Source organism: Sciurus carolinensis, chromosome 4 (genome assembly GCF_902686445.1).
Source record: "Sciurus carolinensis chromosome 4, mSciCar1.2, whole genome shotgun sequence".
NCBI lineage: Eukaryota > Metazoa > Chordata > Mammalia > Rodentia > Sciuridae > Sciurus > Sciurus carolinensis.
In genome coordinates, this window is record NC_062216.1 from 146,172,481 (window position 1) to 146,234,351 (window position 61,871).

Below are 61,871 nucleotides of genomic sequence, written 5' to 3' on the forward strand. Positions count from 1 at the left end.
GCAGGGGATGTGGATCAGTGGTTGAGCACCCCTGAGTTCATTTCCTAGTACCAATCAATCAATCAATCAATAAAAAGTAAATGCTCTGAACAACAAAAATCTCACATTAAGTTACGTACTCAAGTAGAAGGCATTGCCCTTCATATCCTTTGTTAAAAACACCGAATGGTTTAAACTGACTTCTAGAAAATCATGCCAGTTGGATAAAAAAACTTCTTAGCAGCAGGAATTCTCAATAATTTCTTTGAAGGTTCATGGCTCACGTTATCTGTAAGTCTTGAGAGAAAAGCACATCTCCAAAGAACAGGAATATATAGTTGTTGCCACATTTCTTTTTTATTATTATTATTATTGTATACAAATGGGATACATGTTGTTTCTCTATTTGTACATGGAGTCAAGGCATACCATTTGTGTAATCATAAATTTACATAGGGCAATGATGTTTGATTCATTATTTTTTTCCCTTTCCCCCACCCCTCCCACCCCTCTTTTCCCTCTACACAGTCCTTCCTTCCTCCATTCTTACCACCCTCCTTATCCCTAACCCTAAACCTAACCCTAACCCTAACGCTAACCCCTCCCACTCCCCATTATATGTCCTCATCCGCTTATCAGCGAGATCATTCATCCTTTAGTTTTTTGAGATTGGCTTATCTCACTTAGCATGATATTCTCCAATTTCATCCATTTGCCTGCAAATGCCATAATTTTATCATTCTTTATGGCGGAGTAATATTCCATTGTATATATATGCCACAGTTTCTTTATCCATTCATCAACTGAAGGGCATCTAGGTTGGTTCCACAATCTGGCTATGGTGAATTGAGCAGCAATGAACATTGATGTGGCTGTATCTCTGTAGTATGCTGATTTTAAGTCCTTTGGGTATAGGCCAAGGAGTGGGATAGCTGGGTCAAATGGTAGTTCCATTCCAAGCTTTCTGAGGAATCTCCATACTGCTTTCCAGAGTGGCTGCACTAATTTGCAACCCCACTAGCAATGTATGAGTGTACCTTTTTCCCCACATCCTCGCCAACACCTATTGTTGCTTGTATTCTTGATAATCACCATTCTAATTGGGGTGAGATGAAATCTTAGGGTAGTTTTGATTTGCATTTCTCTTATTACTAGAGATGTTGAACATTTTTTCATATATCTGTTGATTGCTTGTACATCTTCTGTGAAGTGTCTGTTCATTTCCTTAGCCCATTTGTTGATTGGGTTATTTGTATTCTTTGTGTAGAGTTTTTTGAGTTCTTTATAGATTCTGGAAATTAGCGCTCTATCTGAAGTATGAGTGGCAAAGATATTCTCCCACTCTGTAGGCTCTCTCTTCACATTACTGAGAGTTTTCTTTGCTGAGAGAAAGCTTTTTAGTTTGAATCTATCCCAGTTGTTGATTCTTGCTTTTATTTCTTGTGCTATGGGAGTCCTATTAAGGAAGTCTGATCCTAAGCCAACAAGTTGAAGGTTTGGACCTACTTTTTCTTCTATAAGATGCAGGGTCTCTGGTCTGATTCCGAGGTCCTTGATCCATTTTGAGTTGAGTTTTGTGTAGGGTGAGAGATAGGGGTTTAATTTCATTCTGTTGCATATGGTTTTCCAGTTTTCCCAGCACCATTTGTTGAAGAGGCTATCTTTTCTCCATTGCATATTTTTGGAACCTTTGTCTAGTATGAGAAAATTGTATTTATTTGGGTTTGTGTCCATGTCCTCTATTCTGTACCATTGATCTACCTGTCTATTTTGGTACCAGTACCATGCCGTTTTTGTTACTACTGCTTTGTAGTAGAGTTGAAGATCTGGTATTGCGATACCCACTGCTTCGCTCTTTCTACTGAGGATTGCTTTAGCTATTCTGGGTTTTTTTATTCTTCCAGATGAATTTCATAATTGCTTGCTCTATTTCTGCAAGGTACATCATTGGGATTTTAATTGGAATTGCATTGAATCTGTATAGCACTTTAGGTAGTATGGCCATTTTGACAATATTAATTCTGTCTATCCAAGAACATGGGAGATCTTTCCATCTTCTAAGGTTTTCTTTAATTTCTTTCTTTAGTGTTCTGTAGTTCTCATTGTAGAGGTCTTTCACCTCTTTTGTGAGATCGATTCCCAAGTATTTTATTTTTTTTTTTCGATGCTATTGTGAATGGGGTAGTTTTCCTAATTTCTCTTTCTGAAGATTCATCACTTATGTATAAAAATGCATTGGATTTATGAGCATTGATCTTGTAACCTGCTACTTTACTGAATTCACTTATGAGTTCTAAAAGTTTTCTGGTGGAATTTCCAGGTTCCTCTAAATATATAACCATGTCATCAGCGAACAGGGATAGTTTGAGTTCTTCTTTTCCAATTCGTATCCCTTTAATTTCTTTGGTTTGTCTAATTGCTCTGTTGCCACATTTCTGATTGAAATAAAATCATTTTTAAAACCCCACTGTTTTAATGCCACAAGTTCCAATAGTTGGCTTGAAAGAGTTTGTGAGTATTAAGGTGTGAAACAACTTCCAGACCCCAGATCTCTAGAAGGAGGGGAGCCATCTAAGCAAGATCAGCTCCCAAGATGCATGTTATACAATACATTTCTGTGATAAGGCTAAGATGGATAACAGAAATGACTGTTCTTTCAGAGAGAAGATATCAGCACCTGGGAAAATAGTAGACCTAGCAAAATAAGGTCTAATCAAGTAACATTTCTTATTTTTTTTCCAAGGGTTGAATTTACTGTTCACTATCCCTTGATCATGTATTTGAGAGAAATGCCTTTTTGATAGATCTCTAGATCCTCATCTGGGAGAAAGACCATCATGAAACCCCAAATTTTAAGCTAGATGACAAGATTGAAACAAAATAATCAAGGTTACTATCTTATAGCTAGGAATAAATACATTTTGACTGCAGAAGGAAAATGAATTTTAAAAATCAAGGTAGCAGACAGCAATTTATTTCCTTTAATTCATGTCAAAACTTTGACTTTGGACTTGGGCCTAGACTTGCTTTGACAATGGAACAGTTTTGAGTAAAAACTTAAGGTATAAATGAGTTTCCACCATCTCTCTTGTTCTTCACCTTGTCTTTAAGTACAAGAACAGACTAATCTCTTTCGAAACTTCTTTAGCCTGGATTCTGGAATGAGAAGATACATGAACCAGAGTTACACAGCAGACCAACAATGGGGCAGACCAAGGCCTGGCTTCCATCTAACATGTGCAGCTGATAAACCCATCATAAGTTGAAAATGTCTTCAGTCAAAAAATGCGTTTAATACACCTAACCTACAGAGCATAACAGCACAGCAACACAGAGCTCTATCAGTTATTTACCCTCAGGATGCATGGCTGAGGGAGAGACTCCATTGCCCAATACAAGAAAGAGTATCATACCACAAATTGCAGCCTTGGAAAAGATCAAATTCAAAGTACCATTTCTAGTGCATGTGTATGACTTTCACATCATCTTAAATTAAAGAAATAAAGCATCAGTCAAATCATGGTAAATCGGGGACCATCTTTACATATTATGTCAGAAGGAAATGAACAATTGTCATTGTAAGGCACTAAGATACTGCATGTTACCACAGCAAAACTGACTTTAAAAGATACTTAATTCAGTATTTTTCATGCCTTCATTTTCCTAAGAGAAAAATAAAGTAATGACATTTTCTCTGGAGAGATCTGTTAATTGTATTCCACAAGTTAGTATGTAATACATTCTAATGGTTTAAACCTTTCAGTTCTAAATATTTTCTAATTTCCATTTCCATTTTGTCCCATGTCTAATTTAAAGTGAATTTCTTAATGTTCAAATATTTGGGACAGTTCTAGTTATTTTTTTAACTTCTAATTTAATAGCAATTTAATAAGAAAGTTGGTCCATACTATACCAATTCTTTGAGGGAGTTAATTTTAATAGATTTCAAAAGTGCAGTAAGAAAAGAATGCATGTTCTCAGTTTTTGCATGTAGTATTTAACACATTTCTATTAGACTAAAAACAATAAATTTGATGTTTGTATCTTTTTTCTGCTTACCACATTTTCTCCTTGATCCATCATTACTGAGCTCCAACCATGACTCTATAGTGGGTGATTATCTGCCTCACATTGTAGTTGTACAATATCTTAAAGTTATTTTGAGATTCTGCTACTAATAATACCTTTGCTTTGAATTTTAATATCTCCATGGAAAACTGAAATAGTTTTCAATTTAATGACATTCTTTTTCTCTAATAATGTCTTTTCTTTAAAATCTATTTTGCTTATATTAAAATTACTATATCTTTCTTCTGTTTTTATTTCTTTTTCAATTCTTTTACAACTCTATAATTCTTTACTACCAGATTTTCTGCATCTTTTTTAGAGCGCTCTTCTTTATGGCACGTGCTGGATTTTTAAAACGTATGTAGACCATTTTTACACTCTGCTTGAGGTTTTCCCTATTTATTATAATAACTAATACACTTTAATAATTTCTGTCATCGACTTTGTATTGTGTATTTGTTTTGCATTTGCTATTCTTGTTTTTTCTTGTTTCTCTTCTTTTGGAAAAACTAAATAGTCCTTTGACATTTAATGTTATTATTTTCTACTTCTTCCAATGTTACACATTCTATTTCTGTGCTAGAAATTTTGACAAATTCACTTACCAAAATCTAAAGAATCAATAGTTTATTCTCCATCTGACTAACACCTTAGAACACCTAAATTACCTTATCCCAATTTCAAGGCTATTGTTTTGCACTTTAATTCTATCTTGGCTTTTATTTGTTAATATTGATTGCCTGACAATGATAGTAGCCACAAAGATAATGCTTTAGGGGTTAATGAAACAAAAATTAATTTCCTAATTTTCACATTCTGACTTGGGTTAGGTATAACTCTGACAAACCCCCTCCCACATGGGGTATTCAGGGATCTGAATAAACTAACTTCCTTCTTTCCTTCTTTCCTTCCTTCCTTCCTTCCTTCCTTCCTTCCTTCCTTTTATTGTGGTTGCTTTTTGTTGTTGTTGTTGCTTTGGTTTTGGTTTTGGTTTTATTGGGGGGGGGCGTCTGTTTTTGTTGTTGTTGTTTTTGGTACTGGGGATCAAACTCAGGGCCACTCTACTCTATTTTGAGACAGGGTCTTGCTAAGTTGTCCAGACTAGCTTCACATTTACAATTCTCCTTGCCTCAACCTCCCAAGTCTCTGGTTACAGTTGTGTAACACCACATCTGGCACCACCACACCTGGTGGGAAACTACATTTGTAAACTGAACTGTTTCTGAATTGATTTCCAACCACATCGATGGGAGAGAGACACAGAGAACCACATACCTGTCAGCAGCATCAGAGTGGGTGAGATGCATCACCTGTTCACAGGTTGGTAAAGCTGAAGTCCCAAACTCCCCATGCTTCTTAATCCTGGTTCAGAGGAAGAACAGGAACTGCAGTCTAAGTGCCCAAGAGGAAAGAAAAAGCCCTGTCGGTCTATACACTTTAATATTCTTGTTTGTAGAGTTAATACTGTTTAGATTTACTTATTCAATTTTTTCTGTTGGTTTGTGGTTCTCCTTGCCTTTCCTACTTGTTTGTTTGAAATTCCCTTCCCTGTGCCTAAAGAACATCCTGTAGAATATTGCACCTTGTTAGAAAAACTTTGGTTTTTTAATTAGAATATCCTTTTTCTATAGCTATGCTGAATGCAGAATTCTGGATTTAAGAGTTTTAGATGTATACTTTTTATAGCTTAAGGAAGGCACTTTGACTGCCTCTTGCTTTCACTATTGTTCTTGAGAACAACTGTCATTCCAACTTTACTTTGGAGGAATTCTGTCTTCTCTTGAGAGGCTTTTAAAATCTTCTTTTTGTATTTGATGTTATGCAGTTAAATTGTGATGTACTGGCGTATTAATTTTTGAATTTTTAAAAAAAATTTCCATTATTATCTCTTTTATTTCTAGTTATTCTGGTTGGTTCCTTCCCAAATCAACCTCTTAAAATACTCTCTTCTTCTTCTGCTTTATAATTCCTGTTTCTTTAAACAGTCTGAAGATAACCGAAACTTACCTGAAGTGTCAGAAAGCTGAGTTATCTGGTAGAATAGCCAATTAAAGCAGTCAGCCAAAAATGGAGGAGTTATACCGTTATTTTCTGAGATAGTATAAGCAAAAGTCTAAAACTGAAAGGAGCTCCCACTCTTCCTATTCCATTTTCCCTGTGAAATGGTCTATGATGGAAAGTCAAGTAGATCAGATCGTGGTGGGGATGGTCTCACTGTTGAGTGCACCTAGAACTACAGGCTCCAACAGCTTTATGGACTTTGGAGTCAGAGGAAGGGCTGAGAGTGGGAAAGTACTGGGTACTGAGTGAAGCAAGCATCTTCAACATCCCTTCTCTCTCCACAGAGAAGGTCTCCATAAGGCATCTGAAGACTTCCACCGAGACCTCAAATAAAGACATCTGAAGCCAGGCACAGTGGCGCACGCCTGTAATCCCAGCGGCTCAGGAGACTGAAGCAGGAGGATCATGAGTTCAAAGACAGCCTCAGAAAAAGCAAGGCACTAAACAATTCAGTGAGACCCTCTGTCTAAATAAAATACAAAATAGGGCTGGGGATGTGGCTCAGTGGTCGAGTGCCCCTGAGTTCAATCCCTCTACCCCAAAAAATAAAAAATAAAAAGATAAAGACATCTGGGAATAAAGGGACTGGGAATATAAACATGTGAAAGAAAGTGACTGTCCAGGGGGTCTGAGGTCCCAACTGTAATTCCCATGAGAGACTGCAGGGCACTGAACTTGCACTGAATCTGGCCAGGGAGGGCAGCTTTCCCTGTGTGGCCTCTCAGGTAGGAGACTTCATAGTTGTCTCTGGTCAGAACAGAGACATCACACTTAGGTTTTAAACCAAGAACCAGATGCCACAAAAATGTAAGCATTTTATAATTATTTTTTTCTGATAATTGCAGTTACCAGCAGAGAATTTTCCCCCCCACTCCACTCAACATTTGCGAAAGACAATTTACTCACATTCTCTTTGTGGAGAAGAGAGAAGGCCAAATGGATTTATTTCTAGTTCACGTGGAAGGCATTTGCAGCTTCAAGCTGGATGTGATAAGGGTAAGGAAGGAAACTTTCTATTTGTCTGTCCACCATGGACTGGCTTGGGACTTGCTTATTTTTCTGGTTTCTATTCTCTATCTAATCTTCAAGTTCAAATTCTCTCAGTTTTTCAAATGTTCTCAGTGAAAATCACAGCTTTGTCTCTTTTCTTTGTATTCCTGATTTTGCTGTTAGCTCATCAATATATTTTTATGCCTTTAAAATGTATTTGATGTTTCTGACTATGTCCAATAGGTGATCTATTGGGTGATCTGTTGGGCCATTATAGTCTCACGTGGAAACATGAACAATAGTCCTGTTGGATATCTTTGTATTTCATGCTGCTATCTGCTGCTGGGACTGAGGACCTTGTAGTGCTGACGTGTACTCTGAAACCTCCTTATTCCCACTCTAAGCCTTTCTTGGTCTTATGGGCCTCTTCACATGCAGGGGAGCATATGAGGACTTATTCAACCCATACACTAAATGTGGGAACACATCAATATTCTCTCATATTTTCTGTTAACTATGTAATACTTGTCTTTTTACTTATCTGCTCTTACCCCAAATGGTTCAGGGTCCACTAAAGAAAAATTCTCCAAGTTAAAAATCAGGACACAAGCTTTCCATGCTTTTGGCATTGCTCAAACCTAATATCAATTTTCTATTGTCATGTTACACCCTTTCCATGTGATCCATTTCCACCAAGTGATCCATTAGGCAGAGGCCCAAAGTGGTGGGAGTCTAGAAGACATGATGGAGTTCTTCCAGTCCCTCCTCCTCCATCTGCATTTCTCTCATAAAAAGGAGATAGAGGAGGAGGAAGAGGAGAAGGAAGAAAGTCGAATCTGAAATCCAAATTCAAACAAGGATTTACTGCTTCTAGTTCAGGTTCCGTCCTTCCATGAAAGAAGAGAACCAAGGAGTACTGTAGAACCAAAATTCTTTGCTTTGGTATCTGAGAAACGATAACCTGCTTCACTCATTTGCTTACATGCATTATTTAAATGCTATATTACAATTTGTCTCTGGATCACATTAGATTCTAAGCTTCTCTAGACTGTGTCTATTTTTTAATAACTGAAAAGTTCCATTCAAGTTTGCCTGCTGAGAAAAAAGTGAAAAAAGAAAGAACATCTAGAATACCATCATATTCAATATTAAGAAGATGTTTTAAAAGAGTCCCAACTATACAAGCATATAAAAAAACAGAAACAAAAACCCAAAATCCCACTCTATCTATATTCTCAAATGAACAATAAACATGCTTTGCTTATCAACATTTTCCCAAGTGCACCTAGGAAAATTTCATCTGGAATCAGGATATAGAAAACTCAGCCATGAGAGGAATTTAATCATAGTAAAATTTCTTTGAAACATTTGCTTATTCAAATGACAGGTGTGTTTGGCTGGGGGAAAATTGGGAGAATGACCAGTGATCTGTGTAAAGTACATGTGCATGTCAGAACAAAATAGGGATCTGGAGACTTCCCTTGCCTCTCCACCACTCATCATAGCCCCCCATCTTTTTCTTCTTTCCCATTAAAATGCTTCTTAAAATGTTTCTGCTCAGAGGCAAGAAGCACTCAGGTGCTTTTCGTTCCTCCTCTCCTTCTCTTTCTTCCTTAGCCATTTATTGAACATTTACTACATACCAGGCACCATGATAGAAATGAAGATGAATGAGTCTCAGCATCTATCACCAATAACAACACTGAATGGCACCATGTGTTAGAGAACAAGTAAGAAACCACTGGAGTACCCTAGGTGGAGGAAGAGTGGTAAGTACCTTCATGTTTGAGATAACCATTTTTCTGGGCCCTTAAGAAGATGATCCATCTGGTTTCCCTGATTGAAATATGTGTACCTTCAGGAATGCAACTAAGATTACCAATGAGGGCATCAGGTTCCTAGGGGAAATGAGGGCATCAGGTTCCGAGGGGAAATGAGGGCATCAGGTTCCTAGGGAAAGGACAATTGGATTCCTAGTGTTTTTACACCTGCCAATTCTGTAAAATTTCCTCCTGATGATTACGTAAGTTTTCTTTCACGTCAGTCAAGATAACATTATGCAAGTCCTCCTAGTCACACAATAACCAGTCACAGACAATCTCTTTCAAAGCTGTTAGCATTTCCTTTATAATTCTTCCAGTTTTGATGTCATAAAGTCGGAAATGAGAGATGCAACTTTTACAATCTCATAGAGTTCTGGGGGTCAACTTTCTGGTGATATTTCAAATTTCCACTTTCATTAAGGAAAAGACAGGATTATATCAGTAAAAAACAAAATCCAGGTATAATTCATGTGTTTTTAGGTACATACCGTCTCACTCTCTTAAAACCACTGTCAAAATGAAGCATCAAGAGCTTTCCTTGTTGTGTCGCTCTAGAAAATGTCAATTGGAATTTCAATCACTCATTCTCTAATCTGGAGCAAGTGTCAAAAATCCTTTCCAAAAAGTAAATAGTTTACTCACTTCTTTATGAGCAAATGAGCTTACTTATTTTACTGAACAATAGCTCTTGAAATAAAAATGACAGTTGTGTAAATTCTGTAAGGTTTCTGATACTTTTTTCTCATTTTTGAAGAATTGCTACATTCTGTTTATCTATTGATTTGCTTAAGAAATATCTATTGAGCACACATTAAAAACCACTGTAATTGGAAAAAAATCACTGCATGTCTTCAAGGAATGTGCAAAAAATAGACAGTGTTTTGTGCCCTTAAAACTATTGACAGAATAAAATCATTGAACTAAAGAGTCTGATTTGTTAACTTTCTACTTTGAACATGACATATTGATAATGATCTGTATTGTTTATAAAAATTTTTTCTAATAGAAATATGTGAATCAAATATTTAATTTAAAATATTATAGTAATAACATCTAAAAAATAATGAATTAATTTAATGGTATTTTATTTAACTTGACATATCTCAACTATTATCACCTAAATATACATTCAATGTAAAAATTAATATTTTACACTTTTATTATACTGTCTGAAATGTTACAGATTTTCCACTTATAACACATCTCAATTCATACAAGCAACATTTTGAGTATTCAGTCATGGATCCATATAGCTAATGGTTAACACATTAGACAGTTCAGTTTTAAAACAGATGAGTTGGTATAATTTTTATATTTTATAACACAAAGAGGAATGAAGAAAATATAGTGAACAGGATGATCCTTTATGAGAATCACAGATGTCTACGTATTAAATGTTTAAATGATTTGAGAATGACAACAACAAAAGTAAAGGATTTGTATAAAAATTAAGTTCAAGTTCATAAATAAACAAAGATCTCTTTAAGAACCTGTCTGAAACTTATTTATGTGGGATGGCTTTTGTTTTTCATTTAGGTCCATGTGTTTGAAATGATCTTGCTCATGGGGTGGAGGAGTTTTAACATAATAAGCCACCATAATAGAAAATGCAATGACTTCTGACCTTGCGGAGAGGAAATCCTATGATATATGACCTGCTGGACTTCAGGGTGGGGTCTGTTCCATAGAACAATCAAAGTAGACAAGGCTCAATTCAAAGCCAAGGGAACAGCGACTACCTGGGTTGAACTTTATGTGTTTGGATAAGGCATTCTGAAAAGAGTGCATGCATTTAATCAAGTCACAAACTACATTTACTGGGCCCCTAAGGTATTCAGATTGCCTTGTTATTCCATGAGGTTACTGTGTTCATAAACCAGGTACACAAACTAGTATCTAAATGACAACCAAAGTATTCCAGAGGCTGTCAATTTTACTTCTTCTCTGTTTTAGTCAGCTTTGAATTGCAAAAAATCCTGACAAGAACAATTTTAGAAGAGAAAAAGTTTAATTGGGGGCTCACAGGGTCAGAAGTCTCAGTCCATAGATGATCAACTCCATTCCTTAGGGCTCCAGATAAGGCAGAACATCATGGTGGAAAATGATGGACAAGTGTGGTGGACCAAAGAGGCTCACAGGACAATCAGGAAGCAGAGAGACTACACTTGCTGGATACAAAATATATACCCCAAAGGCATGCCCTCGGGGTCCCAACTCCTCCAGCCACACCCTACCCTCCTCCAGTTACCACTCAGTGAATCCCATTAGAGGATTAATTCACTGATTGGGTTAAGGCCCTCATAACCCAATCATTTCACGTCTACACTTTCTTGCATGACTCATACATGAGCTTTTGTGGGGACACCACATACCCAAACCAGAATATTCTCATTTTTTTGGGAAGGAGGAGAACTTAAGGCCAAGAGTAAATCAAGTCCCTTATGGTAAGTATCACATCACATCATCTTTTGTTTCCCATATTTTTATTGGTGAATTGTATTATACATTATGGAATTTGACATATTTGTACATGCACACAATATAACAATATAATTTGGTCATTATCATTCCCCAGTATTTCCCCTTTCTTTCCCAGGATCCCTTGAATTGGAGAAGAAGATAGAGGTGAGAAAACACAACCTTTTGATCTCTGGGCTGTGAATTTTTAAGCAGTCAGACGTATAACAAAAGATATCAGTAACTATTAGAATGTATGACACAGGTATAGGATCCAGGGATATTGATCCTATGGTTCATATGACAAGAGATTTCATTAGCATTGTTTGAATTTTGAATTAGTTGTCCCAATTCACCCTTGTTATTCTCATTCATATCTTAAATTTACTTAAGCCAGTATTTTCTGTGCTCAAAATATTGTCATTATTAGTTTGCTATCAGTTATGTATAATTCATGCACTCAATATAAGAGTTAATATTCACTCATTAAAACAAGAGCAAAAAAAAAAAAGTTGTCCAAAGAACATATAGGTACCATATCAAAGCATGGTATGTTTTAATAGGTATGTTTTAATACACAACTTAAGAATCCATTTGCTGGGCTGAGATGTAGCTCAGTGGCAAAGTGTTTGCCCCACATTTTCAAAACCCTGGGTTTGATCCCCAGTTCTAAAAAAAAAAAAAAAAAAATAGAATCCATTTGCCAACCATACTCCTAGGACTAACTGGCTCACAGATTCAAGAAAAGCTGTTGGAGATCAATGATTCCAATTTATTCTCATTTTGTAAGGCACCCTCCATGACATCAGGATTTGGTACAACAATGACAAATTCTGATGTGTGCTGAAGAGAGCAGAGTCTGAGATAATTGCTAGTATCACCCAAATGATCCCCAGTGAGCCATAGTTAAATGCCAAAACCCAGAGGTCATGTGTTAAACAGGCCTAAGATAAATGTCTTTATCTCATCTGTGCAGTGGCCTCCCACGCTTCTAAAACATATTACCAGTGTTTAAATCATTAGTACGATATGAAAAAAAAAAAACTTTGTACAGCTTGCAGTTCCATGTAGTGTGCAGTTTGCAAAGTAAGCCCAACCTTACATCTGCCCCCTCCTCTCACTAATTATTCATCAAGCTTATTTCCCAATCTGACTTCTCATTTCCATAACCTATTTTCCTTTTCACCTTTCTACCTCTCTGCTCTAGTTTTTAATTTTTTTCCCTTTCTTATTCTCTAATGCAAAAGTACATTTTGTCCCTAGATAGCACATTTTATATATTCAGGTTAATATTATTAGACTAAAACATTCCTCACTACCACCAGGATCCCTGAAGCAATCCTGAAATGGCAAGTCATTTAAAGCAGAACTCCAGTCTACATGAAAGTCAAGGATCCCTCAGCTGAAAGGGGTGCCTATTTCATTGTATTTCCTACTCATGTTATTCACATTAGAGGTTAGGGAGTTTCTTACTTGACTATATTTATGGTGTCGGAGAGCATGTAACCAAAAAGGCAATCTTTTCCTTTACGTTTATTGTTAATTAAGTACATGGGAAGGTAATATCCTTGGTCAGCAGGGAATCATATTCTCAGTTGCAAGTCTCTAGCTTGATATTGACTGTGGGATCATGAGCAATTATCCAACTTCTCAAAGCTTCTGTTTCCTCATCAGCAATATGGGAATAATGAAGAACCTACATTAGCATCTCCTGGATAGTTGATGAGATAATACACATTCCTTGCCCACGAGAGGTACTCAAGAAACTTGTCATGGTATTATTACTATCATTATTATCAGTAATAGTGGATTAGCATTATGAAGTCTTCATCAATAGGGAAAAAATTAAAAAAAGAAAACTCCATGGAGTTCATTCAGTGTTCAAAAATATATGCCAATGACCAAAATATATGCTGGAAAAGATAACAGAAGGCAGGTGCAGTGGCCAGGAACAGGGAGGAGAAAGTCTACTCTTATGGTAATTTAAAAGGAAGCCCAAGATAATTGTTCAATTTTTTCCTCTTATTTGCCAGTTTAGCACACTGAATGTGACTAATGGTCTCATAAGTCTGTTTTAATCAATAGTGTCTCCATTGTATTCTCTTGATATTTATAAGTCAGACTGAATCATCATTAGATAAGAGATAGGAATGGTGGAGGGGAATGGGAGGGCAAGAGAGGGTAATGGTGGGTAGATAAAATTAAAATAAGTTATATGCAGATACGAATATGCTCCAATGAAACCCATTATTCTGTATAATTAATATGTACAAATAAAAAAAGACTGAGTCATTTGATCTTTAGAGATCTTTAGATTTCTCTGCATCTAGATTTTGCTAACTGCATGTCTATGTTGCCACTAGAAGGTTCCCACATTTTCTATTGTTCCTGTTGTTAGATCTAAGGAATGATCAGATTCAGATTTGACTGTTTTTTACAGAACTACTTTATAGATGGCATATTTTCCTACCAAGAGACACATTTTCTCTCTCTTTTAATTTTATAAGAAGTTATTGGTGCTCAGGGTCTTGATCCTTTGTGTGAATCAGTGAGAAAGGGGGGAGGGAGGAAGAGATAATATTGCAACCTTATTATTCCTTCATTATTTCCTAGAACATTTCTATTTAAAAAAAAAAAAAAACTAGCCCTCCTCTATCAATTCACTGTTCAATGATACAATATTGGAAAGGCAGGGTAAATGCTTAACCTGACGCTTCTCCCTATTTTTTGCCAGTTTTAAAAATAAGAAGAAGACTCTCACATTGGAGGAACCAGTGCATTTTGTGAGTGTTTTTGGGTAGTGCTACAGATCTGTGATGGCCTCATTGAATTATCCCTGTGCCCTCAAAGTGAAGATTGTTATCCTTAAAATAGAAAGAAGGGGATTTAGGTATTAGAAGAGGTTAAATAAAACTCTATCCTTGATTTTAAATTGGAAGATACAGTAGGAATTTTCATTAACTTTATCTTAAAAAATAATTCCTAATTTAGTCTAATGAAAAGACCTCAAAACCATGACTAACCAAAGAACAACAACCCTTTTCCAGCCCAGAGTTTCATTAAAAAAATACTATCTCACCAAAACAAAACAAAATTTCTGGGACAAAGTGTGTGCAAGATGATTTTAGAACATTTTACCATATTACTTAACAAGGAAGTTGTCCAACACTGTTAAGGTCATGGTGAAAAGATTTAGACATTAATCTAAAGATCCACTGACAAAAGATGAAACAGTTCCAATTGTACTGGGAAAACAAACCAAACCAAAACAAAACAAAACAACATGTTCTATATCTGTTTGAGCAATGTTCTACACACACACACACACACACAAAAAAAAAAAAAACTATGTCAACTTTATTAGTCATCATTTCCAAATTCTTTATATTTGATGATTTCTATCTGATTATTTTTTCAGTTACTGGGTATTACACATATATTACAATAAAATAAACTTTAGCAAAGAAAGAAAGAGAAGAAAAATGGGATAATTTGATCATCAATAAGAATGCAAGCTGCAATGAGTAACTTTTTGGCTGCTAAATCTCCAGTGTTCAGAATAGTGCTCTGCACAGAGTAAACATTCAAACACTAAATAAATCAACAAATGGACTCAATTACCATCTATATACTTATTACTTCCAAATGTAACCCCAAACTTAGAGTACTCACTGAGCTTCTTATCTATATATTTGACTTCCCACAATATACCTTCATGTGGATAGTAAGTAGGACTTTGTAGTCAAACCAAAATTAATTATGTCCTCCTTTTCAGTGGCTTGTTCCACTCTCCACCACCCAAATAAGAAACTTGTCTATCCTTGATGCTTCCTTCTATCTCAACTCCCACATTAAATTCATCAGCAAATCTTGTTGACTTGACTTAAAAAAAAATATTTTCCAAACTGTCTTTTTTCTTCTTTATCCACATCCCAATTTAGTTTGGTTATCTTTCTCTGCAGGCTTATGATGTTCTACTAAGACTTATCCACCCTGCAAACCTCCAATCTGTTCTCACCACAGCTAAAATATGGCAAAAGTGCAAATCTGCCTGTGTCACTTGCCTACTTAAAAGTCATCAATAACTTTATGTAAGTTAAGATAGCATAGGTTAATGCTTCTGTAACAAAGGCAAAATCTCAATAATTTAAGATGAAGTTATCTTTCACTCAGGTCTAGATCAGGGACTTTCACACACAACTGTCCTTATCATTAATCCAGACTGGATCAATTTCATAGTTCTGCAGTTCTGATAGATCAATGGTAGTGTACTTGCCTGGGTTCTATATCCCCAGTATAACCAAAAAAAAAAAAAAAAAAAAAAAAAAAAAAAAAAGAACAAGCAAAAACTGTTACATCAGTTTTATAGTTCTGACATTACAGGGCTTCTATGTTCAATGCTGGGAGGAAGAGAGGGATGCAAAATTTTTTCAGATATCCATTACTTCAGTATATGCATTAGTATATGTATTCCTACTGCTGCTGTAACAAATTACCATGGTTGTACATGGTATACTTATATAAGATAACACAAAGCAGTTATCTTGGAGCTTTGGAAATCAGATGTCTCAAATGGATCTCACTGGGCTAAAAGTTCAGATGTCAGCTGGTTCCTTCTGGTGTCTTTAGGAAATGATCTACTTGGTTTTTTTTCTAGCATCTACAGACTGTCTATATTTCTTGGGTCAAGGCCCATTCTTTTGTCATCAAAGGCAGGATTATAGTGTCTTCAAATATCTCTCTTTCTCCCTCTTCCTCTTTCTTTCTTTCCTTTTCCCTGTCATTAGGTCATCATAGCTCCTTCTTATAAAGACCCTTACAATTACATCAGGCCCATTGGATAATCCAGGATAGCATCCTATCTCAAGGTCCTTAATCACATCTGTAAAGATATTTTATCCATGTGAGGTATCATATTCAGAGATTCTTGGGTACTTGTATCTTTGGGGTGAGGGACCTGAACCTTAATCAGAGTCCATATTGGTCCTTACAGTCTATTATCCAGCACTAGTGACAAACCCTCTCCCAGGTGCAAGATTTCTGGGGCACATAGTCTTACATGTGCCAGGAAGGAAAAAAGAAAGACAGATACTGGTGAGCACCAGTAATACCTACCCTAGGGTCCTACTGCTCTTAGAATTAAATCTGAACTGTGTTGACCAGGTAAGCCCTATAGGATCTGCCCTACTACCATGTTCCATTTGACCTAAACTACATACAATTCCCCAAGTACTTTGCCTGTTCTCTATCACCCCATGAATTTCAGACTCTTCTTTATGTAGAAATTCTATATCCTTCTTTTCATTTCTTCCCTTCTTAGATACTATGCTCTAACTGACTTGAAGTACTTAGGCTGCAATGAGTTGAAGGCTTTTCTTCACACCTAGGCTCATTGCTCATGTGGATTCCTTATGCAGTGATGTGATTAGTTGCCTGGGCATGCTACTTACACTACTGGCATCAAAGGCCTATTTACCATTCACTTGCTTTCGTAGCCTAAGACAAGTTAATTAACATCTTTGTATATCCATTTTCTCATTTGTAAAAGGGAGAATCATAATCAACCAAATTTATAGAGTTTTGTGAGGATTAAGTGAGAAAAATGAATATGAAGTATTAGCACATTGTCACTAAGAAATGCCTAAGTTCACTGGTTATTATTACAAGGAATTCCCTTTTTCCTTCTTGCCCTGAAATGATACCTTTTGAAAATCTTTCTTATTTTTGAATGTTTGGTTCATAAATCTATGCAATGGGTTGATTGTGTCTCCCTAAATTCATGTGTTGGAAACAGTCTCCAAATTCAAATGTTAATAGATTTAGAGGTGTAACTTTGAGAACTCTACCACAGATTTGTTAAGAGGCAGATTCTGATTCAATGGACCTTGGAATAGATCTGAAATGCTGCATTCCCAACAAGTTCCCTGGAAAGGTTGTGCTGCTGATCCTCCAATCCCACTTGAGTATCTGGAATCTAGAAGGGAGGGTGGGATTGCAATCTAATACACTCAGGAAAAAACAAAATTAAAACCTATGAGTCAACAAGACAGAGTGTACAAACTAAAGAATAACACCTGCAAGAAAGGAGCATGGGCCAGGAGACCAGGGTCAAAATCAAGGGAGGCACATTACATGGTCATTTACAGCCATGACACAGCTGACCCAGACCTATCCTGGCATCAGAGCCCAGGAAAGATAAGGCCTGGAGAACTGAGTAGAGAAAGATGCTCACCACAGCAAAATCCTTCCTTCTTGTAAAGAGGCAATATAGTATGGTAGATAAAGCTCTGGACTTAGAAATAAATTCCAGTGAGATGGAGTCCAGAGTCTTGCACTTACTAGTCGTATGATGTCTTTGAGGACCCATTTCCTAACCCAAGAGAGGAAGAGTAATACTTTCTTCAAAAGATTGTTGTCAAGATTAAATAAGACAATTCTTTCATTTGGTAGTTGGGTACCTAGAAGATCTCTAAGTTCCTAGACTCAGATTATTCATCTATGATAAACATAAAGATGACCATAGTGCCCTATTTGAAAAAAAAAAAATCTTGTCTATAATAAAACTCACAAGTCTCGCCTAAATTGCTGAGAAGAAAACTTTTTCAGCTAAACCATTATTATGCAGGAGATGATAGAAGCCTAAAATGAGGGGCTGCAAAACCCAAGGAGGTAAATAACCTCAATGAAAGTCATGAATTAGGCAGGAATTGGAGGTCCTTAGAGGATGCCTGTCCTTTCACGAGACAGTCACCAAGAGAGAAAGTAGGCCTGGCTTCAACATAAAGAGGGAGATATTTACTTGAAAACCTCTTAATTTTTAAATGTTGGCAATAATTCAAATATTTAAATACTTGTTTGGGCCACATAAAACTTAACTTGCAGGCTCAATTCCTGCCCTGAGCTAACAATCCTCACCCTCTGCCTTCCACCTTTGCCTTAATCCTTCGAGAAATTCATGCCTTGTAAAAGAAGACAAAGCTGTCCTTCAGCACTCTCTGCATGGTAGAGAGTCATGCAATCCTAAAGGAAAGAATATGAGACTTTCAGAATAAAGTGCATTTCCAGCATCCTTAAAGCAGGCCATGCAGACTTGGAAAAAAAAACCTCTGCCCTTTTATATAATGCCTAAGAAGGAAGGCAGGAACCAATATAAGGTGGCCCTTCATCAGTTAGGAGTCTCGGCTAACTCAGGGTTGGGGAGACTTTTCATGATATGATCTTATAAACTAACTGCCCCCAAGATTCCAACAGTTACAGACCTGGCTTCTGAGAAACCGAGGAAGTGCGAAGACCTGTCCTTTAAAACTGATTCTTTCAATCAAGTCAGAAAGATTCAGACATGTTGCTCACAGTAACAGAAATGAGTTTATTGAAAGGATTGGAAAAGGGAAAGGATACATTCTCAAGGGAGAGAACGGGTCCTCTTGGATATGAGAGGGACAATGTGCCTCTCATGCACTCCAGTTTTATTGGGGATCCCAGAGAAGTTTCCAGAGAAACTTTCCACCCAGTCCAACTCTTGACTTTTACTGAGAGCAAGATGACATCAGACTTTCAAGTACCCACTGCCATGGCAACTCCAGGTCACCTTGGGCCATGCTGACTGGTTCTAGTTGGATTCTTAACCATACATTCTCACAACTTTTATTGTTAGGAGGAACTGTTTTAGTCAGAGTTCTCTAGAGGAATAGAATCAACAAGAAATATGATTATAGAAAGGGAAATTTATTAGAATGGCATATACAACCAGAAGCTGGATAGTTCACAGTGGCCATCTGCAGACTGGAGAGCTGGAAGAACCAGTAACTGTGCAGTCCAAGAGGCAGAAGCCCCAAACAAGAGGGATCAACAGTGCTACCCTAGTCCAAGATGGAAGACTTCTGGAAACTCCCTGGAGAATTACTGGCAGAGTCCACTTTGGAAGAACAAAGAAGTAAGAGTCGGATACCTCAGACAATTGAAGCAGTAATCAAGAACCCAATCAAGAAGAGTCAAACTTGCATCTACTACTGCTCCCTTGTTCTTCCAACTGTTATTCCATCCAATCCACCATCTTTTTGGATGATGATGCCCTTTCAGGGAGGGTCTTCACTTCAATTGGCTATCCCACATGCCAATCATTCTAGACACACCCTCATCGACACACCAGAAGTCTCTTAATCATCAGCATCTCTTAATCCAATCAAGTTACAGTTCAAATTAACCATTACAGGAAATATCCTTATCTCCCAGTTTCAGGATCTGATCACAAAATCTACCCATTCAGAATAACTTGAATTCCTCTTATCAACATTATTTTGGGCCTGCATTTCTCCTGCAGTTAACAAGTAATTTGCTGAGGAATGTGACATATCCTGTCCACTTTGGCCAGGCAGGGATGCAGGTAAATTTCTTCTTGGAAAAGAAAGCATGTAGGGGACAGCACAGTGGGCCCATTTTATAGAATTGTCTTCTTAACCTCTTGTTCTCCCCATTCTCATCTGTCTGTTCCCTAACACAACTCTGTATTTTTCCCTCCTAAGGGCAAGACCACTTTCAACTTTCATTTTCCATGTATTTTTCTCAGTTCTAATCTTTGCATGGTTTACCACGGAATTTATCCATTAATCCTTAAGATTTTTGTTTTCTTCTATCACTGAATGTCAAGCACTCTTGTAGGTGCTAGAGATAGAGCAGAAAAAGATAGTGGAGTGGAAACATTAATAAAGAATAATAAAGAATGTAATAAGAATAATAAATCAGCGGCTGGGGAGATAGCTCAGTTGGTAGAGTACTTGCAAGCACAAGGTCCTGGGCTCGATCCCCAATACTGCAAAAGAAAAAAACAAACAAACAAACAAACAAAAAAGAATAATAAATCAGGAAACAATTTCAGAGAGTGGTAAGTACTAATGACAAAATAAAATAGAATGGTGTGGGAAAATTTCATGCTTTGAAGGGTTGTGAATCTATTTTTACTTAAATGATTGAAAAGACCTCTTTGAAAAGGTGACATTTAAGCAGAGATGGAGGATAAAGAGACAGTAGCATATTAACATCTGAGGGAAGACTATGATGGAAGCTGATCCCTTTTGTGGAAGCAGTGTGACTTGTTTTTGGAAGATGGGAAGGCTGGTGGGGCTACTGTCTAGATGAGAAGGAAGGAGTGGGCAGCAACTGAGAGGAGGAGAGAGGGGCCACAGCAGGCACCTCATGTGGGCCTAACAGGAAAGAAGGCTGGGGTGAGTTTGAGGGTCGTGCAAAACCAGTGAAAAGTATTTAAAAGGAATATTATGATATAATTTATATTTTCTACGTTTTCAGGAATCACTCAGGCCGCTGTGTGAAGAATGGATCCAGAGCAGCAGGAATAGCAGCAGGGGACTCATTTCCACACCATTGCTGGAGGCAGAACAGCATAAAGCCTCAAACAGTGGAGAGAATAAATTCAGCAATTTTTGGAGAAAACACCAATGGGATATTAATATATGTGTATTAAGATAAGGTAAAGGAGAGGGGGAAGGAAGGGAAGAAAGAAAAAAAGAAGGAAGGAAGGAAGAAAGGGAAGGAGGGAGAAAGACAGAACTACAAGGTTCAAGTATGTTAGGAAATACAGAGTGTTATGGTTTGGATGTGAGGTGTCCCCCAAAAGCTCACATGTGAGAGAATGCAGGAAGGTTCTGAGGAGAAATGATTTGGTTGTAAGAGTCTTAACCTGATCAGTGAATTAATCCCTGATGGGATTAATCAAAATGGAAGGGTGTGGCTGGAGAAGATTGGAATTGGGGCATGACTGTGGGGTATATATTTTGTATCTGGAGCGTGGAGACTCAGTCTCTCTGCTTCCTGATCACCGTGATGCAAGCTGCTTCCCTCTGCCACACTCTTCCACCATGATGTTCTGCCTCACCTCGAGCCCTGAGGAATGGAGCCGGCCTTCTACAGGCTAACATTTCTGAAACCGTGAGCCTTCAAATTAACCTTTCCTGGTCTATCATTGTCCTGATCAGATCAGTTAGTCACAGCAGTGAAAAAGCTGACTAAAACACAGAGTTAATATAACTCTGAGTGTGTGTGTGTGTGTGTGTGTGTGTGTGAAAGAGAGAGACAGAGAGAAATGTCTACCAAGGGCAGTGGCAAGGTGGGAGTTATTTTAGTAAAAAGTACTCTTATTCTTCCAAACTTCTTTGAACATGAACTAATTTTATCCATGAAGTAGCTCCAGGGACTTGCATGCTACAAAAACAAACTTGAAAAATGTTGTCAAAGTATGATTTTCCAAAAGTTACAAGCACAATTGTCATAGACAGTAGTCTCCTCTTATCTCAAGAGATAATGCTGGAAGCCCCCAGTAGAGGTCTGAAACCATGGATAGTACTGAATCCAATATATACAATGCTTTTTCCTCTACTTACATGCATAATTTAGTTCCTTTTCCATCTTATCTAAGTACTTATCATGTACTGCGGCCACAACTTTTTCAGTTTGAGATATGACAGCCAAAACAGCAATAATTTCTTTTTCCTCCTTCACAATTCATGAATAGAAGATTCATTCTACCATAAGTCTTAGCAACCTTAGCGTATGATTTTTCTTCTTTGTTGCTAAGAACTTTCACCTTTTCACTTAAAGAGAGCACTTTACAGTTTTTTCTTGATATATTTAAATTTCCGGCATCACTACTCTTGAACTATAGGGTCATTATTCAGTAAAATAAAGGTTGTTGAAACACAAGTCCTGTGACAATATGGTAGTCTTTCTGATATCTAAGACAGCTACAAAAGACTAAGGGCAGGTAGTGTGTACAGTATGAATACTGTGGACCAAGGGATGATCACGTCCAACCAGGATAAAATGGGACCAAGACAGATTTTATCCTTCTACCAAGACATATGTGCAATTTAAAACTTGTGAGTTCTTTGTTTCTGGAATTTTTCTTCCTTTCTTTTTTTTTTTTTTTTTTCTTTTTTTGATACTGCAAATTGAACCCAGGGGCACTTTACCCTCTTCCACTGACCTACATCCCCAGTCCTTTCTATTTTTATTTTCAATTTTTTTTTTTTTTTTTTTTTGAGGCAGGAATTCACTAAATTACAGAGGCTGGTCTTGAACTTGCAATCCTCCTGCCTCAGTCTCCCAAACTGCTGGGATTACAGGTATGCACCACTACACTGGGCTTGGAATTTTTCATTTAATTTGTTCAAACTGAGGTTGATCTCAGGTAACCAAAACCACAGAAAGCGAAACCGTGGATAAAGAGAATTACTCTATTCAACTCATTTACTATGGGACCAGAAGATGGTAAAACTTGTTCAAAGCACATCTGAAGGACTACGTAGTCATAGGAATTTGAATACAATTGCTAGGTTAGATACAATCCTGATTAATGTCCTCCAGAGAAGTGATCATTAAGTTCTTCTATAGTTATTTTATAGAAGTTTCTATTCTATAGAAATTATTTACATCTCTACTGACTCCATAGTCTCAGTGTAATGTTCAATAGAATCCTGGTTTGGAAGACAAATTATGTGATTTTTCTGTTTATTAATCAAACACATAAGTTCCAAAATCTAGACTTTCAAGCTAGAATAAAGAGAAAATCCAACAAAAGTACTTTCCTTTAGGTAGGCAAATAATTCTTGGTTAGGTCAATAACATTCCAATATAAAATTTAAAAATATGTTGGCCTTTATTAGTCTATTTCCACATTTGGGATACTTTTCCTTAACAGACATCATATAACTTAAATAATCTCAAGGATTATTTAAGATTCCTCATGAATACACACATACACATACACATAATGATTGCTTATTATATTCCGGTCATTCCATTTACATAGATATAACACTCTATGCTAACTCATTTGAATACATAGAATAATATAGTTTTCAGAAACTACTGCCAGAGAAGTAACTTCGGTGTGGAAATTTGTATGTAGAAATTTGTATGATTATACTTTCAAAAACCTCTAAGTTGTTTGCTCTTTGGTTAAGAGCCTGCAAAACCAAGCCCAAGAAATTCATCTTTGTGATTTCACCTATAGGACCTATCATAAAGTCAAATTCCCTTGTTTCCAAGACCCCCATAATCTATTTATGTTCTTGGTCTGCCAGAAAGGGACTTAGGGATAGCTGAGCTCCTCCTTTATTTTGACAATCCTTCTTTGTAAAACAGTTATGGTAATTGTCTCAGTAAAATACTTCTTACTATATAGATGAGCTAGTTAAGAAATACTGAACATATTAAATAAAACCTAATCTTCTTTAGCATCTTGAATGAGTTTTGTGATTATACTTAGAATCTCTGGGAAATCTCACAAATTTTAAGTGTAAACAATATATTGATTTTTACCTCCTGAAGTTAAGATCTGATCTTCAAAAGCAAAAAAAAAAAAAAGTAGTTCTTGATTAAACCAATAAGTTCCAAGTTTTCAATTCTACAGATAGTTCAAAAAACAGACACAGTTATATTAAAATAAGTTGGAAATCATAATCTAGAGCTTATATGTATTATACCAAATTTATATTAGGTAATTAATCTGAGTATAATAATCTTATTCTTCAGTGCTATAGAATTATATATTATATATTATATACTATGCCTAAGTTTTTATAGGTATCCTGTATGTAGGACAATGGGACAAAAGAAAAGATCATTCCTAAAAAGACTAACTCATAGAACATGGACTACTTATCAACCTAACCAAACAGATTTTAAATATGCCAATGTAAGGAACTTTAGCTCTGTAAAGTAAAAATCTTTTGTGCTTTTTTTTAATAATAGTAAGATATAGAATATCTACTGAGTAATATCATAAAAGATAAAGGATATATTTTATTACATCTGGAAAAAGCAAAAGATGCCAAGATACACATTATTTTGAAAGAGTGAAAACCAAATTCTGGTGTTGTACAAATATAATTATTTGATAGTAAAAATGTCAAAGACTTCTTCTTTATCTTTTGAGCAAGTCCTCAAAAATGAATAACATTTTAATAACATACTCATTAGTTTCAGGTTCATTACTCTCAAATATAATAAGCTAAGGAAATAAATTTTATTTGCTTTCTACAAGATTCCTACAACATTCTATATCTATGCAGATTTTGTTTCTTACTATTTGACCTGACACTGGTCAAAACTACAGTCTCTAACACTTGATAAACAAAAACATATCCATTATGTTAATCATTGTCAACCCTCTGTCACTACTGTTCCTAACATAGCCTCAATTGCTCATATTAATTCTAATTCTTAACCAGATTGAGTATTTTTATAGAAAAAATAAAGAGATATGTAATGGTAACTGTGTATCTTAAGCATTTTAGCATACTAACAAAGCTCATGAATGGAGATCAGTAAAAATCTCTGTTGGGATAGTTTAATACACTCTCCACAGTCACACCAATTTCTTTCACATCTTTTTAAAATGGAAAAAATGAATACATACATTAATATGATCCAAAATATGACAACTGTATAATGTATATATATACATATATATATAAGGAGCCAGTAAAAAATTTGGCTCTGAATTTATGTGCTCATACCTACATGTATACATACATCTTTGGTGACCAATGTTTTAGTATCCTATCTTAGAATTATCTGAGATTAATTATCTTGATTTATTATTAGTGCAAGAATTTAGAGCTAATTACAGGATTTGACAGTTATGTTTAAGCTGAACTCACTATGTATATAAAAACATGTATTGAAAGTTGAACTCCATTTAGTTGAACACATGATTTTGCCTTTATTCTTAATTTTAAACATCATGCATTGATATCTAATTTGATTGGTAAAACATTATTAAAATGTTAACCAAATGAAAAATCCAAATGTTATATAAATAAAATACATGTTCATCTTATGCTCTATATTGACCATATCAGGAAAAATATACCAAGTGTTTTTAAAAAAAGCATTAAACCAGTTTATTGGATCCAAAGTTTGATTTTAATTATGTGAACTCATATTATTAATTGAATATAAAAATGAGAATATAAATGGAAATTGGAGAGTGGAGACTGAAGAATGTTTTATATATATACATAAAATATAATATATATATATATATATATATTCATGAATATCAATCAATCAGAACAGAGTTCCTATATTGAGAAACTTTTTAATGTATTACTATTCTCCAGCAATAGGAAAATATTTTATATTTCTAAGATGAAATGAGTTCCAGTTATCTATTATTGCTTAACAACCCTTTTCAAAATTTAGTAGCTAGAAACAGCTATCATTTATTTTGATCACAAATCCACAATTTGGGCACAATATTTGGCAGGGAAAGGTCCATGAAATGTCAGTTGGGGTGGCTTAACTGGGGAATAGAGAATTCATTTCCAAAAAGTTTCAATCATGTGGCTAGCAAGTGGGAGTTGGTTGTTGGCTATGAACTCAATGTGGGCAGAGGGCCAGGACCTTGGTTTCTCTCCAGGTGGGTTTGTCTACATGAGTGGCTTGGGCTTCCTCACAGCATGGGCTCCCAACCATAGAAACACTTTTATGCTTCAGCTTCAGAAGCCAGAGTGTATTACTTATACTTTATTGCAAAACTGGCCCAAATTCCAGAGGACAAAAAACAGATTCTGCCTCTCAGTGTGAGGAGCATCAAAGTCACATTGTGATAAGAACAAGTTGGATAGGAAAAATTGTGGTGCCCATTTTTTTAAATACAATCTGTGAAAATTTGTGTTTCACAACTACAGTCACACATTCACACAGAGAGCTCACAGTTTCCATTCTATGACAACCATCATGCATCAAAAGCAAAAACCAAACACATTATCCTTTAAATACTTTGAGTTTACAAATAGACCAACAGTCAACCAAACAAAAAAGACTACCAAACCGTATTCCCTATCCTCTTACTACCACCCCCATTACTTCTGAACTTCCAGCAGTAATTGCTGGCTTGCAGTCATGAGGGTTGCCTTAAGTGCTTCCCCATGGAAGTAGAATATGTTTGAATTTCCTGATTTTGCCCAATTTTCAGAAAGAATATTTTCTAAGAAGAATCCAGTCTCACCAGATACAATTTTCAAACTAGAATCTCCAGTCAATACAAGACAAATATCTGACACAAGGCCAATAATAGCTTAAAGATGCTAAAATGTGCAGCTACTTAAGTCCTTAAAATGGTATATTGTTTGAATGTAACCTCCAGTATACATCAAAGCATTTCTAGATTGCTTCTAACACCTAATACAATGTCAAGGCTATGTAAATGTTTTCATACTGTATTTTTTAGGGAATAATGACCTTAAACTCTGTACATGTTCAGTACAGACACAATTTTTTTCAAATATTTTTAGTCTGTAGTTGGTTGCCTCTAAGAATGTGGAAACCACAGATGTGGATGGTCAACTATACTCTATCTGTATTACAGTATATATAGTTTTATGTGCTATATATAACACCTGTGTATATGTACATACACATATATACCATATGTACATAGCAGATATTACTAACACCATTTTAATAAAACTACTACTATTATTCTTCTTTATAATCCTATATGTAAGGTGATATGATATTAAGAGGGCTGTCAACTTAGCTTTATTTTGACCTATGTGTCCAAAAATTGTAGTGATAATAATTAATATCTAAATGGTTTCAATATTTCAACCATAAATTCTAGGGAGGAACATACATTGCCATCTAATACCTTTCTTTTAACCCAAGCAGGAATGTGGTATATTTCCTATATTTTTATGTGAGGTGAACTGCTTTTGATTTGAGACTGCTTCAGGAACAAACAACTCATTTTCTTCATCTGGGAGTCAAAGTATTCTTATTATCTGAAAATGGGCATATGAGTATTGCCCCTTTTTGGATATGTCTGCCATTCATTCATTCCAGAAGTCAATCTGAAGTGTTGGTATTTACAACCACATAACTATAAGGCTGGAGCCCCCACCCTTACAGCAACTGCACATACAAGTGGACTTCTAGCCCTTTCCCCACATAGCTCTTACTGGAACTTATGCTCAGAAGGGGGACTCATGAACTTCCAAACCAATGAATCATTTTTAAACTCCTCTCTTTGAAAACTGTACACTCCCGTATCTCAAATCCCTACCTAAGATCAATGGTCTTTCAGTTGGAGACTAATGAAAACTCTTTACTCAGGAAAACAATTAATGACTAAATGTACTGCAAATCAAAATCACTAACTAATCCCCAAATATCAGCTTCTTGTCAATACAGAACTCTGGATCTGTGTACAGAGAACTCCTACGATAAATGTGATAAATTTTGAAGGCGAAAATGTCTTCTATTTTCAAAACAAGCCCAACTAAACTAAAAGCACATGAGTCACCCTTATTTCCTAGACAAGGATAACAAGGACCATTCTCATTTTCTGCACAAGAAGGACGACTAGTGGTCAAAAGGTGTACTAGTCACTTAATTTTACAAGTTGAATTTATAGAATCATACATTTGGAATTAAATTTACAGATCACTTAGTTTATGCTTATCTTTGAGGATAACAAGGCCATGAAAAGCAGAAGTGAATTAATCCCTCAAGACTTCCTGGCTATGTTGTGGCAGATCCTGGTCTCTTTCTAATATGTAACCTCTTAAATCTAATTTTCTTTGTTTGTGAATATGCAGTGTAAAATAATTAGCTCAGATTCCTTTGGTGGAATAAAAGAATTTGGTTCTTTTTGCAAAGACAAGCTATAACCAGTATGTTCAAAAACTTGGAACCATAAAACTTTTCTCTAACGAATTCTTTCTGAAGAATTTCGAAAAATATTCTTAGTTTTTGACTGGCTTTCAATCCTCTGAAAGGGAGTAGGTGTTTTATATTTATTTTGGTAGATGTATGTGCATTGAAACTTCTCCAATGGAGTTATTGTTTAACAAGTAGATGAACCTTAGAATGTTGTTGGAGAGCATAGCTCCCCAACCCTCCATCTGCATACCTAAACATCTCAAGAACCCAATCACCAAAGCCCTGTATTCCTCTGGCCACGACAGAATGTCGACACTCACACCTGATGGTGTGCCTGGAAATAAATGTGCAGCAACAAGTTTATAGCTTTTAAATAAATTTAATTGTTCTTTGGAAACTTGGAACAAGTAGCAGGTAATAAGTATGTTTAGAAGTAATTGTTTTTAATTCAGAGCTTAAACAAAGATCTCTTGAATCATGTAGGCATTTTCTTTTCATCACTCACTCAAAGTATTTCTTAATTTTGACACAAAACAGCCCTGTGTGCAGAAGACTCCCACATAAGAGAGGGAACATCTTCCTAGAGGTGACTAATACATAACTACAAAGAAAAAAAGAGGAGAACTACGAACTATTCTCTTGAAGGTGAACTGATGAAGCTAAATTGGCAACAAAGAAATGTTTGGGAATGAAATAGTTCTGGTATTTCTGACCTCTTGCTCAAATTAAATATGTTTCAAATTTCGTGTTTTCTTGTACACACAGAGGCACAACACTGCTTCCCACAGTAACCATATTCTCTGGTAAGACCAACACAGGCAGTTTTGGGGGAATGAAGTATTTATGATTAACTTTGAAGACTGCAAAATTTCACTAGGTTTAGTTAGGCATTAGGAAAAGGAACCTCTGAGGAAAGAATTGTAAGAGCAAACGTTTACAATAAAAAATACTATAATTCACACAACCTCTGCTATGAAAGTATTTTCTTATACATTCAACTAAAAAGACTCTGATTTGTATAAGTGCTTTCTATTAAATCTGTCTTAAGTACTGACATTGAGGGCAAATGCTCTGCCCTAGATGAAGATGTGCAGGTGGTAGGTAAGTGGTCACAGCATGTACTTACTCATTTATTCAACATTCATAATGCACTTGAAGTGTGCCATGGACCATGCTTGGTGTATAGTCATAAAGAAAGTAAGTCTAGTGAGCAAGTTATATTTTTAAAAGTTCCAGTGTAATGGTGCATATGCTCTGATAATGTACATATACCAATCCGATGGTATGTATACATTAACAAAGTGTTTACTAATAGGAAGATCCAAAAGCTCCAATTTGCCAGCTTTACTTACACCTGTTGTGCCAAAGGAATGATTAATAGTACCCTGGTTAGAAAGAAAAATTATATAGTTCCCCTATTTATTTAGCAACACATGCACGTCAAGAGAGAACTTCTCTGCCCTTAAAGAGTTAAGTATCTAGTAGGAGAGATAGACAAACAGTTGGAACATATGTGATAAGTGTTATATATATTATAGATACATACATTGAGTATCTTTAAGGTTTATTTAAAGCATACCTGGTTCAGACTGAGAGTCAAGAATCCTTTCTTTTTAGAGTCTAAGGGGTATATGACAAGTAGTCTTAAAGGGAAAATAAGAGTTAACTAAGTAAGAAAGAGTGTTCCAAACCAAAGGAGTTGTAGTTGCCAGTAAGAGGAATAAGAGATCATAGCAATTCTCAGAAACTAAAAGCAGTTGGTTTGTCTAAGGCACTGTCAAGGAGGACTAGGAAGGAACTGGAGCTGAAGAGGATGATTGTTGGACCATGAAGGACCTCGTGTGCTGAATCAAGGCCTGAACTGAATTCTGAGGGTTGGAAAGGTATTGACGCATAAAATACAAAATTGCTTTGGCTACAAAGTGGAGCATAAAATAGAGAGGTGAAGATTGCAAGAAGATGTAAACAAAAGTTTCAGGTGGGGCTTACATAAAATAGTCCTAAGTGAGTTTATTTTGGCATAACCCCCCATATATATGTATACATAAGTATTTTTCCTTTTACCCCCTTTATTGTTTTCTGCTTGGAATAAGAATGTTATGACTGGATTCCAATTGTTATGACTGGATTCCAGCAAATGTCTCTTGATCCTGAGAAAGAAAGTGACACAGTAATCAGGGCAAAAGCAATAAATCTGGATTCATCTCTTAATTATAGGCCTACTTACCTCTACATTATCCTATCCCTTCTGTTTCCTTCCCCAGAATTTTCAGCCATTATCCTAAAGTTGGTGTGTATTATCTCATAAATACTTTTATTTTAAATACGTATATAAAAGTAAATGTAACCTTTTATAGTAATTGGAATGTATATTAAGGTGCTATAACAAAGAAACTCCAAAATATAGTGGCTCAAATATCCTGTGACTCAAGAGCCGATTCTGAGGATAGATTAGCAATTCAGGGTAGATAATTCCACTCAGAAGTTAGCTCTGATCTTGGTTCCCTCTTTTGCTGCTGTATCATAGTCTCAGGGAGTTTATAGTTGAAGTTGCCATTCTTGTATTCTAGCCACTGGGAAGAGAAAAGAAAGGTAGGGATGGGTGTGCAGCACTCTTTTACATTTAAGGATGCAACATTAAAGTTGCACACATAATTGTGCTTGAGCAGAATTTAATTCACAGCTATATCTAGCTTTAAGGGAGACTGGAAAATGTCTACAGCATGGCCATGTACTCTCTTGGATCTTGAGTGAGGAGCTGTTTTCTTACCAGAAGAAAGAAGTTTGAGTGTATCCTGGGTGACAATCATATCCTGAGTGATAACTCATAGATTTTTAACATTTTATATATATATATATATATATATATATAATTATATATAATATTTTATATATTTTTAAGTGTATATATACTCTTAGATTTTTTTACATTTATATATGATGATCTTATTATATGTATTCTTATATAATTATTATTACTTTGAGTATTAAATCTTTCACATTTATCCCCATTGTTACATTAAATACATGTTAGGTCATTTTAATAATTATAAAACTCATTACAGGGATGAATCACACTATACCCATTCACCTACTAATGAATATTAAGATATAAAAATTTAACAAATAGCATCCCTCTTCTTGATCAGAGTTGAGCAAATTTAGAATCAGTTTTATCATACAAAAAGATTATCTTTTTTTTTTTTTTAATTTATTTTTTTTTTTATTATAAAATTGTAAACAAATGGGATACATGTTGTTTCTCTGTCTGTACATGGCATAAAGGCATACCATTTGTGTAATCATAAATCTACATAGGGTAATGTTGTTTGATTCATTCTGCCATTTTTTCCCTTCCCCCCCTCCCCTCCCACCCTTCCCCTCCATCTATACAGTCCTTCCTTCCTCCATTCCTGCCCCCCTCCCTAAACCCAACTCCAACCCCAACACTAACCCTTCCCACCCCCCATTATGTGTCATCATCCACTTATTAGCGATATCATTCTTCCTTTGGTTTTTTGAGATTGGCTTATCTCACTTAGCATGATATTCTCCAGTTTCATCCATTTGCCTGCAAATGCCATAATTTTATCGTTCTTTATGGCTGAGTAATATTCCATTGTATATATATACCACATTTTCTTTATCCATTCATCAATTGAAGGACATCTAGGTTGGTTCCACAATCTGGCTATTGTGAACTGAGCAGCTATGAACATTGATGTGGCTGTATCTCTGTAATATGCTGATTTTAAGTCCTTTGGGTATAGGCCAAGGAGTGGGATAGCTGGGTCATATGGTGTTTCCATTCCAAGTTTTCTAAGGAATCTCCACACTGCTTTCCAGAGTGGCTGCACTAATTTGCAGCCCCACCAGCAATGTAAGAGTGTACCTTTCTCCCCACATCCTCGCCAACACCTGTTGTTGGTTGTATTCTTGATAATTGCCATTCTAATTGGGGTGAGATGGAATCTTAGGGTGGTTTTGATTTGCATTTCTCTTATTACTAGAGATGTTGAACATTTTTCCATATGTTTGTTGATTGCTTGTACATCTTCTTCTGTGAAGTGTCTATTCATTTCGTTAGCCCATTTGTCGATTGTATTATTTACATTCTTGGTGTAGAGTTTTTTGAGTTCTTTATAGATTCTGGAGATTAGCGCTCTATCTGAAGTATGATTGGCAAAGATATTCTCCCACTCTGTAGGCTCTTTCTTTGCATTGCTGATAGTTTCCTTTGCTGAGAGAAAGCTTTTTAGTTTGAATCTATCCCAGTTATTAATTCTTGCTTTTATTTCTTGTGCTATGGGAGTCCTGTTGAGGAAGTCTGGTCCTAAGCCGACATGTTGAAGCTCTGGACCTACTTTTTCTTCTATAAGATGCAAGGTCTCTGGTCTGATTCCGAGATCCTTAATCCATTTTGAGTTTAGTTTCGTGCATGGTGAGAGATATGGGTTTAGTTTCATTCTGTTGCATATGGATTTCCAATTCTCCCAGCACCATTTGTTGAAGAGGCTATCTTTTCTCCATTGCATATTGTTGGAACCTTTGTCTAGTATGAGAAAATTGTATTTATTTGGGTTTGTGTCCGTGTCCTCTATTCTGTACCATTGATCCACCTTTCTATTTTGGTACCAATACCATGCCGTTTTTGTTACTATTGCTTTGTAGTAGAGTTGAAGATCTGGTATTGCGATACCCCCTGCTTCACTCTTTCTGCCAAGGATTGCTTTAGCTATTCTGGGTTTTTTATTCTTCCAGATGAATTTCATAATTGCTTGCTCTATTTCTGTAAGGTACATCATTGGGATTTTAATTGGAATTGCATTGAATCTGTATAGCACTTTAGGTAGTATGGCCATTTTGACAATATTAATTCTTCCTATCCAAGAACATGGGAGATCTTTCCATCTTCTAAGGTTTTCTTGAATTTCTTTCTTTAGTGTTCTGTAGTTCTCATTGTAGAGGTCTTTCACCTCTTTTGTGAGATTGATTCCCAAATACTTTATTTTTTTCGAAGCTATTGTGAATGGGGTAGTTTTCCTAATTTCTCTTTCTGAAGATTCATCGCTTATATATAAAAATGCCTTCGATTTATGTGCATTGATCTTATATCCCACTACTTTACTGAATTCACTTATGAGATCTAAAAGTTTTCTGGTGGAATTTCCTGGTTCCTCTAAGTATACCATCATATCATCAGCAAATAGGGATAGTTTGAGTTCTTCTTTTCCTATTCGTATCCCTTTAATTTCTTTGGTCTGTCTAATTGCTCTGGCTAGAGTTTCAAGGACGATATTGAATAGAAGTGGTGAAAGAGGGCATCCCTGCCTTGTTCCAGTTTTTAGAGGGAATGCTTTCAGTTTTTCACCATTTAGAATGATATTAGCAATGGGTTTAGCGTAGATGGCCTTTACAATGTTAAGGAATGTTCCCACTATCCCTATTTTTTCTAGTGTTTTGAGCATAAAGGGGTGCTGTATTTTATCAAATGCTTTTTCTGCATCTATCGAAATAATCATGTGATTCTTGACTTTAAGTCTATTGATATGGTGAATGACATTTATTGATTTTCTGATGTTGAACCAACCTTGCATCCCTGGGATGAAACCCACTTGATCATGGTGCACTATCTTTTTAATATGTTTTTGTATGCGATTTGCTAAAATTTTGTTTAGAATTTTTGCGTCGATGTTCATTAAGGATATTGGTCTGAAATTTTCTTTCCTCGATGTGTCTCTGTCTGGTTTAGGAATCAGGGTAATATTGGCTTCATAGAATGAGTTTGGGAGAGTTCCCTCCTCTTCTATTTTCTGGAATACTTTGAGAAGTATTGGAATGAGTTCTTCTTTAAAAGTTTTGTAGAACTCGGCTGAGAACCCATCTGGTCCTGGACTTTTCTTTGTTGGTAGGCTTTTGATGACTTCTTCTATTTCATTACTTGAAATTGGTCTATTTAAATTGTGTATGTCCTCCTCGTTCAGTTTAGGCAATTCATATGTCTCTAGAAACCTGTTGATGTCTTCGAAATTTTCTATTTTGTTGGAGTATAGGTTTTCAAAATAGCTTCTAATTATGTTTTGTATTTCGGTCGTGTCTGTTGTGATACTTCCTTGTTCATTCCGAATTTTAGTGATTTGGGTTTTCTCTCGTCTTCTCTTTGTTAGTGTGGCTAAAGGTTTATCAATTTTGTTTATTTTTTCGAAGAACCAACTATTTATTTTGTCAATTTTTTGTATTGTTTCTTTCGTTTCAATTTTGTTGATTTCAGCTCTGAGTTTAACTATTTCCTGTCTTCTACTACTTTTGGTGTTGGTCTGTTCTTCTTTTTCTAGGGCTTTGAGCTGTAGTGTTAGGTCATTTATTTTTTGAGTTTTACTTCTTTTATTAAATGCGCTCCATGAAATAAATCTTCCTCTAAGTACCGCTTTCATAGTGTCCCAGAGATTTTGATATGTTGTTTCTTTGTTCTCGTTTACCTCTAAGAATTTTTTAATTTCCTTCCTAATATCTTCTGTTATCCATTCATCATATAGTAGCATATTGTTTAATCTCCAGGTGTTGGAGTAGTTTCTGTTTTTTACTCTTTCATTAATTTGTAACTTCAATCCATTATGATCTGATAGAATACAAGGTAGTGTCTCTATCTTCTTGTATTTGCTGACATTAGCTTTGTGGCATAATATATGGTCTATTTTAGAGAAGGATCCATGTGCTGCTGAGAAGAAAGTGTATTCGCTCTTGGTTGGATGGTATATTCTATAAATGTCTGTTAAGTCTAAATTACTGATTGTGTTATTGAGATCTATGGTTTCTTTGTTCAATTTTTGTTTGGAAGATCTGTCCAGTGGTGAAAGAGGCGTGTTAAAATCACCTAGTATTATTGTGTTATGGTCTATTTGGTTTCTAAAATTGAGAAGGATTTGTTTAACATACATGGATGAGCCACTGTTTGGGGCATAGATGTTTATGATTGTTATATCTTGCTGATTTATGCTTCCCTTAAGCAGTATGAAATGTCCTTCTTTATCCCTTCTAACTAACATTGGCTTGAAGTCCACATTATCTAAAATGAGGATGGATACTCCAGCTTTTTTGCTGAGCCCATGTGCATGGTATGTTTTTCCCCATCCTTTCACCTTTAGTCTATGGGTATCTCTTTCTATGAGGTGAGTCTCTTGCAGGCAACATATTGTTGGATCTTTCTTTTTAATCCAATCTGCCAGTCTATGTCTTTTGATTGATGAATTCAGGCCATTAACATTCAGGGTTATTATTGAGATATGATTTGTATTCCCAGTCATTTGGTTCATATTTAAAATTTTTGACACATCTTGGTTCCTCCTTTATTTGACAGTTACTTTAGGATAATTCCTCCCTTTGCTGATTTGCTTCTTTGTTTTTTATCTCTTCCTCATGAAATATTTTGCTGAGAATGTTCTGTAATGCTGGCTTTCTTTTTGTAAATTCTTTTAGCTTTTGTTTATCGTGGAATGATCTTATTTCATCGTCAAATTTGAAGGTAAGTTTTGCTGGGTATAAGATTCTTGGTTGGCATCCATTTTCTTTCAGAGCTTGAAAAATGTTGTTCCAGGCCCTTCTAGCTTTTAGGGTCTGGATTGAAAAATCTGCTGATATCCGTATTGGCTTCTCCCTGAATGTAATTTGGTTCTTTTCTCTCACAGCCTTTAAAATTCTGTCTTTATTTTGTATGTTAGGTATTTTCATTATAATGTGCCTTGGTGTGGGTCTGTTGTAATTTTGTGTATTTGGAGTCCTATAAGCCTCTTGAACTTGATTTTCCATTTCATTCTTCAGATTTGGGAAATTTTCTGATATTATTTCTTCAAATAGATTGTTCATTCCTTTGGTTTGTTTCTCTAAGCCTTCCTCAATCCCAATAATTCTCAAATTTGGCCTTTTCATGATATCCCATAGTTCTTGGAGATTCTGTTCATGATTTCTCACCATCTTCTCTGTTTGTTCAACTTTGTTTTCGAGGTTAAATATTTTGTCTTCAATATCTGAAGTTCTGTCTTCCAGCTGTTCTATCCTATTGGTTATGCTTTCTATGGAGTTCTTAATTTGGTTTATTGTTTCCTTCATTTCAAGGATTTCTGTTTGGTTTTTTTTCAATATCTCTAACTCTTTATTGAAATGATCTTTTGCTTCCTGAATTTGCTCTGTTAACTGTCGATTGGTGCGATCGTTCAATGCCTGCATTTGCTCTTTCATCTCATCGTTTGCTTCCCTAATCATTTTAATTATGTACATTCTGAACTCCCTTTCTGTCATTTCTTCTGCCATGCTGTCATTGGATTTTATGGATGTAACATCTAGATTTGTTTGGGGCATTTTCTTCCCTTGTTTTCTCATATTGTTCAGGGATCAGTGGGTCATTAAGATATTGCAGATTTCCTCTATCAACTTATAATGTCCCTGAAGATTGCTAGTATATCCCCTCTTATCCTTCAGTAGCCTGAAGTCTTGGAGGAGGTTGATAATGCAGAGCTCCACGAAGAAGCTGCCTCTCTAGGTGTGGTAACCCTCAGGTGGCATATATTCCCTGCTAGTGGGTGGAGGTGCCTCCACTTGTTGACCAATGGTCATCCAATGGGGAAGTAGACTGTGGGCTGAGGCAAGGCCTGTTTGTGCCTATGTCTCTGGCTTTACCGTCCCTGTGGGAAAACCTCCCCCGGCCGGGAAGAGTCACTCGGTGGGGACGTCTCGCTAGTCAGTTGCCCTCCTAGAGGTTCCCCTCAATCTACAACTACCTCCTGGGCTGGGCTGTCTTCTTCTGCAACGATCCCAGGGGCCCGGACCTACGTCCTGGGCCTGGGAGCCTCACCCTTCGCAGGCGAGTCTCCTTAGGCTGCCTCTCCCAGAGAATCTGCCCGCAGCCCTGGAAACTTCGCTCCGCCCCTAGGCGTGTCTCTGTGTGGTTCTTCCAGCAAGAAGCCACCTAGCTCCTGGGACCCTGCTCTGCACCAATCGCCTGGCTATGCAGCCCCTCCCCTGAGCCACCACCTGGAGCCCCGTACAATAGCTCCGAGACACAGAGACCCGCCACACACCTCCTCCTCCGGACAGCCGCCCGGTTTCCGACGCAGTCACTAGGAATCCAAACAACTCACTTTGGGTCTCCTCCTCCCGCCAACCACCCGTAGCCCTAGGCAGTCACTCCAAGTCCAAGTGACCCACCCTGTTCCTCCTCCTCCTCCTTGGGGTAGCCCCCCAGGTGTTCAGGAACGGTGGCTCCGAGACCAGGTGACTCACCACGCTCCTCCTCCAGGCAGGCCACCGGTGTTCAGGAGCGGTTGCTTTTAGTCCAATCAGCTCACCACTCGCCTCCTCCTCTGGCAACCGCCTGTGGTTCTGATGCAGTCACTCTCAGGCTAAGCGTCCCACCGCTCTCCTCCTCCAGGCAGGCCACCAGTGTTCTGGAGCAGCTGCTCCGAGTTCAAACAGCTCGTCACGCAGCTCCTCCTTCGGCAACCGCCCGCAGCTCTGATGCAGTCACTCCCAGGTCAAACAACAAGCCACGCTCCTCCTCCTCCTCCGGGCAACCTCCCGGCACTCAGGAGCGCTCGCTCTGGGTTCAAACAGTTTACCACACAGCTCCTCTTCTGGCAACCACCTGTGGTTCTGATGCAGTCCCTCCCAGACCAAGCGTCCCGCCGCGCTCCTCCTCTTCTTCCGGGCAGTCCCCCGGCGCTCAGGAGCGCCCACTCTGAGTTCAAACAGCTCACCAAGCAGCTCCTCCTCTGGCAACCGCCCGTGGCTCTGATGCAGTCACTCCTAGACCCAAGCGACCCGCCGGGCCTCTCCTCCTCCTCCGGGCAACCCCCCGGTGTTCGGAAGCGGTAACTCTGGGTCCAAACAGCTCGCCACGCAGCTCCTCCCCAGGCAGCCGCCCGGAGCCCCAGCGGCTGCTCGAGTCCAAGCGCTATGCTGAGCCGCCTCCTCTACGATGATCCCAGTTGTCCGTGTTTACCGCTCCAGCGGGGGGAGGGGCGTCTCGCCGAGCAACTCCACTTCACAAATTCCCTGCGTTCCGGGGCTACTGCCCCATCCGGGACGCCTCCCCAACCGGAGAGACTCACCCGGCAGCTTTGAGTTGGTCCCAAGTCTCTCACTATCTCCTCTTTTGAATCTTGCGTCCTGGAGCAGCGTGAAATGCAGCCGCCCTCTAGTCCGCCATCTTGGCCCGCCCAAAAAGATTATCTTTTAAGAAAGGTATTCTGCAAGTACACAACCAGGCAAGGTATCCCAGAGGTCACAGGACAGAAAGGTTCAAAATGCTAAAATTGTAGGGCATATTAAATCAACATAAAATATAAAATGAAAAAGAATACAAGTGCTAATAAGTAATTTCAGCAAAGTAACAGGATACAAAACCCACATATGAAAATCAATAGCTTTCCTATTTATTTTCCAGTAATAAATATAAGAAGGAAATCAGAAAAACAATACTATTTTATTCAGCTTTTTTGCTGCAGTGACCAAAAGTCCCAACAAAAATAAATTTAGAGGAAGAAAATTTATTTGAGGGCTCACAGTTTCAGAGGTCTCAATCCATAGATAACCAGCTCCATTCCTTGGGGCTGAGGTGAGGCAGAACATCATGGCAGAAGTGTGTGGTGGAGGAGAGCATCTGGCATTATGGCACCCAGAAACCAGAGAGAGAGAGGCTAAGATCAGCTCACAAAATATACACTTCAAAGACATGTCCACAGTAACCCACCTCTTCTAGTCACACCCTTCCTACCTTCAGTTACCACTCAGTTAAACCCTATCAGGTGATTAAGTCACTGACTGGGTTAAGACTCTCATTATCCAATCATTTCACCTCTAAACCTTTTTGCATTGTCTCACACATGAGCTTTTGGGGTACACCTCATATCTAGACCATAACAAATTCCATTCACAATAGCCTATAAAAAATACCTAGGAATAAATCTAACCAAGGAGGTGAAAGACCTCTACAAAGAAAGCTATAGAATATTGAAGAAAGAAATTAAAGAAGATATAAGAAATTGGAGAGACCGCTCATGTTCATGGATAGACAGAATTAATCTTGTTAAAGTGGCCATACTGACAAAAGCAACATACAGATTCAATGCAATCCCCATCAAAATAGTAATGATGTTCTCCACAGAACTAGGAAAATCAGTGTTAAAATTCATTTGGAAGAATAAAAGATCAAGAATAATTTTAAACCAGAAAAGCATTGCTGGAGGCATCACAATATTTGACTTCAAATTATACTATGGAAATTTTAGTAACAAAAACTGCATGGTATTAGCATAAAAACATACACATAGACCAATGGTACAGAATACAAGACCCAGAGGCCCACATAGATATAGTCATCTGATCCTTGACAAAAGTGCCAAACACATATATTGGAGAAAAGACAGCCTTTTCAATAAATTATGATGGGAAAACTGGCTATCTATATGTAGAAGAATGAGACTGAATCCTTATCTCTCACCCTGCACAAAAGTCAACTCAAAATATTTCAAAGGTCTAGGAATTACAACAGAAACTATGCAAATCTTAGAAGAAAATGGAGGGTCCACACTTCAAGAAATAGGCACAGGAAATGAGTTTCCCAATAGGATCCCTAAGACTCAAGAAATAATGTCAAGAGCTAATAAGTGGAATGTCATCAAATTAAAAAGCCTCGCAGCAGAGAAAACAATTAAGAATGTGAAGAGATAACCCACAGAATGGAAGAAAATTTTTGTGTAACTACTCTTCTGACAGAGGATTTATAACTAGAATATGTAAAGAACTCAAAAAATTTCACACCAAAAAACAGCCCAATCAATAAATGGGTAAATGAACTAGATAGACACTTCTCAAGAGAAGAAATACAAAAGATCAACAAATATATGCAAATACGTTCAATATCATCATCAATTAGGATAATCCAGATCAAAACTACACTGAGATTTCATGTCACTCCAGTAAGAATGGTAGTCATCCAATCAACAATATAAACAATAAAAAATGCTGGAGAAGATGTGGAGAAAAAGGAACATTTTTTCACTGTTGGTGGGATTGTAAAGTAGTACAACCCCTATGAAAAACAATATGAAGGTTCCTCAAAAAATAGAAATGGAGCCACCATACGATCCAGCTGTACCACTCCTCAGTATTTATCCTAAAGAATTAAAGTCATAATACTACAGTGATACATGCTTTCCCATGTTTATAGCAGCACAGTTCACAACAAAACAGCCTAGGTGTCCACTGATGGATGAATGGACAAAGAAAATGTGGTAGATATACACAGTGGAATTTTACTCAGCCATAAAGAAAAATGAAATCATGTCATTTGTAGAAAAATGGATGGAATTTGAAAACATTATGTCAAGTGAAATAAGCCAAACTCACAAGGTCAAGGGTCAAATTTTTTTTCTCATAAGTTGAAGCTATAGAGGAAAAAAGAAAACTGGGGCATCCTTTGAAAATTAAAATGAGATCAGTAGAGTAGAGGAAGAGGACTAGCAGAAGAAAAGAGGGTAGGGAAAGAGGAAATACTGAGAAATGAAATTGGTCAAACTATATTGTTATACTGTGCATGTACAAATACATAATAACAAATCCCAACATTGTGTGAATCTGTAATGCACCAATAAAAATATGGAAGGAGGCCAAGCATGGTGGCATACACCACCAGTTCAAAGCCAGCCTCAGCAACCTAGTGGGACACTAAGCAACTTAGTGATCCTGTCTCAAAATTTAAAAATAAAAAATGGATAGGAATGTAGCTCAGTAGTTAAGAACCCCTTGGTTTGATCCCCAGTATAGACCCCCTTCAAAAGAAATGGAAAAAAAAATAAAACATAAGAAGCAAGGAAAAATAAATGGGGTAGATTAAGACAGGACAGGATGTAATCAGGAAAGAAGGCCCACATAAGCTCAAGAATGCTGTCTCTCTCTGCTGCATCAGCCTTCCCTACTGGGGATGTGGTTATAAGGACCAAAGTTGAAATTTGAGGCAATGGAGTCCACAGATAGAAGTTGACCAACATACATTCTTGCTCTATTGAAGAGGCCCAGTGGCAATTAAACTCATTAGCAACTATGGATTTTAACTGCATTTTCTGGGTACAGAACTTTTGGGACCAGAATGGTGTCACCAATGGATGGCTTATTTAAGGCCTCATAATTATCAATTGCTACTTCATACTTATCAACAGAATTAGATGTTTACCCTTTCTTCTCTTGTTGCTTAATCATCATCACAGGGAAGCTCATAGTTGAAGCTATCATACTTGCATTCTAGCTACCAAAAAGAGAAAAGAGAGATTGGGGTGAGATGCTGAGGCTTATAACATGCTGAGAAGTTATTCTTGCTATTTGAAAGGCAAGGCTGGGTGATGCTTTTTCAAGGCCTCAAGTGAAATGTCTTACCTTTTTTGAATTCAGTCATATACATGTAGGCAAAGTCACTTTAAGTTGAAGGAAACTGCTATGTGGAAACTGCTATAGTAAAAAATCCCCCCAGCCATAACCTAGCAAATATGCCCTTCCTATCTTACCCACACTTAGAACCTCTTTATTCCATATGCTCTTTTCTTCTCCAAATTATATATTTCTTGCTTGTTTATCAATGTTGGGAGTCAAATGACTCAAAGAATTAGCATCCATCCGGACTAAGTCATTTAAGAAAAGAGAAAGAAGAAAGTCAGATGGAGATTAAAATATCACCTTTTAATTGGTAAAAACTGGAGAATACATCTTGTATCTATGGGCAAATAGTTTTCCCAAAGTGGTACCCTAGAGGCTAAGTCCGAGGCTGTAGTCACCTATTACAGTCCTAGTCATACCAACAGGGCAAGGTTAGCCCAGTCAAACTTCCAGAAAGGAGAAGAGCATTATGTATACTTCTTGCATGATAGCAGACTCCCAGGAAAAAAGAAGAGGAAGGAGCCACACTAGGCAGCTAAATTTCTAATGTCAAACCAATAATTTAATGCACCCTGTGAAGAGGAGAATATGAGAAGTTGCACTGATTAGTATCCCTCTCCTGGAGCAAAGCATCATCACAGGGGTTTTAACTCCACAATAAATAAGATAATGCTTTCCAGTTTTTCCCACTATTAAAAACAATGCTACAATGTAAATTTGTATGCCCACCTCCTTGTGCAAAGTGCAAGAGTATCTTTAGAATATACCTAGGAAGATTTCCTAGGTCATATTATATCCAGTGACATGCTGTTGAATTGTCCTCTGTAGTGTTAAACAATACACATTTCCACCATTAGAATGCAAGCTCCATTAACCTCTATCTTAGGGGGCTGGATATTGTAAAAAAAAATTAATAAATAAACAAACAAGTCATCTTCTGGGTGTGAAATGATATCTCTATGAAAAAATGATTTCAATTTGTATTTCCAGTATCTTCACGAAATTGAACCTCTTTCATGTCTACTTGTCATTCACATTTTCTTTCATGGGACTTGCCCATTCCTATTTTTTTTTTTTTTTTTGGTTCATATTTTCATTATTTGACTTCTTACTGATTTACAGTGGGTTTTCTCCTCTTTTTAAAAAAAAAATTAATACAAATGGAGGTCAGTTACATATACTATAAATATCTCTTTTTTATATTTTCTGGTTTTCTCCCTACACTGAATTTTAAGATATTTTGGAAGTGAGGGGAGAGGAGCAGAAATTAAATACTCCTATTGACTCATTGTCTCTTTTCCTGTGTCTAATCTTCTATTTAATCTGTCAATCAAATTTTAAATATTAGCCAGGAGATAGTATGGATAGAAGAAAAAGAAACTGTGTTAAACACATTGCAACAGCAAACAACTTTATAAACATCACTTAGTAAATTCTTAGACATTCTTCTTAAGTTTTTTAAGTTCTTTGACATTCTTCCTTGGTCATGAGCCTCTGAGTTTGTTCCTTTCTTTAAATTCTTCCCTGTTTAGCCTACTTTAATCTCTAATTCCCCAAGGAATTTCTCTCTTTCCCTAACTCACACTGGTAACTTTAAAAAGGTAACTCTTAAAGTTAACTAAACCCTTAGAAGGTAATTTGATATCCATTCCCATACTTCCAAGCAGCATCTCAAAAGAATCATCCTGCAAAAGGGAGGCTTACATTGTAAGGGAGGTCAACAGTAGGTTGGTCAGGACTTGTTTGACACTGAGGGAATTAAAATCTAAAAAGGGGAAAGCCTCTAGCAATTCGGATGAAGTGGTTACTCTGTTACCAAGAAAAATTATACATATTTTCCCCATAATAATTGTTCTCACTATTGTTCTAGGACAAATTTCTAGATAGGGAATGACTAGTAAAAGTGCATTCATTAAAAAAAAAAAAAAAAAAGTGCATTCATTGAGGGTTTTCACAAGTGTTGAAAAAAAAATGGTCTTCTACTATAACCGACCTATTTTTAATCCCATATGTGGTAACATTGATTTCCACAGTTTTTGATGCACTGGAATGATCTAGATCCTTCACTAGTATCTAGGGATCATAGTACATTAAAGACTATTGTCATCTCTCAGTATCCTCAGGAAACTGGTTCCAGGACTCCAACAGATGTTAAAATACTCAAGATTGTTATATAAAATGGCATAGTATTTACATACAACCTACGTATATCCTCCCATATATTTTAAATGATCTCCAGATTACTTATAAAACCTAATGCAATGCAAATGCTATGTCAACAGTTGTGCTATATTATTTAGGGAAGAATGACAATGGGAAAAAGCTGGGAAAACGTCTATACATTTGGTTAAGGAGGGAAGACTTATTTTGGCTCACGGTTTCAGAGTTTGCAGTCCATGGTTGGTTTGCATACCACTCTGGGCCTGCGGTGGAAAGCACATGGCAGTCCAGGGCTGTTCGCCTCATGTAAACCTGTAAATATGTGTACAGATGTAACTTTTTCTGGTTTTGATTTGTGGCTGATTGAATACACTGACCAGAATACAGAAAGCTGAGTGTATTCACCTTAACAGATAAGAAAACTGAGCAGGAGTTTTCCACATTGGTAGGACATTTAGCATATCTGACCTACAGTCAGAATCTCCCCCTCAGTCTCAATCTCTCTCTCTCTCTCTCTCTCTCTCTCTCTCTCTCTCTCTCTCTCTCTCTATCTCTCTCTCTCTCTCACACACACACACACACACACACACTTTATTATAGCTATCCTACAAATACCCTTGGAGTTAAAAGAAAATACTGCATGAAAAGTACCATGTCAAAGCACCATGTCTACAGTACCAAACAAAAACCATTTATTTGCCAGTTGTTGTGTCTAAGCACTGTATTTGACGCTATAGATAACAAATGAATTAGAAAAAGCAACTACCTTCAAAATGCATCTATTTGGAGAAGAGAAACATAAAAATAACTCTTAAAGTAATATCTCTGGCCCAAACTTTAACCTTTCCAAAACAATTATATACTTCTAGTAGACGAAGGGAGAGAAGAAGAATTACCCTAAATAGTTTCAGCAGAATATTACGTGCATTTCTATTCGAATTCCAAATCTTAAATTTCTTAATTTCCCTAAAGATGTGGTTTGCACTACTAGCAATTTCTCATTCCATTGTAAATCCATTTTACAGTAAATTCAAATTCAAAAAGGAAAGTGGATTTAAAAACATAACATTCAGCCAGGCATAGCAGTGCACGCCTGTAATACCAGCAACTTGGGCGACTGAGGCAGGAAGATCACAAGTTTGAGGCTAACGAGTTGTCTCAAAATAAAATACATAGAGCTGGAGATGTAATTCAATGGCAGAGCTCTTCCCTAGCATGCCAGAGCCCTGTGTTTAATCCTCAGCACCATACACATACACACAAAATGTAACATCTATTTTATAAAAACCCACCACTATGGTATTGTTGATAATGTTCTTAATTTTATTAGGACTTTTTATTAAGAGTGCTCTTAGAGTTGCAAAGACTTGTCACAAACAAGAGAAAATAGACTTGAATTTATTTCACTTTTAGAACTGACCAAAGAGCAGAGCTTGAGATGAGCATCTCTGTAAGTCTCACACACACATATATGCAAAAATTGCCAATATGGATGTGAAAAAAAGGAAAAGGAAGAGATAGCCCAAAAGGATATTAACACAAACAACCGAAGGGTTAAATTGGAAAAAAAAAATAATGTGTATAAATGGCACACATCTTCCCCTATTTGAGCAGTTGAATGCTGTACATTTCCATCACCGTTTGTCCTTTCTTTTATCTGGAACCTCCTAGAAGGCAGGGAAGAATTGCTTTTAGCACCTGGCACCTAAAATCTGGGACCACTGGAGGGATAGAAGTCAGTAGAATATTCCAACTAGAAGTCACTGATATTTTCATTTCAACTCTTGCAGTTGGCGATGACTCTAAAACATGTCCCTCCCTTTCTTATGAGGAAAAGCAACCTTTTCAAACACAATGGAATCTTTCTTTTATGATTCTTAAGTTTGGTGCCTCAGGGACATCCTCAGAAACCACAGTTTTCTTTGCCCCAAACCATAGCTTCAAGTGTGGGACCTTGACCTTTTTAAAGTTAATCCTTTCAACTAGATTGTTTTCTTAAGCTTTTTCTTTCTTCCAAGTGAGAAGGGGAAAAGAAACAAAACTCTTAGATGCATTCAACTATGGTCAATTTAAACTAAACATTCCATAGGACCCCACATTGTAAAAGCTGATGATGGGCTCCTCTGGCTTCTGTATTTTAGCCTCTACTGAGGAATTAGAATCACAGCATCACCTTTATTAGAGTATTAGCCTGTCTATTCTCAGCCACCAACTTCTCACCTAATATGGCCATTTGCTTTGCAAAGCATATACTAGACTTAGCTATGGCTGGATTCCTGCACATCCATCTTTGCTGAAAAAACTAACAATGACCACGTACTTCTTGTGCTTTTTAACATATGAAAGATTCTAGCAAATATTTTGCCATCTACCTGGCACTAAGCCCTAAGATAAACAGCTGAATTCAACCAACATTTGTCAAGTACTAACCTACCACAGCAAATACCTACCATTTTTTCTCGGTGTGTTTTAGAGAACTAAGAAATCAGATAACAAATCAGCTCTAGATCTAACTAGCTATATATTCTGAGCAGGAGAAAGGGAGAGGGGTTAACCAGTACCTGTTTGAATCCAAGGACAGCCTTATTGAGTGTTTAGATGCTCCAAGGTCCCACCAAAGACTTCTCCCTTACCTGGTATGAAATTCACGCCCATAAAGTCCACTCCTCTGGGACAATCAATAAACATGTAGCCTCTGAATTTATCTTTTTACCTTTCTGTCCTTTTCCAATTGGATTATAAGCTGTTTAATAGTCTCATGAAAGGCTTTTATAAATGTTTGCTTAATTAATTAATAGAATGTATTTGAATCAAATGATCTCTAGATGGCCCTGCTAGAAAGGTTACCTACAGACTATGGGAAACTTTAAAGCTCACAGTCTCTTTTTCTTTTGCCCCCTGCAACCTTCCAACTTTTGACATCTAATCGTTTGAGGATCGCAGGGCATCTGTTGTTTTGAATCCACACTGATGAATCCAAAGGGCAAAAAATCCATGGGCAAAAACTATGGCATACACAATGTGTGCCCAGGGTAAAAACTTGCTTCCCTTTCCTTCATCTTCTAGTCTCCAGTCAAAGGTTTCCAGAAGAACCCATCATATTAACAGACCTACTATCTACGTAGTTCACTGTCAAGATTGTATTCATTTTATTAAAACTTAACAATTCAGAAAGGAAGATGTTGTTCATCTAGCCCTACATGGGAGAGATCGGGACAACCAGAGTATTGGTTTTGTTTTTGTTTCATTAATTTTGTTCAGTTTTATAATAAGGGTCTAAATGACAAATGGAACTATATATACTTAATTAATATATATTAATTATATATACTTAAGTTATACTATCTACTGCTTTTATTTTTGACATTTGTGATATGTTCACACATCTATACAGTAAGTAATGACTAAATCAGGATAACCAGCATTCTTCTCTCCTCAAAGTTATTTTTATATACTGGGTACTGTCAAACCCTTCTGTTTAAATTGAAATACATAATAAATTGTAGACTATAGTTACCCTATTGTGCTATAGTATAAATAATTCATTCCTTTAACTGTATCTTGGTATCTGTTATCCAACCATTTTCTATGCCCCATCTCCACCCCATTTCCTAGTCTCTAGTGACCACTATTCTATTCTCTTCTTCTATTAGATCAACTTTTCTAACTTCCACAAATGAGTGAGACCCTAGGGCATTTATCTTTCTGTGCCTGCCTTATTTCACTTAGCATGATGTCCTCCAGTTCCATCCTTGTTACCAAAAAGGACAGTATTTCATTCCTTTTATGGATGAGTAACAGTCCATTGTACACTTATCACCACGTTTCCCTTACCCCTTTATCCATCAAGGGACACCTTAGTCCATTCCATATCTTGACTATTTTTAAAAATGCTGCGTAAACATGAGAATGAAGGTGTTCCTACGTCTAAAGATGATAGGAGAATTGCTGGAGCATTTTGTAGTTCTATCTTTAGTTTCTCATAGTTGCTATGCTAATTTACACTCACACAAACATTGTATGAGAGTTCTGCTCTGTGGAGAGGATTTGACTTGATTGCCTAAGGCCCAACAGCAAGCAAGTGATAGAGTGAAGTTTTGAATCCAAAACATTAACTCCGAAGTTTTAGCTTTTGAGGCCAATACCCTGCCTAAGCTTCAGTTTTAGATGATTTTGAATTTTCCCAGTGAACTCTTCAGAATTTGTATTCCATTATCTCAATTGTTACATTTTAACATCTATTTGGCCTATGAGACCCAGGGAAGTGAATTGATTTGTCTCCAGCCTGTGGGGAACTTACTGTGGCCCCAGGACAGAGCTGAGTTTTAATTCCCATCCCAAATCCCTTTAATCTCTAACATCATCAACCTAGCCTTCTGGGCCCTGATCATTCTGGCATCTATGAATACCACTTACCCCTTCGTTCCTTCCATTCTGGCCACAATAACTAAAGATATCAGATTCTTTCCACTTACACGTGCATGCATTCCTTTTCTGTGCATGTTCTACCCTGATCCTATCTTTCCACCCCACACCTTTGACTCTGGATAGTACTGACTTACCCATTAGGTCCCAGTTCAGATGTCACTTCATAAAAGGAGACTTCTTTACTCCTTTCCCTTCTCCCACAAAGAATTGCCAGATAAAATATAGGAACCCAGTTAAATTTGAATTTCTCATAAATAAGGATTAACCTTTCAGTGTAAATATAGCTCAGATATTACAGGAGACGTACTTACCAAGCTCTTCATTGTCTACCTGAAATTCAATTTTAACTGGCATCCTATATTTTTATTTACTAAGTCTGGCAACTCTCAAAACACTTCCAGACCAGGTATGTTTCTCTTGTTATACCATGGTACCAATAGTACCATGGGGTCTTCCCTTCATAGTATTTGTAAAACTGTAATTAATAAATTTGTAATGATACTTTGTTTACAAATGTCTTCTACTAGTCTAAACTTTAGGCTCCAAGACTGTGTCTATTTTGTTAGATATTATTTTTCCTACACTTAGCTCAGAGTTTCTCACATAATCAATATTTAGTGAATATCTGTTTTATTAAAGAAGAAAGGAAGGAAGGAAGGAAGGAAGGAAGGAAGGAAGGAAGGAAGGAAGGAAGGAAGGAAGGAAGGAAGGAAAATAAGAATTATCTCTCTTTTCTCCACAGAGAGGGAGAGTTCACACTAATGTGTGTAATTTATAATAGTACTAAATTACTACTAGTCATTTTGTCATGGCTGCTCATACATAAAATACCTTCATTCCTCTTCACTCTCATTCCCTTCCCTTCCCTATTTACTTTATCCAGGATCTACTTGCAGCAGTTGATGTGCTTGGAAGTTTTCCTTTCTTTCCTTTTCTCCTGTTTTAATTTTTTTTTCAGTGCTGGGGATCAAACCCAGAGCCTCATGTTTGCCAGTCAAGAACTCTACTACTGAAACACATCCCTAGTCCTATTTATTTATTTTTAAGAGAAAAAAGGGAAGAGCTATGGTATTGGATGACAATGCTACATAAATATTTCCATGTTTCTTCATGGCCAGGGCTTTCTGAACAAAGAGGACTGGCACCTGGTTAAAGTATGACTGAATATCAAGTGTCTTTGTTTCTGCTGCTATAACAAAACAGCATAGACTAGGTAACTTGTGAGCAACAAAAATGTATTTCTCACAGTTCTGGAGGCTAGAAGATCCAAGATCTAGATGCTGAAAGATTGAATGTCTGGTAAGGGTCTGCTTTCGATCAATAGATGGCACTTTCTTACTGTGTCCTCACAGAGGGCAAACGAGCCCTCTGAGGACTCTTTTGTAAATGTACCAATACCATTCATGAACCTAATCTCCTCCCAAGTTCCCTCCCAAGTTAGACTTTCAGCACACGAATTCAGGGGAAACAAACATTCAGGCTGTCGTACCAAACACAAAGATAGAAAAACCTGGAGTTTTCCCTCCCTGGAGGCAATAGTTTACTTTCCATCGTGGCAAAATAGAAACCCTCTCCTTCTCTCCCCAGAATTTCTTTACATTTCAGAGCTAAGTCTTTCTCCCTGTCTCCAAAGGTAAGCTGGGAAGATGTCCCATCAACTCCTGTATAAACTCCAAGTTTCTTTCACATCAGGTTCCCTCTCTTGTGCTGCCAACACTATAGCACAAGCAAGTGACATCAGGCCTCCATCGTGTTGTCCTGGGAGGAACTGACTCTGATGCAAATTTATATCTACATAATGGATACACATCATACACACGCACACATACATGCAAGTGAACACCCCAGACATCAAGGCAGGCTAACTTGGTAGCTTGCAAGTGGGGTAACTTCTCAGACCCTTTGCAGTTCAGACTTGGTATTTGCTGTGTTCTGGGCTAGGAGGAAAAAAGGGTAGGTAGCGTGGATAATTTGGTTAGATTTCCTCTGCAGATACTTTGAGGTCAGCGGTCACACACTAAACTGCCAAAAAGGAACAGGGTGAGACACTGCACACACGCAGTCTTAAAAGTCTGAGGCTCAGATGACATCTTTGTTCTTGAGTAGTAAAGGATGTCATTCTTCATATTTCCATACAGAAGACAGGTCTTAAAACAGGATACTTTTGGCACATCTAAATACAAGCATAAAAAATTCATTTTCACTAAGTTTTGTGGACAGTAGATGTGGACAGGTGTGAGCCAGGTTGGAAGAGGAAGAACTGAAACGGCAAACAAGGTGACCGCAGCTGACTTGTGGGGACATGAGAGAAGTAACTCAGAAATAAGTGAGAACATTTAAGGCAAGCAATCTTTCAATATTTAAAAATATATTGACTGCCATAAAGAAGAATGAAATTACAGCATTTTCAGGTAAATGGAAGAAATTGGAGAATATCATGCTAAGTGAAATAAGCCAATCCCAGAAAACCAAAGGATAAGTGTTTTCCCTGATAAGTGTATGATGATATATAATGGGGGTGGGGTGAGGGTGGGGGTGGGTAAGAGAAGAATGAAGGAGCTTTAGATTACATAGAGGGAAATAAGAGGGGGGAGGACTAGGGGGTATGAAAGATGGTGGAATGAAACAGACATCATTACCCTATGGACATGTACGATTACATGAATGATGTGAGTCTACATCATGTACAACCAGAGAAACAAAAAGTTGTACCCCATGTGTGCAGTGAATCAAAATGTAGTCTATAAAAACAAAAAGAAAAAAAGAAAAAAAAAGTAGATTGAAGCAACATAAATTGGGTTTTAAGAAGAAAAGTAACCCTTTGTAAATAGAGGCTAATGAGAAAGACTTCCATTTGAGTTATTAGCAGAAGTTACATTTCTAGCATTTGCTAGATGCTGCTTCTCACAATCTCTAGATTTAATCTACTAAAGTTGTCTAACTACTGAAAGTGGTTTTCTCTTTATGCCTTAAGCTTTTAGGGAGGTTAGGTCATATTTTGCTCTATCTGTCCTCTAAAGTTTGAAAAACTTAATAAACCCCACTAGACTAGACCTGCAAACCCACTCACTTTACTCACATTCTAATACACCCCCAACACACACACCCAGAACTCATTTATCAGTCATATTTATTCTGTATGATGTCTAATCCTTTGGCTTCCTCATTTTTCTTCCACCCTGCCTTAGGCATAAATGATGACATATTTGCCAAAACAAATACAATTACTATTTCTTTCATATACAATTAAACTAAGCAGCATCATGAGCTATTGGGCTGTGATTTATAGTAGGAAAGAGAATGATTCCAAGAGACTGAAGCAGAAAGAACAACAGCCGCGGGAGGGGGAAATGTAGCAGAAAATGAGCACTAATGTTCCAAATGATACCTGGAGCTGGCCATTCTCTTCTGCCCACCTGCAGACCCTGGGTAGTCACTTAATTCCTTGGTCGTTTCCCTCAGGCCCAGCCCCAACTTGCCCTGAGAAGTGAACTGGCTCCATGGCAACCAGGGAAACAAAGCTCAAAGAAGATTTCGCAAAGTTAAACCCAAGAGAAACTGTGCCAGGCAAATAGCAGATATTTGCGAAAGCATTTCTTTCTGCTCACAGTGGTTTCCTGTGTACATATTGAAGGAACAATGCCCCTTATACCTCCTCCAAATGCCCTTGCTGCGTCCCATTGCAGAAGGGCCTTAGGTATTACAAATCCCCAGCTCCATACTATTCAACATTAATATCTATAGAAATGTGTTCATGCATGTTCCGGGGGGAACAGAAAGGATGATAAAAGAGGCTGAGAACCACTAGTCTTTAGGATTCACAATGCACATTAGCCCACTAAAGTATCTGAAAAGACCTTCAGTGTTTCTCATACTGTGAAATCCAAAGAACTCTTTAATTTGAGATGAACATATTTTCAGAAAATTTACCACAAGACATTATATTAATTTCCTAGGGATTTTTTTTTTTTTTTTTTTTTTTTTTTTTTTTTTTTTTTTTTTTGCAGACTGCATTTTGATGTTTTAACAAATTACCACGAACTGTGGACTTTAAACAACATACTTATTCTTTTGTAGTTCTGGAAGCCAGAAGTTCAAAACCAAGGGAAGAGTGCAAAACTCACTTCCGAAGCAGCAAGGGAGAAGCTGTTCCTTGCCTCCTTTAGTTTCTGATGGCTCTGGGTGATTCTTGCCTTATGACCACATCACTCTAGTCCCTCCTCCACGATTACATTCCCTCCTTTCTTCTATGCTTCTCTCTACTTACAAGAATATATGTAATCAATTCAGGTCCCTCTCAGATAATCCAGAATAAACCCTTTTTTTCAAGATGCACATAAGGTAATATTCACAAATTCCAGGACTTGGATGTGGACATATATTTTTAATGATCATCATTCAACACACTATAGATGTTAACTGAAATACCAAACGTGGTACTTTCAACTTGATTCAGTTTAGTCCTACTCAGCAATCATCTACTGAGCCTGTAGTGTGTGCCAGGTATTGTCCTCAGCCTGATCATAAAATGAGTCAAGTCCTTGTTATGACCTTTAAGCAATTCATATCCCAGAGGAGGAGGTGGACATGACAATGAGTTTATACTGTGCATAATAGTAAGTGCTACATGAAAGTTATGATCAGAGAGAATTGAGGAAGTGATTGGTCTTTCCTGGGGAAAAAGTGTTTTTCATAGGAGAAGCTTGGTCACTTGAGATTTAAGAATGAACAGAAGTTCCCAAGCAAAGCAGGAAGATAATTTCAGGTGAAGAGAACACCATGGTCAAACACACAGAGCATGGAACTTTGGAACACTTGTGAAAACTAAGCAAGAAAATGCACGAAAAACTCTTAGCACAGTGCCTGCTACTCAGAAATGTTTCTTATTTATCTGACGTGAGACGGGTAGAAGAAGGAGATGAGGCTGAAGACACAGGCAGGGGCCAGACTGCACTGGAACTGCATTGTCATTCTAAAAGCAATGAAAAATGATTGAAGTTTTGTTGTTATTATTTCTGCAACACTGGAGATTAAACCCAGGGGTGTCTAGGATGTATCTGAATTATATCACCAGATGTTTTTTATTTTTTTATTTTGACACAGAAGGTCTCACTAAGTTGCCCAGACAGGCCTTGAACTTGCCATCCTCTTGCCTCAGCCTCCTGAGCACCTGCAATCAGATTTTTAAAAAAATGTTCATGTTTGTGGCAATTATCAAGAATACAAGCAACAATAAATTTTGGTGAAGAGGTGGGGAAAAGTGTACACTCGTACATTGCTGGTGGAACTGCAAATTGGTGAAACCACTATGGGAAGCAGTTTGGAGATTCCTCAGAAAACTTGGAATGGAATCACCATTTGACCCAGTTATCCCACTCCTTGGTTTATATCCAAAGGACTTAAAATCAACGCACTACAGTGACACAACCACATCAATGTTTATAGCAGCTCAATTCACAATAACTGAAATATGGAACCAACTTAGGTGCCCTCCAACAGAAGAATGAATAGAGAAAATGTGGTATATATTAACAGTGGAATATTACTCAGCCTTAAAGAAGAATGAAATTATGGCATTTGCCAGTAAATGGATGGGGCTGGAGAATATCATGCTAAGCAAAAGAAGCCAATCCCAAAGAACCAAAGGCGATATGTGAATGCTAATTCACAGTAAGTGATGGGGACTAGAGGTACTTTGGATTAGACAGAGGGGAGTGAAGAGAAGGGAGGGACTTGGGGGTAGGAATGATAGTAGAATGAATTGGACATTATTACCTTATGTGTATATATGATTATGTGACCTATGTAACTCTACATCATGTACAACCAGAAGAATGAGATATTATACTCCATTTTTGTATGATGTGTCAAAGTGAATTCTACTGTCATGTATAACGAATCAGAACAAATAGAAATCAATAAATAAACAAGTGAAAGGAAAACCAGTAGAGTAGAAGAAGGAGACTAGAAGGAGGGAGGAGGAAAGGAAAAGGAAGGAAGATCTGGGGACTGAAATGGAGTAAATCAAATTCCATGCAACTATACTTTTGTCAAAATTAACCCATCTATTGTGTATAACTTCAATGCACTAATAAAAGAAAAAATGAAGGAAAAAAGAATGTTCATGCTTTATCAGATATACACAAGCAGAAAGTCTTAAATTTTTTTTCATTATTTTTTATTTTTACAGACTCCTTTTTGATTTATTGTACACAAATGGGGTACATCTTTTGTTTCTATGGTTGTGCACGATGTAGATTCACGTACATAGGGTAATGATGTCTGTCTCATTCCACCATTTTTCATAACCCCCTCTCATTTCCTTCTACATAATCTAAAGTTCCTCCATTCTTCTCTCACCTCCCACTCCCCAAGCCTTAAATTTATATGATAAAAGTAATTTATTTAAATTTATATGATAAAAGATCTAAATTTTCTATTTTAATGGTAAGATTCCAGAATACAAAGAAAAAGGAGCAAGAGAAAAAGAATAGTGCAGAATGCCCTCCAGCTGAGCACTAAGTCACCTGAATGAGAAATTAACAGAGATGTGGAACTTACATAGGTGCTAGCATAACTGTTTTCACCAAATACTCTTCTTTTTAAGGCCTGCCTGTTTTCATCTTTGTGTTCAATATAAACATGGGACAAGGCTAGCCTAGAGAAACCTAGGAAATTTTCCATAAACATGGCCTCTAGGAAATTCTGGAATAACAGAAATAAAAACCAGTTAAGTTCAGCCAAACTGGTAGATATTTTGAAAGAAAAAGAATACATTTCACAAATAGTTAGATGATTTTTGGCTCAATCTGTTCATTAAAGCAAACAGGCACGATAGTCCATGGCTACTCCTAAAATAACTGGAGATCATTGCATCACTTAAAAGGAACTTAATTTTTTTGGTCATGCCCAAGAACATGCTTTTAAAAGCCTCCTTGATCAGTGCCATTCTTAATTCTGATATTCTGGCACACAAAGTAGCACTTTAAAATGCATGTTTCTCAATATTCTCCTCCCTGACATGTGGACTCGTCTTAATAATAGTGGCATGTTGGCTAGGGCTGTAGTAGGACTAGACTGTTGACCCCAGCTCCTAATGAAGGAGTTGTCACAGGGCGACCTTGCTTTGCAAGGACTTAGAGTTCAAGGAGCTGACGGAAATGACTGAGTTTTGATAGGGTTCCTCAGCTGACCTTTTAGATCTCAGCTCACATTTCATCTTCTTATAAAGGCCTCCACTCCATATACAATCCCACCCAACCCGCTCATCTTTGTCACTATGCTCTGTATCTTATGCAGGCAGCACCTACCACAGTCTCTAATGTCCTCATTTATGCTTCCTGTGTTTTTGCTTTCCATCCTCCACTAGAACATAAATTCCCTGAGGTCAACACTTCCTGTCTTGTTCAAGTTTTCATTTGCAACACATAGGACAGTACTTGGCATAGCTGATCAAAAAAAAATATTTCTTGAATAAAGGAATGAATGAAAAACAAATTGAGGGAATAATTACACTGATAAATGACCAGAATAAACACCAGGAAATAAAGATAGTGAAAAACTCTTGAATCAAACATTTTAGAATAAGTAATTTACCCTAGGAAAGTATCAGGCCTAAATGAGTACTTGTAGAACAAACTTTCACGTGGACTTTTGAAGGAGTTCCCCAAAGTTAACTTTGACATTTAATAAATGTCCATATCCTGGCCATGAGGAATGTTATATACAAAGAACCAAATTGGGTTTCCTAAGATAAGATCTTCATAATGCAAATTAACCTTCTGGGGGGCATTTTTCCAAAGAAAAAAGTAAAAAGTAAAAGGAGGAAAAGAAGGAAAGAGTTCCTCTTGTAAAAATCGTAGTGATTGAACAGAATTGCTTGATTCCCCTACATAAATGATTATTGCCCTTATTAAAACTGGAAACAAAGTAAAGTCTGAATTGATAGGACTAAGAAAATAAAAGGAAAGCAGTGTGAACTTCAAATTGTGACCATGTGTCTAACTCAGAGACTTAGTCTCTAGGAGGCAAACATTTTATGAGTGACTGCTTCAGCATTCAACAATTGATGATCATGGAGCTGACAGAAGGAGAAGAAAAGAAATGGCACAACTTGCCCTGGGGAAAGCACTTTGTGTGAGTGACAATTCTAGAAGATTCTATTTAAAATATGGCTTTTGGTATTCCAGACATGAAATGGTGGGTAGTGAAGCTAGTAAAGATTGACTAAAAATAAAGTGATACTTCATTTCTAATTTTTAAGAGACCTACTGTATCTCCCTGATACCAATTCTTTAAGTCACTGACCATATCACATACCAAGAGGTCAAGTCTCTTTTTCCCAGGAGTTTCAGCAAAACATTTAACCATTTCTCAAGAATCATATTAGGCAAAATTGAGACACATGGACTGTTGGTGCTTATTTGGATTTATTTCTCTGAATAATCTGCCCCCCCCACAACATTAATACATGAGTTCTCAAAACATGGGGACATCTCTAGTACAGAATTTCAGCATTCTGAACTTGGCCTCTTCAATTTAATAATTTTAATGAATATGCAGAGGGAGACATAGAAGTCACGCTGATCAATTTTTGCAGATGCCAGAAAATTAGAGAGATTTCTTGGGTGAGGATAAATTCAAAAGAAGAATCAAAACTGAACTATTCAGTGCTTCAGATACAGGTTAAAAAAGAAATCTGACCAAGCAACAGTTACTGGGAAAAGAGAGAGAGAGTTAGTTTTAATCAACAAACAAATTCAACATAAACTAAAAGCAATGGGTTTTCTAGGAAAAAAAAAATCATGCATTCAAGACTATCTAGAACTGTAATTTCAAAACTGAGTAAGACTGAATCTGCTTAACTAATGCTTTTGAATGAATGAACAAACAGAAAAACATTTTAATGAATGAAATAATGAATAATTTTGAGGCTTTCCCAGGCAAAACTTGTGTTTTAATCAGCATTTTTTTTTTTTTTTTTTTTTTTTTTTTTTTGGCCACTGTGACCAAAAGACCCATCAAGGACAATTTTAGAGAAGGAAAAGTTTCTTTGTAGCTCATGGTTTCAAAGATCTCAGTCCATACACAGCCAACTCCAGTACTCTAGACCCACAGTAAGGCAGAACATCATGTAGGAAGGGTGTGGTGGAGGAAATCAGCTCAGAATATGGCACCAGGAAGCAGAAAGAGAGCTCTGCTCATCAAGGACAAAGTATAAACCCAAAGTCATGCCCTTCGTGACCTACCTCCCCTAAGCATGCCCTACCCGTCTCTACAGTGACCACCCAATTAATCCACTCAAATGGATTAATGCACTGATTAGGTTAAGGCTCTTATAACCCAATCATTTCACCTCTAAAATTTCTTGCATTATCTCACACATAAGTTTTTTTTGGGGGGACACCTCACATCTAAACTATAAAAATTGGTCAAAAGTTGCATGAAATTTCCTTACAATTGTAGCTGCAAAAATTTGATAGATTCTTTACAAAGTAGTAAATTCTCAGATCTGGCCATCTTAAAGTGAATGGCTACCTCCCTTACAAGAAAACCTGGAATTGCATGAGGGAATTGAACCAGATGGCATTCAATGTGCTCTCTACCTATATGGTTTGCCTGAAGAATTTTTCAGGCAGGATGGGTAGAAATGACAACCATAAGAGATCCTTCTCATGAAACCAGAAGGGAAACTGGTGAGCAGCTTCCTTCTCCCTAGAGAGAACATTGGTTAAAAGTTAAAAAGACCTAGATTAAACTCCAGCCCTTCCATTAAAGAATTACAGAATAGGGGCATATCAGTTATTGTCTCTAAGACCCAGTCTTCTCATCCGTAAATTAAGAATAATATTCACTTGATATAAAGTGGTCTCCTGACTAAAGAATATAGTGACTGGGCATCCATAAAATGTGCAGTACATTGTGGTTAGTATTTAGGGTGCAACACATATGTTCAGGTACATATCAGGCTGTGTCCTTGTGGGCTGACACCTATCTCTCATTCTACTCCTCTAGAAAAACACATTAAAGTGTATTTAATTATTCTTCAGCGCTATGGGGCATTGAACCCAGAGGCAATCTGGCACTGAGTTACATACCCAGTCTTTTTTATTTTTCTTATATTGAGACAGGGTTTTTCTAAGTTTCCCAGACTGGACTTGAATTCGTGATCCTCTTGCCTCACCCTCCCAAGTTGCTGGGATTACAGGTGTGCACCACTGTGCCTGGCTTGATTATTCTGTATTCTTTACAGTCTTTTCTTTATACCTCTTTCCTTCTAAGATTGGCTTAGCCTTTCTCATTTACCACTTAGACACCTTTAAAATATAAACACACATATAGAGAATCATGCACAAGACAGAATTTTATGAAATCATAACATTAATTTTATATTAGAAACAAGTATGCTCACCAACTCAAGCCAGTCAAAGATAAGAATTTCCTTTCATAATTTATAACTAAAATTTTCTCAAATCAGGATTCATGCCACATGACAAAGTTACAACAATATGACTTCTTTTGGGCACACAGATCTTTCAACAGAGCAGGAATTCCCAGGAATACCTGAACTCTAAAATCACATTGGATATAATTTTGCATTTCTTTTACATAACATCACTTTTTTCAAAAACAGAACTCTGTATGCTTTGGAAAATATAAAAACTGTGGCTTTGTAATAATTTCTGTCAAACATCTCACAAGTGATTCTGAGATCATCTTTACCATGTTGGGGAACTCTGGAGACAGAAAATAAGTCAGTTGTCTTCCTAGGGTAGAAAACTGAACTCCATACTCATTGGCGCACGGAGCCTGAGGGGGGAAAACATACATTACCTGCATATAAGCAACCACATAGATCAACACTCCATTCACCTCAATCTCCTTCCCCAGAGAATGTTTTAGTTGTGGAAGTGCATGCAATTCTTCTGAAATTCTGGTAAACAAAACCCATTCCCCTAACAAGAACAAAGAAGCAAGAGATTGACATTTCTTGAGGTTTTGACATTTGCTATCACTGTGCAAGCACTGTTTTCCAATTTAATCTTCAGTACAAATGTATGAAGTCAGTCATATTCTCCTTATTGTAAAAATAAGCTCTCTGACGTTCACTGAAGACCCTTGCATATTTATTAACTACTGTGGTGAACAAGATCTCTGAAAAATAAAAGCATAAAAAGTTCCTTTTTTAGATCCATTACTCATTTTCCCCTGCCATTGAAATATATTATTTTTTACTTTAAATTATAAGGTATTTTTCATCTACATCTTAATTTTTAAATCAGGGCTAATGCATTCCATTCCTATATATTTTCTCAAGAACTGAAAACAGGTACTCAGGTAAATAGTTAAGGCACACCCATTTTCACAACAGCAGGATTCACAACTCTCAATGGAAATAGCCCAGATAGCTATCAATGCATGAGTGGATAAACCATTTGTGTGTGTGTGTGTGTATGCATAGGTGTGTGTGTGTGTGTGTGTGTGTGTGTGTGTACACAGTGGAATATTATTCATCAATAAAAATAAAAGAAGTACTGATACATGCTGTGATGTGGATGAATTTATAAAGTATCATGCAAAGTGAAGGAAGCCAAACATAGAACATTACATGCTCTACAATTCCATTTATGCAAAATATCCAGAAGAGATAACTCTATAGAGGCAGATTGCAGATAGGCAGTTTCCAGGGATGTAGAGGATAGCAATAAAATTGCTTAATAAATAATGGGGTTTACATTGGAGTGTTAGAAATAATGTTTGGAACTCCATAGAAATTCTGGAGGTTATAGTGAACTGCTCACCTTAAAATGGTTAATTTATGGCATATGAATTTCATTTCAAACTAATTTTTTTTTTATAATATATTTTTTATTTATTTCAAACTAATTTTTTAAAAATAAGGGCTATCTCCTACTTTATCTCCTATCTTCCCCTCATATTTGATCTGAGGTTACTACTGGAAATTTTTCTCATAGCAGGGAAAGTGGCAGCGATGATAGTTTTGAAATTCTCTTTCTTCAACTCCTAGAGCTCTTCAGCCAGCAGGTGGCCCTCTAGTTCCAGCTGTCACCGAAACTGATCACAGCATCAAAAGGGCGGGTTTCCATCAATGAAAAGACACAGACACGTGTGCTTAAACTCTTTTACTTAGACTTTTTGGTGAATGCTTCTAAATTCCATTTAGAAAATATTTTCGACCCAATAATGAAGTATTATGAAGCAGTAACTGTTAGAACCGACGTTACATGAAAATACTAGCTAGATGTGACTAAAACAGTGAGGATATGTTAAAAAAAAAAAAAAAAAAAAAAAAAAAAAAAAAAAAACAGTTTTATAAACAGATGGATCTGGATTCTAATCCAAACTCCACCAGTTGCTGACTATGTGTCCTTGAGCAGGTTCCTTAATCTTTCTGAATCTCCGTCTCTCTTCTGCAAATTGTTAATAATAATATTGTACCTACTTTTGAAGGTAGTTGTGACAATTAGAACTCTGATTGCAACAACAGGAAAGGCCACAAGATGGCAGAACAGAGACAAGGCTGGAACTGCAGTAGGCGATGAGGTACTCTGGTACATGGAATTTGTTCATCCTCTGCCGCCTGAACTGACTGGGGAGGCCTTCCCGTTTCTGTCGGATGGGGGTTCCCAGTTAGGACAATTCTGGTACCACTCCAGCTATTTCACATCTCAAGTTAGTGTTTTACTTAGTAATAGTAATTTTCACCATTTGAAAAACAAAATCATATCTTCTTCCTGCCCCAGACATATTAATATTCATCAAGCTCAATCATTCTGTTTTAGCATGATTTCGTTATAGAATTTTATAAATTAGACAAGATATCCCGCAAAAAAAAAAAAAAAAAATTGAGAATGGGGTGCTTTTGCATAAGGAGAGGGCACAAGGGAGGAGGAGAGAGGCCTGATGAGACAAAGAAGCACCATGTGTACATTACCACTGAAGAAAGGCTCTTTTCATAGTGTAAGGGGACCAGAGTTGAGAAATTATTTCCAGTAAGGTTGGGAGGGGTGAGTGTACATACTGTACATATGTGTCAGGGGAAATGGTTTTGAAGACTTCTTTTATGATTATGATGGTAAAAGAAAACAACACATGCTCATTGAATGACATTTAGGAATTATATGAGGGGGGAAATGGTCACATGTAAGCAGAACTATAGTTTACCAGATGTTATATCTATGCATATAAATAGGTAGACAGAGAAATATAGACAGTACATTGAGCAGCATGTAAAAGTATCAATTGGTGCAGTTGACAATTTGATAATATTTAAGCAGATAAAATATCTATGTAAAGTATGACCCAACCATCTCATTCAAATAAATCCTCACACAGGTCCGTAAGCTCATATACACAGAGATGGCAATGTGGCTTGGGGTATCTCAAAACTGGAGGCGACCTGCATGTCCAACACTGAGAAAGTAGATGAGTACATTGTGTCATATTTACCAGATCCTGTACAAAAGGGCACATGGCCAAGCAGCACATACATTTGACCTTCTGGAGCAGTGTTTCATGGGAATAAGAGCAGCAGGCACCGAGACCTCCAAAATAACTGAATAACTTATATGGAAAGTTAAAAGCTCAAGAACACCAAAATGTTCCTAAATTTTAAAAATATAATAGCATTTGTCCAACCTGTCATCTAGACTTTTGTAAAAGTAGAGTAATTGATATTGTGTGGTATAGACATGAAATTATACTTATTGACCTGCAGAGCAGAAAAGGAGGGCACCCACAAAAGACACAGTGAAGATGCAGATGGCTGGGGAAGAGAAT

The 61,871-nt window shown here is 37.0% G+C and overlaps 1 long non-coding RNA gene across 1 annotated transcript; it reads right to left on the reverse strand.

Moving 5' to 3' along the window:
• Positions 1-2,354: 2,354 nt before the first annotated feature.
• LOC124983430 (uncharacterized) lies at positions 2,355-51,544 on the reverse strand. Its single transcript, XR_007108436.1, has 3 exons — positions 51,460-51,544; positions 5,323-5,439; positions 2,355-3,135 (listed from the first exon to the last, which is right to left on the reverse strand). It is a non-coding gene; the product is annotated as an uncharacterized LOC124983430 (long non-coding RNA).
• Between the last annotated feature and the right edge of the window lie 10,327 nt (positions 51,545-61,871).